The sequence below is a fragment of the Castanea sativa genome, chromosome 11, assembly GCF_040712315.1.
Source record: "Castanea sativa cultivar Marrone di Chiusa Pesio chromosome 11, ASM4071231v1".
Taxonomy (NCBI): domain Eukaryota; kingdom Viridiplantae; phylum Streptophyta; class Magnoliopsida; order Fagales; family Fagaceae; genus Castanea; species Castanea sativa.
This window is the reverse complement of record NC_134023.1, coordinates 36,936,624-37,008,712: the sequence shown is the minus strand read 5'-3', so window position 1 is coordinate 37,008,712 and position 72,089 is coordinate 36,936,624. Positions and strand designations below refer to the sequence as shown.

General features: G+C 35.7%; 3 pseudogenes; all 3 read left to right on the top strand.

Annotated features, from left to right (window-relative positions):
• The first annotated feature begins 7,197 nt into the window (after positions 1 to 7,197).
• LOC142615306 (senescence-specific cysteine protease SAG39-like) lies at positions 7,198 to 8,415 on the top strand (annotated as a pseudogene).
• A 32,110-nt stretch (positions 8,416 to 40,525) lies between these two features.
• Positions 40,526 to 42,167, top strand: LOC142616442 (senescence-specific cysteine protease SAG12-like; annotated as a pseudogene).
• A 28,437-nt stretch (positions 42,168 to 70,604) lies between these two features.
• On the top strand, positions 70,605 to 71,803 carry LOC142617803 (senescence-specific cysteine protease SAG39-like; annotated as a pseudogene).
• The last annotated feature ends 286 nt before the right edge of the window (positions 71,804 to 72,089 follow it).

Genomic DNA, 72,089 nt, shown 5'->3' with positions numbered 1-72,089 from the left:
CTAGCCTTATATGTAACCCACGTTGGCTTCCTTCTCTATTTTTCTAAAAGTGCCGCCTCCCATCACCTTTCCCTGTTTCCTCTAGTGTTCCAATTCCCCATGGCCGTAAATTCTCTCTCCCATCCTCATGTGAAGTTTATTAACTTCTGCCTCTTAAATTTCTATCTTAGCCGACTCATCGAAGGTTCTTTTCTAATCAAAATCCACCACCACGAGTTCTAGTGGCTATTTTGGTAGACCCATTTGAAAGACCATCCCTCTAAGTTTCGTTGATTCAATAGATGAGGTTAAAATCTAAGTTTTCTGTCATTTTCTTCTATGAAATCCTTTGGGCTTTGATGTTTCATGATGTTTATGATAATTACTTAGTGGGTATTTGAGGTGTTAGGACATTTAAGACTTTATTTGGAGGCTATGTATTTAATGAGGTGAATTGAATGTTATGTTTGGCAACCATGTGAGTTGGATTTCTTGAGAAATCATATGGGTCTTTGATTTATGTTGAGAATTGGATTTATTTTTGAAAGTGAGGTCCTTGCATTTTGGAAAAGATTTTGAGATATGTGAAAGTTGATGGTATTGATGATGAAATTTTTTAATTGATATGTACATTATGCTTGTTGACAAATTGCCTATATGAGTTATGCGAATGAATTTCTCGCTTTCATTGTGATGATTGTTATAGGAGGTTATGGGTTGCATTCCTAGTTGTTAATGTGTGCTAACACATGTAGCTTTAAGGTTAATCAAGTCTCAAAGCTTTAGCAATAATATTAAAATTATAGTAATTTTCTTTTGGGACTCTAAATGTGTCCCTAACAGATTTGAGTTAGCTGCGATTGGCGATTTTTAATAAATTATTGAAAAATTATTTTGAGCTGAAGTTTTGATGGTACATATTACACATATAAGAGCTTATCTCTATTTAATATCAAGTTAATCGGATAACCTTTCATGGACCAAACAAGTTTTACAAAATGGCTGGCCTGCTGTGTATTGAATCTGAAAGGGCGATGAAAACGGTGAGATTTTGTGGAATTTACTTCAAATCTTTGTTGAATGGATTGGTTTGTAAATTCATGTGCTTTCTTCGACATGTGTTTTATTTAGTTAATTCTAATAATGATTTGGTTTAATCATTTAGTGCTCTTAAGGGAAACTCATGGGATATACTACCCCTATTATGAATTTATGTGTTTTATGTTATGTTTATATGCACACATTGGTTGTAATGGAGAATTAAAATGCTTTGGTTTTGTGCTGTGGCACTATGAGTTTGTGCGCTTGTTTGGTTTCTGTTGGGGAATGGGTACTTGTCTTAGGTTAAGCAAGCTAGGCTTTAGTGCATTTGATTTGTTTTAGGAGATCCTATTCGATTTTGGAGACAAATGAGATGATAAACTTTGCGATAGGCTTTGTTATTAATAAGATTGTTCCTTATGTTTCTAAGTTTTGAGATTCTTGGTGATGGACCTAGTGACGGGATTGGTTGATTTTGTGATGCCCGATTGAGGTAAAATTGGTTGGCTTTCCGAGGTAGGTAGCTTTTTAATGGGATTTATGGAAAATAACCATGTTGCATAAATGTTGTTTTCGGGTTAGACACACTTTTGGAAACTACATATGGAGACTATATTTTCCTAAAAACTATTGTGTCGTAACCTTAATATATATATATATATATATATATATATATATATATATATATATATATGAGTATATATATGAAAGTGCATCATATTTGCTATTGCATTTGGGGAAATGCATGAATTGTTGACATGGAAAATATGAGCATCTTCTATTTAATCTTTGATAAGGAATTCATTGATTTTATGGTATATTAGAAAATTTAAAGATGCTTATCTTGTCTTGTTATTTGGAAAATTGATAGAAAATCTTTTTGACAAGAATGAAGTTGAAAACCTTACAAACTTTGTGGAAGTTAGATTATTTAAGGTTTTTCTTAAACTACCTAATTATAAACTATGTATTTGAAAGGAAATGTATACCTGTGAGCTTTATAAGGGTTTAACCCTATGCCATGTGTGATTTCCCAGTGATCACCCGATTTGGTTTTTGTAGTCTTTGTGACAATGGAATCAAATCCAGGTCAGTGCCCTTTCTTCACTTTGGATGACACGTTCTTCCCTGCTACCCATGGGACAAAGAGGTTCCTTGATTGTGTGTGAGTGAGGCTGCTGGCCAGAAGACCACATGCAAAAGAGATCCTAATTGACGTGCTCTCAATGTTGCCCATGGGGGCAGAGAAAAACCTAAGGGTATGGGTGAAGCTGTTGTCCATGGGGCGAAGAGTCTACATACCAGAGAGGACAATATCATGCCAGTTGTGAATGGGTGGATCCCCTGACCAGTCTATGAGGCAGTGTGGTTTATTTGTGATAAATTACCATATGTTAGATTTTATTGCTTTGGAATTATATTATTAGTGCTCACAGATTATAATATATAGTTTCATGGTATTATATTGAGAAACTTTGTGTTTCATTATTTAATCATTCTTGTCACATTATTATTGAAAATGATCTTGTAGTATTCAGTTAGCAATTTTCGAAACTAAAACATGTTTTGCAAACTTTTTATCATCATGAAACTTAATTTCCCCCACCCCCATTAATTATGCTACTTACTAGGCTTTAACTCATTCCACTCTCCAACAGTTTTACAAATATATTAGCTATACGTCAAGCACGGAGCTTAGTTATTGGTGGTGATTGGAGTACTATGCTAAGTGGGAGATTTGTGCTATAAATTGTTGGTGCTCAATTTACTAAATTATTCGAGGCCATAGCTAATTCTCCTGGAGGTTGGGCTCTTGAGGTTTGTTAGCCTTGGGCATCATAGGTCTACAATTTTCTGTTGAGATTGCGTATCTTAGTAAGGATCGTGATTTTGTGTTTATTTATTTGGAGCTTTGGATTTTCATGTATATTTGGAGACACATGATTTGTAGTTTGTATTGTTTGTAAGTGTGTCATACAGCTCTGACTTATATTGTGGAGAGATCAATATATTTATTTATCTTATCAAATGGAAAGAAAAGAAAAAAAAAATCACTACAATACCTCTTGAAGGCTTGGTCTTTCATGCTTTGGACCCTTTTGGGTTTGGGGCGTGACAAACATTCCTTAGAGTTAAAACAGCTTCAAGTGATTGCAAGAACGAACAAGACAGATCTATATTGCTTGGGTTTGACAGCAAGTCCACTAATCCACAATTTTAGCTTTTTAATAATTGGCTAATCTCATTAACAATCCCAGAAGGTTTGGACAAATACCAACCAAGTCTAAAACTTTTCAAAACCAACCAATTAGTCCCTATGCACAATTTGGTCCCTAAACGGCGTCAAGAACGTTAACCATTCTTGACTCTCTCTCTCTTTTGTCACTTCTCTTGCTCCTCTCTCATTTTATCTCAGACATAAAAAGAAAACCCACCATAGCCCACAGATCTACTAGTTAAGACCACAACAACCACCTTACAACCATCGGTATAAAGCTCACCACTACAAACCACAACCATAAATCAGAACTCAAAACACCGCAAACCCAAACTCACAGCCACCCAAATCAAACCACTCCAAACACCCACGGCCAAACCAAACCACACTAAACCAATTCTAGCCACCCAAACCACCCAACCATGAAGATCTAAAAGGATACCCAACAAAAACAGTATCCAAGTAGAAGAGAGATTAGGTTTGAATTCATACCCACAAAAAAATTGTTCACATACACAACACCCAAAAAACACACACACCGTTCGTAAACCCACACCTAGAAAGACCAAAAATTTAATCAAAATGCAACTTTTCTCAAATCTAAACCCATCATCAATGAGACCCCCAAACAGAAAACCACTACCACCATTTCAAAATGAAAAAAAGAAAACCAACGCATAGAGAAATACCAAATTAAACCGAGAAAACCCAACAAATACTATACCCAAACTGATCCTCAACCGTAGAGTAGAGAAACCAAGATTCAGCAAAGATCATGGTGGCTGTGGGTTATGCTGACTGGTGGCTGTGGGTCATCCTGACTGAGTGTAGGTGGTCATGGTGATTTGAGAGAGACACAAAAGAAAAGAAAAGAGAGAATGTGTTCATTTCAATCTTGGGTCTGAGAATGTGCCAAATCAATCATTTTGGCACCAAGAATATGACAACAAGAAGAACATCTATGGGTATCTGTGGGTTATGGTGGGTATTTTTTAGTCTGAGATCCATGAGAGAGTGACGACAGATAAGAGAGGAGAGGAAAAAAGAGTAAGAGAGTGTGAGTAACGTCTTTGACACCGTTTAAGGACTAAATTGTTCGCATGGACTAAATTGGATTGTTTTAAAAAAAAAAATTGGACTTGCTTGGGATTTGCCCAAACCTCAGGGGTAGTTAATGAAATTTACCCTAAATAATTCTATTTAGGCATTGCTAGTTGAAGTGATATATTTATTTACAATTATATTTGTGCATTTTGCAATCTTTTACTATTTCTTTACTCATTCAACAATATTAGTTCTTTTTTTAGTCTAACATATGTTCATTGAGTAGACGTCATTAAGATCCTTCTGGGGCATTTTGAATGAAGAATAACAATACTTTTTCATTAAGATCCTTCTCGAGGCCCAAATAAATTCAATTTTTAGTCCTTTGGTGTGCCAACAAATATGGTTGGACTTCACTCTTATATTGAAATTCTGGTCACTTTTGTTTTTTAAATTCGATAGCTATAATGGAGGAGTGAGATTTAAACCTTTGATGCTTTGAAAAAAATCAAGATATGCTAACTAGTTGTGTTACAAGGCCCTTGACATCTAATGAGCTTATTAGATGTTATTAGATCCAATGAAATTCAAATTTTGGATTACATCTGACATGAATGCGATACGTAAGACCACCGTACAAAAGCTCTTTACATTCACTACAATTTTTATATTTATATTTGAAAATTGACCTTATATACACATATAACACATATAAAAACTCAAAAATTAATACCATGAATATACTATTAACTTATTAATTTTTACTATTATCTTTTATTAGTACTTTTTTAATACACGGTCTTTTTTGTTCTTATCAACTTTAATATTTAGAAATTATGAAGAAATTATTGTACTTAAGGGCATGTTTGATAGATTGTAATATACACTGCAATGTAATAGTTATTCATATGGTTTAGTTATTCATTAGTTTGGTAGTGTTTTTATCACAGTGAACTGTCACATTTCTTTCAAATTTTAAAAATATTATTTTTAAGGAAATATAATTGTATGAGTAAGATATTTTCTAAATAAATCTTAAGTTTTATTCTAATGTTTCAACTCACAACCAAACCTACAAATAGGCTTAATTATTCCATCACAACATATTTTATTCCCTGTAATAAAGATTACAAGTCCAATTGTAATCCTCATTTAGTGTACCAAATTTGCCCTAAGTTTTGTCCAAAAATTAATATGGAGAATAACGAAGCCACAAAAAAAGTTGTGAATTGATTCACGGGGGAGAGGGAGGAGTGACAAGGAGGAGTTTTCCTTTTTTCGGAAGGGGGATTTAGGAATTTTATTTTATTGTTATGTATTTATTATGCAGGTTAAAGGAATAGTTTTTTTTTTTTTTTTTGAATACTAAGTATTTTTAACACACACACACATGGGGAGAGGGGAGAAGGTCTTGAAAAAACTTACAGTGGTGTATATCCAAAAGGGCCTAACTTTTAGATACACAACACAAGCTTTAACTCACATGGGAATAGTTATTATAGCCATTTTTAGTAAGAAAATATTTATTTCTAAGGAAAAATATTACTTGTATTAAAAACACAACCAAACAATTAAATAATTATTCCTAAGAAATAGGTATTATAGCATATAGCCTATTATAGCGTACCAAATTAATGTACCTTAAGTTTTTGAATCTTAAGCTTCAATGTCTTGCAAATTTAGTATACGGTAGCCATGATGTCTGTTGGTTCATATTGGTGGGAATGGATGCCTTAATGAATGGTTTGTGACTTAGCCTTTTGATTCTATATTTAAAATATTTTTTATTTAATTTATAGTTTTTTTTAGAACCATTTAATTTTTAGTATATATTTAATACTTGAATTTTTTATATATATACGAATAATTTTTATTAAACGTGCATCGCAGGAGCATAACATTACTTAATAGCAATAGTCAAGCTCTTTGAACTAGCCCTTCTTAAAACCAAAGAAGTTTAAAACATCATAAACACGCAACAAATCAGCACTAATTATAATTGGAGCACTAATGGGCTGATATGGTCTAGCTTGAAGAGGCTCAAGCTTTCTGCTGATCTGACAGTGGCTTGCAACAGCGTTGGCCCAGAATGTGGTCCGACTACTGATTCAAGGGTCAGGGCAGACAAGTGTCAGTCAATTGACCCAATTATCTCTTCATCATCAGCTAATTATTGAGCTGAGAAATCAGTAATTAATTCAAACTAATCAAGATTTGTCACTCTCAAAATGTTTACCACACTAGCATATGCTTTATCGAATCAATACCGAAAATCAAGCAAAATGCATATAACAGAAATGGCAGGGCGAGTAGAGTCATTGGTTGTTCTTTCATGCTTGATTGGCGGAGGTCAACGTGCCAATCTGTTATTATTTTAGCGTAAAGAGTGCTTCATGTATTGTGATTTGTTGATTCTACACAATTACTCTATTTCCTTACTATAATAACTAGATGCTTGTTGAATTGTACCTTCATCACTGAAGTAGTTGTACTTAAAGTCGTTATTCACATTTCTTGCTATTACTTGAAATACTTTTTGAACAACCGCAATTATCGCTAGTCATTGGCATCACCCTGTATATAGTCTGAAAGAGAGAACTTACATGGATTGAAAGGAATGCCACATGCAAGGGGGACTATCCCTTCGTATACTGCACGAAGAACGATAGCGACCAACATCCAGATAGACACTCTCTAGTTTCACACGTTGGCTGGGTTCCCATGTTACTTAAATTTGATCATTCAAAACCTTTATCAGCAATCAGAATCCCTCAAGAAAGAATTCTGATTCAAGTGTCAACTTTAACATGCCCAGCACGATGGGAGAAAGGGGTCCCATTCCAACCCAAGATGCACTTCACAATGGGGATGCTAATCTCGTATAAATAGGGTAAATGTGTGTTTTCTTTCTCACCAATTATCAATCACATAGAGCCATTAACAAAGAACTCTCTTCGGTTTGTAAAACAATGGCTTTAATACATGGAAAAAAACTTATCATAGTCTTCTTGTTGATTTTGGAGACTTCCACATATCAAGCCATGTCCCGCACATTACTTGAAGACTCCATTGTTGGGAGGTATAAGCAATGGATGGCTAAGTATGGACGCAACTACGAAGATGATGCAGAGAAGGAAAAGCGTTTCGAGATATTCAAGGTCAATGTTGAATACATAGACAAAGTCAACAATGAAGGGAATCGCACTTACAAGTTAAGCGTCAATGAATTTGCAGACTTAACAACTGAAGAATTCATTGCTACTCGTACTGGATACAAGATTTCCTCCCAGCCCACTTCACCCAAAACCTCATTCAGATATGAAAACCTGACTGAAATTCCAATGACTATGGATTGGAGAGAAAAAGGAGCTGTTACCCCCATCAAAAACCAAGGCCAGTGTGGTAAGAGAATAATAACGTTGTATGAAACTAAAACCTAGTTTAGCCTTATTTGCTGCATTTATTTTTGTCCTAACAAGATTTCTGTTATGATTGATTCCTATGTAGGATGTTGCTGGGCCTTTTCAGCGCAGTAGAGGGGGTCACCCAGATCAAAAATGGCAACGAAATCTCCCTTTCCGAGCAACAACTAGTGGACTGTGTGGAAGGCAGTCACGGTTGCAATGGTGGTGTCATGGATTATGCCTTTGAATATATAATACAGAACCAAGGACTAGCCACTGAGGAAAACTACCCATATCAGGCTATGGATGGAACTTGTGACCAGCAAAGGGCATCTAATATTGTAGCTCAGATAAGTTCATATGAAGACGTACCTTCCAATAATGAGGAGGCATTACTACAAGCAGTAGCCAACCACCCAGTTTCAGTTGCCATAGAAGGTTCTAGTCCTGACTTTAAGTCCTATTCCAGTGGAGTTTTCACAGGAGAATGCGGGACCAATTTAGACCATGCCGTTACTATAATCGGGTATGGAATGACTGATGATGGTACCAAGTACTGGTTAATCAAGAATTCATGGGGCACCACCTGGGGTGAGAGTGGCTACATGAGGATTCAGAGAGATACTGGAGCACCAGAAGGTGTTTGTGGCATTGCCATGAAACCTTCCTATCCAGTGGCTTAGGTACTCCAATGGTGACAGATCAAGTCATCTATAAGTATTGCTCTTTCTTTCACTATATGCACGTTAAATTTATTATAGCTGAGAAAATGCCTATTTTGCTACTTGTATCATCGAAATTGGAACCAAGTAATAAATAAGCTAGCCTAATTGCTACGTTTCCCATCAATATATAGCACGAAGCAAACGTAAGGAATGATTATAAAATCTTTCGATCGAATTCTGCACATTATGAAGAACTAAATAATCTAAAATGGGAATGATAACAATGAGATCTCAAACAAACTTTTTCAACAAAGAAACATTATAACGACATTACTACCAGTTATTTAGCTTTCTTCTAATAACTTCTAGTCTAGTCATAATCCTATTCTTAGTAGATTACAAATAAGAATTTGATGAGGGTAAGAAAGCCACGAGAAGCATAACACGTTTGCTTTTGAAATAAGTCTGAACTTTTATTAAATTAAATATGAATTATTAATGACGGCCTTAGACACTACAATGTATTAAAATATTTAAAAGGAATCCTAAGGCGGATAGGAAAACACCCGTCAAATCCTAATTTGACTAAACAACATTAAAGACACCTAAAATTATGGAAATAACAACTCTAATCCTAAAAATCTATAAATTACATACAATTACCAAAAATAATAAATTACCAAAATTAAATTGGAGATCTCATCCTACATCAAATCCCACCACTTGAAAAAAAAAAAAAAAAAACATCCTCCTCAAGTTGATAGTCAAGATCTGAAATCTTCCATGCCAAGCAAACAAATGTTGGGAATACTTGAGTCCCCATGTCTTCTTTCCTAACTTACAACTCATCAATTGAGCAAACAAATTAACTTTAGATTCTCTTTCCTTAGCCTTCATGACATTGAAAATATACACCAAATAAGGGAGAAGAACCACATCAAATCTTTCAACCCCAAAAAAATCAAAAAACTCTGGATTTTCAATCACCTGATTTGGTTTTAGCGAGATTTTGGACAATGTTCTCTACAATTTCTACCTCACAATCATTTACTTCAATGTAATTTTCACCAATTGTATTAAGAACATCCACCTTTTCCTCATAGACAAAGTTTGACAACAAATTTGGTTGTGCCTTAAGGCTACAATTTCACTTAATATCTTTTAATTAGATGTGAATTTGGGCAAACCACCATAGATTATATTTTATTCTAATATCCTTCATGCTTGCAAAATTTCTAGAGGATCAAAAATCAATAACTATATCATAAACCAAAATTTCAAATTAGAATTTTTTTTTAATCTAAAATTATTCTACAAAAATAAGTTTATGGATGGAATATTAAATGACGTTCAATTGACAAGAAATTTGGCATGTGTACTACGAATATAAACAACATGTAATCCAATGGTTAGATTTTCAAAATATGTAGTCATATTAATTTATTTTAATGGAACTTATAGCCTTAAGATACAAACAAGTTTGTACCCAAACTTTCTCCTTTCCTGATTGACTTCAAAATAATTTTCATGCAAATTATTTTCACAAAATTTTTCAACTTCTGATGGTAAAACTTGATTTTATTCAATCTCTTCAATATTTTCTTTAAAAATTGACTTAATTTTGTCGAGCCACTTTTTATTTTCTTGACACGTGAACTTGGATGTGATAATTTTGACTATGTGGTTGGCTTTTCATGTTTTGAACATATTCCTCTTCATATGAATATACAGATCTATATTTAACACTTGTATAGTCTAATATATCATAATAATCAAGAGGAAACCATAAATCAATCAACACTTTTTTCATTCTTTTCCAAGAGAAAATTGAATGCTTACCTCGATGATTTCTATCGATTTGAATGTCTTCCCATCATTTCATTGCTTCACTATCCAATTTATTAAACGCAAGCCGTACCTTTTTTTCTTCAAGAATCTTCCAAAAAATAAAATATTCCTCCAAATCAAAAAGAAAATCAAATCCATGAGACAAAGGTAATGCCAATAGAAACAAAACACTTTTTTCAAAACATGACTAGTTCAAGAAAAAAAGAAACAAAACACTATTTTTTTTTTTTTTAAGTTAGCCTCAAATCCATGAGAATCCTTGAATCCACAAGGAAAAATGGTCTGAAATCCACCAGAAAATAAAGAAAAAAGTCTAAACTTCAATTGATTTGAATTTGAATTACTATAGACGACCTTAGGGACTACAATATATTTAAATACTAAAAAGGATTCCTAGGGCGGCAAGGAAAAGGCACACTTTGGACACAAAGGGGGAGTCACCCACCTAGTTTTTGTAATGGTCTAGAAACCATATATATAGTGTCCTTTTCGATGAAGGAGCTTTGATCTTACTACCAAGATATGGGTTCAAAGTTTAGGTACATTCTTGGGAAGGTGTTAGACACCCAAGATCGCCAAACTCTAAGGTTGGTCTCCTATCATTGTGTCTTAATCTTAACCTTATTAAAAAATGACTTCAACACTTGCGTCCTAAACTCACACAAACACTAACATGCATCTAACATACAACATGGCATCTTTGATCCCAAAATAACATATCTATCCACAAAGCAAAAGAGAGTCAAACACACATAAGAAACCCTAACATTCATCTAACATGTGAAATCCCTATCATACATCTAAATAAGGCAGCAGCCCCAAATATGGCTGTGAGCATATCATCAATCACAAGATCATGTAAGGCGTATAATTGGTATTGAAAGACACAAAGCAAGGCATTCACTAAAACACCATCAAATGCATGTTCATACCTATACATGGCTTACCTTCACCTACCTTTCAGCAACACAGCACCTATGGCATCATGAATGGGCATATGAATGCGTGTTCATGTCATCAAAAGCAAGAAACAAACATAAAACCCTAATCCAAGTATGTTAAAGACAAATAAGCATAGAAGATAGAAATCAAATACATGTGGACATAAGAAAGGGATTTAAAAGAGGTAAAACGTGTGAAACAACAAACCAAACAACATGAGGAATCTGGATTAGAGTTTTTGGGCAAGTAATTGCGTAATCCTGCATATGCATGCTCATGACATGCATGTGTGGGAATTATTCAAGAACCCTAACCGAGAAACACGAAGTAGAAAATAGAGTATGAACAAAAAACCTAATTCTAACAACCAAACATGCTCTGAACATAAAAAGAACTATAAACTAACCTAAGAAAGCATGCATAAACCTAAACTACACAAAGAAACAGGATTAAAACTAAAAAGAAAGATAGAAAAGTAAAAGGAAGCAAGACTGAATACCTTAAAGCAAAAAGCTCCTAGGCTTGATTTTTTACCGTTCCCCTTAGTCAAATCTATCACAGTCAATAAACACGTGATTAGTAATCTTAAACTCAAAGGAATGGAGCCAGAAAGGTCCCAATAAAATAAAATTGACTTGGGCCACGTATGCTTTGGCCCACGTACGCAAGTGGATGCCCAAGTATGTGGGCCAAGGGCCACTTTGGTCTTTTATTTCCAAAAATAGATTTTTGCATCATTTAAAGGTTATACTTTCCATTTTAACACTCTTTAAGTCAATTTGATATCTGATTGAGCTCTAAATTGGCCTTGAGCCTTAGATTTCGAGCATCATTAAGGAATGGGGGCTCAAGTCATAAGGGGTACAAAATGCAGTCTCCACACACTAAGCCCAAATTTGATTAAACAACATTAAAGATATCTAAAATTAACGAAATAATAACTCTAATCCTAAAAATCTAAAAATTACGTAAAATTACCAAAAATAATAAATTACGGAAATTTAATTGGAGATTCCATCCTACATCAAAATTTCATGTGCATTATCAAGTATCTAGTGTTTAAATTGCGCAATACCCAAGAACATTTTTGATATTAAAACGCAATCAACTTAATAAAAAATACATTAAAATTCATTCGGTTCATGATGTACATCCAGCCATTGGTCTTTAATTTTAGGAATGGTAGCTGATGAATACAATAAATTAAAAATGGCCATCCATAATATCAAGTGATGGTAACAGAATTAAGTAGGCATTAATGACCTTAGCATAACCAACAAAAGAAATGGGCAACATGATCGTTGACAAAACTATAATGACCATCAAGTTAACAAGAGCATTATAATTCCCATAAAAGCAATTATAACGAGGGCCCAACGACTACAATTATGAAGGCAATATATGCCAGCCTCCTTGAACAGAGAAAGATACACAATCCATTATATTCTTTTTTTTTTTATAGGATCCACTATATTCTTAATTCATATTTGATTAGAAAATTCATCCTTTAATATCTAACTTAACCAACGAAGGGCCTTTGGCTAGCGCCACCCCAATGACATTGGTCTATATGCTTTCTATTCTTTTTAGGCCACCGTTGATCTTCCACTGAGGTAAAGATTACTAATGTTGAGGTAAAGTTTGTAACTTTGGCTCTTCGCTTTCCTTTGTGTTTCCTTTGTTTTTATGTTTATGGACAAAACTTAGGTACAATACTTTAGGTGTTGTTCCTTAGGTTCCCCTCTTAAGATACAGCCATATGGCTACTTAACTAAAAAATGCACTTACATCCCCTGAGAAAAAGTCCACATGGCAGAATCTTAAGAAGGGAATCTAAGGAACAACACCTAAGTACTGTATTTAAGTCTTGCTCTATGTTTATATATGTATTTTAATTGCTTTAATATTTTTGTTTAGTCTAGGTTTACTTTATGTTTGTATTTTGAGCATGTTTGGTTTTTAGATTCTTCAAAAAAAATTTATTTGTTTTTGTTATGCAGTTTCTAGGTTAGGGTTCTTGGGTGTGTATGCGTGCGCATGCTACTTGCATGCGTATGCATACTTGTAGTATGCCTACACATACTGATGGGCTGTGTACGTATGCCCTATGTATGCGCACGCATACTCTTTCCTAGAAACCCTAATTCGCGTTTTGTTCATTTTTCCTTTGCTTTATTCACATGTTTGGCCTCTATTTAACCTGATTTTCATATCCGTATATGTCTGTTCACTCTGTTTTGCTTTACTTTGTTTGGTTTAACTCTTTTTTTGCTTATTAGTGTTTCTTTTTGTTTAGATGCAATAATATGATTTGTCTGTCTTCCCTATGATGTTTCTGCCTTTGGTGATATATGCTTAATGCCATGATAGATGAATGCTAGGTTTGAGGATGCTTATGCCATGTTGTTTGCTTTAGATGCATGTTAGTGTGTGTGTGAGTTAGAATAACATGTTAAATAGGCCTTTAACAAAGCTAACACTTGGACTACAATGAGTGGAAGCTGACCCACGGGTCAAGTGGGGTTAGATGCCTAACACCTACCTATCCCCATACCTAAACTCTGGACACGTGCTCTGGTAAAGACCAGTCCTTCCATAAAAGGTAACTATGTTTATAGTTTCTAAACAGAAACTAGGTGATGACTCCATTTACACCCTCCACCATGGTCCGCCCTAAGCCAAGGCATACTTCCCATGAGAGGATGACCTATTGCAGGTGCTTACATCCACAGTGGTGACTCCACTGGAGATAGAGAGTTTGATTCCAATGTGTTCCATTTCTTAATTTTGATAAAGACTTGTTTAATATTGTTTGTACACACTTTCACTGTTAGGATTTGTGCCCTTAAATCCTATTGTATGATGTTATGTATGATATTATGTATGACATTATGTATGACTTAATATTGTGATTGACAAAGTTATTTTATTATTATCTAAAATAATGGTAACATGAATATGGGACATTATCATATAGTCCATGAGATGCATTGTATGTGATTTATGTGAAAAGTCACAGAAGATGTAAATCACAAGTTCTTTGTAAACTCAGAATTTATAGTTCGTAGTCGGTGATGAAATTGGGCATTTCATCTGCGAAAACTATAACGTATCAACTAAGATGATTTGTCTTGATCATAAAAGTGGAGACTTCTAGTTGATATGTTGATATGTTTTAAGAGTTAAGACATATTGAACAGGACCGCTGTAAGATTTATTATTCTCCTAACGACTGTCAAATGAATAATAAATCTCGCGACTTCAATTTGCATGAACTCTTAATCCTGAGAGAATAATGAATCTGATCATGAGGTGTGGGTTGCTTTGATATATCAGGAGTGAGATCTAAAGTGATGGTCAAAACCTCAGTATGTTGGGCAGCCACATTTAGTGTTGATGGAACATATATTCTCAAGATGGAATTCATAGTCTCTTGATGGAGATATAAAATATTCCGTTGAGATAAGTTTAATGGGTTCAGTTATTCAGAGAGTTATGCCTAACCACTTTAGTAAGAAATTACTAAAGTATATATTTATGAAATTGGATTTCATAAATATATAATGAATAACTTCAAAGAATTAAACCGGGTACTCAAGGATAAGATGTAGTAATTTACAAAGTGGTAGTCTACATTTATGACTTTGTGTTACTACGAATATTTTATGAAGGGGTTGCATGTATAATAAAGTCTTGGAATATAATTTATTAATAAGGCCTAGAGTGCAATTATATTTATATAGTGGTATTAAATATAATTAATGTTAACTTTGGACTTGTCAAGAGTTGACGGAAAAGCCCAAGGCCCATTGGAGCTAGTGTCTTATTGGTCCCTTTTGGTCCCACTCCAAGCCACACATTAAAACTCAATTGGAAAGGCCCAATAGACCAACTCAATTAGATAATCAGTTAGTTATAAAGGGAGAAACATACAGAATTTTTGTTTTGTGAAAAAAAAAGAAAAAATAAGAAACGGTGTGTGAGAAAGTGTAAGACACATTTTCATTCTCCCTTTGAAAAACTGATTGAGAGACCACACATCTTGGGCGTAAAGTGGAATTGGAGTGAAGATTAAAAGTGTTCCCAAGTGCTTCTAATCTTTGTTTTGAATTTCTCCACACCAAGGTACGACATCTTGTTCTTAAATTCTGAAATTTACATAGTGCACGTTATCAATCATGAATGAAATAGATCCTTGTTTGTTGCTTCCGCTATGTGTTTTGTATGAGATACAAAACCAGAATTTTTCCTTCATTCACTTGGTTCATTTGTCCCTTTGCCATAGTTGTGATGAATGGGAAGGTGGAGGTTGCATTCGGGCCAAAATCTTTTGAAGTTTGTCCCACCAACTCACAATCCATTCCATTGCCTATGATGAGCTTTAAGTACATTAACGGTTTGCCACCAATCCATTACGGTCCATTTAGGCCTAAGGTTAGAATCATGGCCCACCTAGTTTTCAGTGACCTATTGATCTATCCTTTTAGCTTTAAGGCGCTTACCCATACATAGAGAGATCATAGATCCTATCAAAAGAGAGTACCTTTTATATCTCTTGTTTTTTCAACCATATATCTTGTGTTCACCTAATTCTAAAGGACAAATTAAAGATGAAAAATTTCAAAGGATGGCTGAAAAGTTATGGCATACCCTAAGACAATGAGATAAAAAGAAAGAAAGTTCTTACATATAAGAGGCTTATCGCAAAGTCCAAAGGTATATTTTAACTAGAAAGGTTCATAGGATCATAGCCTAGTTGCTATCATGAGCCCAAATTCAAAGGCCTCTTGGAAAAGAAAGCCTTGGGTCTAAGGTAACAAATATACTATGAGCCTAGCATCAAGGTCCTACAAATTCAATATGAATCTCCCTAATCTTGGGCCCCTTTGTTGCATATAAAGGCTTAAAATGATGAGAGATTCATTGAATTTGAGAGGAATGCCACAATATATTCTAGCTAGAAGGTTACTTCAAAAAACATTTTGACAATGAATATAAAAGAAGAAGAGCCCAAATGTAATGAATACATTGTTGGCCCATATTTGGGAGAAAGGGTTGAAAATCCCTAAGTACATTCTAATGAAAGCCCATGAGTGTAAGATGAGAGCTATTGTAAATGGAACAAACCCAACGAAACAAGGGGCAAGGTTCATGAGAGGAAAGGGAGAGATTTTATAATTAGGCCTTCATTAAAATGAACTTAAAGACTTTCTAAGAACAACTAAATAAAAGAAGCTTTTAATTGGGACATGGGCTTAATAAAGATGTGACTTCTTTTTAGGCACCATTGCACCACCAAGATCAAGTAAGCACATCCCCACTTCAACTTGCATTCGAGAAAGTAACGGAAGGCGCTTGATTAAGGTTGAAGTCACACCTTAAGAAGAGATACTTCAAGAAGAGACACCTCAATAAAGAATGGCTACGCCAATTGATGACACACTTGCACAAAAGATATACAAGGTAATAGAAGATCAAGGCGAGGCTCTCAAGAAAATGGGGAGTCATCTCTCTAAGCTAGAGGAGAGCAAGATCAAGAAGTCTGTGCACATAGAGATAAATGAAGAGGAGGAGGATAAAGAAGAATGGGATGACAAGGATAAGGCTGATCATGAGAGGAATAAGCGATTTGAGAAGCTCATCACGGATAGTGTGGTTATGAAAGAAAAGATGGAAAAGATGCAACTAGCTTTCTGCAAGGCTCAAGGGATGGATGATTGTCTCTACAACATGGGTGGTTTGAGTTCCAAAGTTCCTATTGCACTACCTCCCAAGTTCAAGATTTCTTATGCGGAAAAATTCGATGGAACAGGGATCCTAAACAACATGTTAGGTGATACATAAGCATTGTTGAAATGAAGGGGTTAGATGAGAAGCAAATTTTGCATGCATTTCCTCTTTGACTCACGGGAGGTGCATTAAGATGGTACTATAGCTTGGATCCAAGTAAGACCAATGTGTGGAATAAGCTAGTGGAATGGTTTTTGGATCAATTCATTTTCAACACCATGATTGATATGACTGTAACCACAAAATATGAAGTTTGGAAATCAAACAATTGACAATGTTTCACAAGTGTACATTTGTATTGATGTATGAGTAAGCACAATTCTCTAAAATTGAATCTTGTTGCAGAAGAATACTCCTCTGATTTGATCTCCCTGAAAAATATTTGATTTAAGTATAAACTTGATTCGAACAACAGAAGCTTCTCAATTTGATTGAGAAAAGGATCAAAAGATCTTTGAAGTAGAATTACGATGAATCTCTAACTATGTGTTTGTTAGAAATCTGTTGTTCTTTGCGTTCTTCATGTGTTCTCATGTGTTCTTTGCATTCTTCATGTGATCTTTGAATGTTCTTAGTGTTCTTCGTGTGTTCTTCGCCTTCGAAGATTGTAGTGGAAGTTATTCGAGGCTTTAGAGGCTTGAATCTGTAGATCTTCACTACCTTGCAATCTTTTGAAGTTTCTAAACACTTTTGGACTTGATTCCAATGCACTTTTGAGATCTAAGAATATGACTTTCAATGATTTCTGTTCAAATGTTATTAAGATTTGAAGGTTGATGTTCTTGGAAGCTTTGGAGCTTAATTCTGGCAGAGCTTCAAGACTTCTGAATGTGTGTGTATCCCTTTATTAGACTAGGAAGGGTCTCTATTTATAGAAGTCTTGGGGAGGTGCAATGACATGTGATTGGCTATCATTAATGAAATGTGTCATAATTTAAATGGAGGGACTTTATGTCTTGTTCTCCAAGGGACATATGGCATTATTTGATTAGCCATAGTGCTTTAATTTAAAATAACACATGGCAGCTTTTAATTAGACTAATTATATCATTTAAATTAACGCATGCTAACATTTGATTGGTTTTTAGGTATTCTTTATAATTTTTTTTTTTATTCTTTGACAATTGGAATATTGTCATTGGTCTCTGAATAATGATAGTGACACCCATTAAGTAATACGTGGCTTCTTGTAATTAGCTGCTTTAAATGTTCTACATGAATTTAATGGTTTGATATGGCAATTTGTGAATGGCAGAAAATTTTACTCTCTACAGTGACCTTAAGAGATTTGGAAATCACTAAGACCATCTCCAATAGCTTAGATAAAAGCAAAATAATCTGTATAATGGAGAATGAATTCAATAAGTAGTCCTCCACCAGCTTCTTTAAAACTCAAAAAAAATTTTGATAATGAAGAGTCATTCTCCAAACTTGATGTGCTACTGTTCATTAGCAAAAGAATAAAACAAAATAAAAAATTAGCAAAGAAAGGAGTGGGGATGAGGGTATGAGGATATGTGTGTTAAAATATGAAGAAATAACGAATGAAAAAATAATATTTAAATTAGATAGAGAAAGGATAGAGAATCTGTTGGAAGATGTATTTGAAAAAGTAGATAGATAAAAGGTAAATGTCACTGTTCACTATCCAAACAGTACAAAAATATAAAGAAACTATTGGAGATGCTCTAAGCAAGGAGTTGGGGAGACTTTCTATGAATACTTAATAAGGTGGAAGGGGAAGGCTTCCAAGATGGTTAATAGGCCAAATGAAAAGGACAAAATCAACATGATTATCAAGAAACTACTTCCAGCATACAATAGTAGGCTTTTGTCATTGCCTATTAGTTGTTTTGGAGAATTATGTGATTGTGGAACTAGGATCGAAGATGCCATCAATAATGGACAATTGGAGAAAGGGGAGAACAAGCCTCCAATCAATCAGACATATGGGGGAGCCTCCAAGCCTCCAATCTTTGACACCGAGCTCCTCCCCCATATCAAAATTATGTGCAAGTGGAAGAGGTCGATTGGGATTGCTCTAAGTTGATAGAGGTTGTGGAAGTCAACATGGTGCAAATCAAAGGAATATGGGCTGAAGAAGATGAGGATTTAAGGAGTGCTATAGCCATGTGGGAGATACTTCCCAAACGAATGTCCGAATTAAAGAAAAGGATCCTAGAAGATGATGTGGCAAACATCACTAAAAGTGGGAAACACTACAAACCGTCCTTTTTGAAGAGGGATCACCCCAAAAGAAATGTGACGGAAGGATCAAAGCCCGTTGGACTTAATGGGAAGGAAGAAAAAGAAGAGGAAGATAGGGTCTTGACCCAACTGAAAAAGACTCAAGCTCATGTGTCTATTTGGGGTTTACTAATGGCTTCTCACAAGCACAACAATGAACTTCTAGATGCTTTGAATGAGAAAAAAGTGCCTATAGAGACTACACCTCAAGAGGTTCTATCTCTCATATGAGTTGAGGCCCCATCTCACCCCTTCCTTATATTTTTTGATGAAGAACTTCCTTTCGAAGGAGCCACTCGTACTAGGCCTTTGTAAATCACCGTCAAGTGCATGGGTGCCAAGATTCCAATGGTGCTTATTCGTAATGGATCCGCATTGAATGTATGCCCATTTAGGACCGCTCTTTAGGTTGTCTTAAAATTGGAGAGAATCATTCCTTCTCCTTTGACTGCTAGAGGATATGACAACCTCGAGAAAAGTTATGGGAACATTCAAAGCTCCCTACGAAATTAGTCCGTTGGAAACAATTATGGAATTTCACATGATGGACATCACTCCCAACTACAGCCCTTTCTTAGGGAGGGTATGGCTTCATCCCATTGGAGCTATTCCTTCTACTTTGCACCAAAAGATGATATCATGGAACTGAGGAATTGTTGTGCTACTTGGAGATGGTGAAATCCTAGCTCCCATTTGTGGACTTGAAGCAGAGGAAAATGAGCTTCAAATGAGTGGCTTTGAGTTTGTGAACATGCCTGATTATGGATTGAAGGATAAGAGGTACACTACGGATTTGCTCTCGTATTGTAGTCATGAGGTGATTGTGATGATGAAAAAGATGGGGTACATGCCTAGTATGGCTCTTGGAAAAGAAGGAAAAGGGGTGGCTGAATTCCCTGATTTCAAGACTCAATTGACTAAGAAGGGTTGAGGATTCTTTGAAGGCCGCAACAGAATCAAGAAAAACCTTGGTACTCTCCATGGAACTTTGTGAAGGAAGGAGGAGACTTTCCTTTCTGTGGCTTTCCCGAGCTTTGGGTTGACAAGGATGGAAAAGTGTATCTCGGCTGGGAGATCTTCTTCGAGGAAAAACTCACTTTTCAGGAGAAGCCTACTATGGTGATCATGGAGGTTTAAGAAGAGGTCTACTTAGGGAAATTGTGTAGATGATTATGGGTTTACAATCTCTAGCTTTGAAGTGTATTTCTAGGGTTTTCTCTTTGAAAGTATCCTTACAATTTCATGGTTAATGTGGGCTTATATAGTGTGGGTAACGAAATAAGGAAAGCACACTTCAGAAACATCTAGGTAATGAGTTTTGTGGGTCATTCACGAGTTGGTCCAATCACAAAATGACTCACAAAATTCCTCTTGGCACTTGACTATTCAGCTTCCAGCATGTGCTTCTCACTTGACTTTTCACGAGTTGTCCACTCGTGAGCCAGTCGTGATCAAGTTGCAAACTTCACTGTTCTTTACAAATCTTCACCAAGCTTGCACACTTAACCTTTACATTAAATCCCACAAACATATAGGAAAATGATTAACTAAATACAATCAAATTTGACACGGAATTAAAGCCAACAAAACATAGGTGAAAGTCACAACTTTACCGATAAGATGCTTGTTTGCTCCTTTGCATTCTTTCTTTCCTTGTTTGCTTGTTAGCATGTCTCCTTTCATTTGCTTTGCTTCTCTCCTACTTGGTCTGCTGGCTTTGTGTTTTCCTTGTTCATTACATGTACCTTTGGAGCGCGGGTGCAACTTCTAAAACGCAAGCAAAAAGGGGTAAGCCCAAAAGGGAAATGATCAATAGATTAGGAGGCTTAGCCTCTCCGTAGGGTCCTCTCTCTCTCTCTCTCTCTCTCTCTTAGAATTTTCTTTTAGAACCATGTCTATAGCTTTCTAAATTAGAGCATTCATTTTATGTACCTTGCTTGGGCCGCATTCTTAGGGTATGGCAATGTCTGATCTTTTCTTTTCCTGTACCTTGCTTGGGCCATACCCTTTGGATGTTGGCAATGTTTGATTTATTTTTTTGTACCTTGCTTGGGCCACGTTGCCCCCTTCGTGATCATGGGTGCTTTGACCTTGGAATGTGGGTATGCATTCAAGGTGATTGATGTATATGCATATTCATGCTATATTGTGTGCATGATTATCGCGGTGTGATTGCCTTCAATCCATGTCAGCTAGTGACATTGGTTTCCCCGGGTATGTGACATGCATCAACGTGTTTAATGCTTTGGTGAGCTCTAACTTGCCTTAGTATGAACATATTGACTCATGCCATATACACAGTTATGAAACCCTGTCGATGCGCTATAGAGCACCAAATACGAAACTCTACCAGATTTTCGCCTTGAAAATGGGGCATTTTTTCTATATTCTCACAATGAAAGCTTGGTGAGAATAATGTTTTGTGTTCTATGATGCACCTAACTTGAAATGCTGCCAAATTTCTACCATGAAAATAAGGTGAAATGTTACTGGATTTTCATTCTAGAAATTTGGCAACAATTCCAAATGTGCTAGCAAAGCATTGATAAAGGCCACACCCCTTTCCAAAATCAATCCTCAAAGCCCAATTCTTTTAAAGCCCCGAAAGCTAATGCCAATAGATTGTTTCTAACTACTAGTGACCGAAAATAAAGATTTTACTAATACAAAGGACTGTGTCCAAACGGGCATTGTGGGGTGCCTAACACCTTCCCCATATGAACTAAACTTCCAAACTTAATTAAGAATCAAGATTTTTTACCATCCGCATTAGATTAGGAAAAACGACCATTTTTCTTTGCCTTGGATCGGTAACAAAATCAAATAGAGTCAGGTGCCCAATCACAGCTTAGAAAAAACTCAATGATTGGTGGCGACTTCACTATATTTGGTAATAATCAATTAAAATTGACTCAATTCAGTCACACACCGGAAGTTACCCTTCTTTCACCCTCTTTCACAGCACCCTAGCCCGTGCCTCCGACATTAGGGGGCGCAAGCGTCACCACAATGGGTGGTCGACCGCTTCAAGGCATTGATACAACAATCATAGAGGCCAAAATACAAAGCTTCGTCTAAGGAAACACCATCTATAAATTCATAATACCTAGAGTAATTATCTTAGACAATGGACGACAATTAGACAACCATAAATTCAGAGAATTCTATACAGGCCTTCGAATAAAAAATCAGTATTCATCACGACCCATAAGTCAATAAATAGTTAGAAGTCATAAATCGAATATTGTTGAAGATCATCAAAGTCCAACTGGAGGGGGTAAAGCGTACATGGCCAGTATCCCAAGACCTTGACCAGAGAAACACTATTCAAACTTATGGACATATTGGACAACTCCCAGGACCCTGACCAGAGAAACATTGTTCAAACTTATGGACATATTGGACAACTCCCAGGACCCTACACAAAGGCAGTTGTAAAGTTGGCTTTAATTCCGTGCCAAATTTGATTGTAATTTTATTCAATCTTTTCTACCCTATATTTTATGTGGGATTTATTTGTAAGGGTTGTGTGAGAGAGAGAGAGAGTGTGAAGACTCAATGCAACTTTTGAAGACTAAAGGAGTTTTGCGGGTAGCTTGTGACTAGCCATCCCGCAAAGTGAGACATGTACCCTGCACATAACTGGAATGCGAAGAGTCATGACAGATGGTGACAGCTGGTTTTTGCGAGTGTCTCGCAGGTAAGGCCTTCCCGCGAGATACCCGCGAAACAATCTATTTAGTTATTTTGTCCTATCTGCTCCACTACATCCTCATACACACTATATATACCATCATTACCCATATATTGAGTAAAGAGTTTTTCTGAAGAGAAAACCCTGGCCACAAACCATTGAGAGTGTGAGATTGTCATACCTACAATTCTACATACCATCCATTGTGGTTTTCCTCTACTCCTACCTCTTCATTTCCAAATCCTTGAAAGGTCGATAGCCCAAACACTTACCACACCCATACTGAGTGTACAATGAGTTTTTGGTACTGCTGGGAAGTATTGGAAGAAGCCAAGCTTTGGCGGATGCAATCGAGCGCATTGCGGGATCCGGAAAGCTAGACAAGACACGGTTCCAAGAAGCCTTGTTAGATTAGGAGTTTGGAGGTCTTAGGTGCATTGGGTAGACTAGGCTTAACGGGACTTTTCCAATTCTTGTATATCAACTTCTTGTCTACTGGATCGATTTACTGCTTGGAAGGCGGCGGAGAGGTTTTTCGCTGAGTTCTTCGATTTCCTCTTCAATAACACATCAGAGTGTTATCTTGGGTTTGCATCTCTCTTCCCTACTTTTTTTAGGCTTCATTTTACTGCTGTGTTTTAATGAAGATGGGTTAGAGTAGTTGTTTTGTTTGTTCGCTCGCATTTACTCTATTCCATGCTTAGTTCAAGTTAGAGTAAAATCAACCGAGCCGTAATTTTTTAATTTGGGGTCTAAACAGCTCTTGTGTTTTTTAACACAAATCTAATCTTTCAAATGGTATCGAGTTAAAAAATGTTGTGGTTTCATTACCTAAGTGCGATCCAAGACCCTTTTATGGTGGATCAGTCACAATCTCTTAATGCTCCACCATACTTTGATGGGAGCAACTTTGCTTTTTGGAAAGTCCGTATGAGGGCAGTTCTTTGTTCTATAGATGAGTCCGTATAGGATTCCATTGAGAATGGGTATGTTAGACCCACAACAGCCAAGTCTGAATGGGACAAGGCAACACTTGGTTTGACAAATGCCAATAGCAAAGCAATTAATGCTATCTTTTGTGGTGTGTCTATAGATGAATTTCACAGGATATCGCATGTGAAGACTACTAAGGAAGCTTGGACGATTCTTAAGAGTACCTATGAAGGTACCAAGAAAGTCAAGGACCCAAAACTCCAAATGCTTACCACTCGATTTGAAGAGCTTAAGATGAATGACAATGAGTCATTTGATTCATTCTATGGGAAGCTCAATGAAATTGTGATTGCCAAGCTCAATCTCGGTGAAAAGATTGAGGATGCTAAGGTGGTGAGAAAAATATTGAGGTCCTTACCAGAGAGCTACAGTACAAAGGTTACTGATATAGAAGAAAGTAAAGATTTGGATGAGATGAAGATTCAAGAGCTAATTGGATCTCTCCAAACATATGAACTTGGATTGCCTTCTCACAAACCAAGCAAATCACTTGCACTCAAAACCATCGATGAGAGAATGGATGACTCTTCCGAAAAAGATGATGTGGAAAAAGAGGTAGTATTCCTTGCAAAGAACTTCCGAAAATTTCTAAAGATGAAGAACAGTGGGAAGTCCTTTAGCAAAGGAAAGTTCTCATCATCCAAAGGTAGTAGAAAGGAGTTCAAGAAGAAAGATGGGAAGGACTCTCAATCCCCCCAAGGAGTTATATTCTTTGAATGCAACGGCCATGGACACATCAAGAAAGAATGTCTCAACTACTTGAGAGTGAAGGGTAAGGTGTTTGGCACTACTCTTAGCGAATCTGAAACCTCAAATTCTGATACGGAAGAAGAGTGTGACAGAGACAGTTATAGGAACTATAGGGCCTTCATGACAATTACCTTCGTTGAATCTAAGGATGATTTGAGCAATTTGGTAAATGAACTTGGTGAGCATTTTGAGGGTGAGGAAGTTGAAGAATCGGAAGATGAAGATGTATGCCAAAATGAAGGAGAGAGCAACCTTCAAGAAGCATATGATTCTTTGCTAGAAGATTGTGGAAAATATGCCAAGGTTGCGAACCATGCTGTGAGAAAGATGAAGAAGATTGAAGAAGAGCATAGGTGTACTCTTGTGCAACTTAAAAAGGTAAAGTGTGAAGTAGAAGGACTCAAGGGAGAGCTGGTTGAAGCATACTCTAAGATCAAGTTTCTTGAGCTTGAAATAATCCAAGCTAATGTCAAGGTTGAGCGAATCTCCACCAAGAAACTTGACAATGTGCTGTCCTCACAAAAATCCTCACATTACAAGACTGGCTTGGGTTATACCGAAGAAGGAAGCTCCAGCAGTGAACCGTAGAAGGAAGTGAGGTTTGTCTCAGCCAAAAGTATTGAGAAACCTAAAGAAGTGACGCATGAGACTCAGACCCCTACTGCTGAGAAGAGAACCATTGGTGTAAGACCAAAAGATAGAGGGAAGTCATTACCCAAAAATCAGAGGGGGCCTCAAGTGAAGCATGTGTGTCATCATTGTGGCGTTCAAGGGCACACAAGACCAAACAGTTTCAAGCTTTATGCACTCAAGAAAGCTGATTCCATGCGTGGCCAAGAAAGTTCAAAGAACAAAACAAAGGGAACATAATATAAGGGAGAAAATGAAGGACATCTCATTGGAGACGTCATAGAAATGCTGAAGAACATCTCTCTATGCCTTGCTAGCTTCACTCTGAGGTTGGAAAGTTATGTTGGTCATGCACCTCTATTCAAGGCTCTCACCCAAAACACTAGAAAAGTGTGGGTGAAGAAGGGTACCCATGCAGGATTATTTCCTATGCCCATGTTTTAATTCTTTCAATGTTAAAGGTCATAGGTTCCTACATCATGTCATGCAAAATCTTCTTGTGTCATTGCTTCCGATTCATAGCATGTTTCTTTTGCTAGCTGCTTCTGTTTTTATTTTTGTTGATCTTCCTTTTTGTGTTGTGCTTTTAAGTGTGTTGAAAAATTCAAAAACTCATAAAAATTGAAAAATCTCCAAAAAGTTTGATCACTTGTGTTGTGTATATCTCATGTGAGTTTGGCCTTGTACTTTCATACTAATGGCGTAGTGCATTTACGAGCTTAGCATGTTTTGTATGCACATCTATCTTTGTGGAAAAATCTTGAAATCTATGTGTGATTATTGTAAATCGATCTTCAAGCTTGTCATGAATGATTAGTCAATAGTCTTGTTGGTCTTGATACATGTATAGACTTATGCCTATATCTTTTCCCACGTTTTTGTGTTTTGCTTAAAGAGCTCATCAAATGTAAATCTCAAAATGGAAAGAGTTATTGAGCTGCAAAAGCCGTCACACACACTAGTATTTGACTAGGAAAAAGTGAAAGCGATTGTATTGAAATGTATGGTGCCTCAAAAAGCCAAAGGCTCATTCATAAAATTGAAATATCAAAACTTTCAAGCATCGATCTCAAAATGAGATTTACTTTGTTCAAAAAATGATCATATGTTATGTTTCGAAAAGAAGCCAAATGAAAAGCTTCAAAGTTATGTACTCATTTTTGTGGGAAATCATATATGTTAATTTCTATAATTGAGATAGTCCACTTGACTTAGTACTAGTTGTGTATGACTTGATTGAGTTGATCATTGAAGTTTTACTCTAGTCTAAGGACTATTCCACATTTGATACTCACACACAACACACAAGACTTTATTCAATGAATGCTTATTTCATTTGTGTGATTGTACATGATCAAATGTGATGTGTATACTCAATTGCTTGTCGATCAAACCCAAAAAGATTTTTGAGTATTTTATATGTTTTTGAAAGTGTTTTTATACTTTCGTGCTTTAAGTTTTTGTTCAAAATGCGTGTTTGTGTTTTTCTTCAAAAACTGGTTCAGAGGCTTTTTCACGTGAAGCTCGCTACTAAGAGCTTCCCGTGAAAAGTGTTTAAGGGAAAAGTGTGCTAAGAAATCCTCCAAGCGTGCTTGCACAGATTCTAACAACTTCAAATCTGTGGATGCAGATATGGCTTACAATGACTGCTAGAAGCAAAGTACAATAATTATGGAGAGAGTTGTCCAATTGGATACCCTTGAAGACACTTTCATTCTAGATGTATTCAAGGAGAGGACATGGACGAAGCTGTTAACTCCAAGTGGAAATGTGTACTCAGAAATCATTAAAGAGTTCTTTTCCAATGCTAGTGTGGACGGAGACATCATTAACTGTTGGGTGAGACATAAGGAATTTGTGATTACAAGAGATTCAATTCAAGATTTTCTTAAAGTTCGTCCTCCTTCACAGCCGATTATCGTGCAATACAGTCATCGTTTGGAATCCATCGAGGAATTGATAAAAATTCTTGGTGGTACACCAACCAAGAGGTCTATGAACACAATTCCATTCAGTCTGGAAATGAGGGCTCTTGCTTATGTGATGATCCACAATTTGTATCCAGTCACCAACTTGACAACATTGTCTGTTGCAAGGACAATCTTCCTATATGATCGCTTCACTCACAAAGAGATTGATATTTGTGGACACATCTTCCACCTATTGACCAAAAGCATAGAGAAGCGGAACTCCAGATCAGTCGTGCCATTTCCCTCTCTTATTATGGGTCTCATTGCAAAGGAAAAGCTCAAATTTCTGAGCAGTCTCACTATTGTGCATAGAGATTATCTCATTGGTGCACACATAGTGACTCGAACCACAGCTCACATCAAAGGATCAAAGACCGGAACTTCTCATATTCCAAGGGCTACTGTACAAGATGAAGGTGGCAACAGGAAGGATGAGATTGACAAATTTACTTATGCTCTAGAGAGTTCTTCACAGCCATATTCCCAAGCACAACCATGAGGATTCGATCGTCTTGATCACTTTCTTACAACGGTAGATCAGATATATGGCATGCTCGAGTCTCACGTGCAACACACCGCGGATCAGTTTGCTTACATCCAGGGTCAAATCACTGCATTATCATCACAGATCAAGGATATGTTGATGGCCCAAGGATCCGATTCAGAATCTGAGCTCCTTTAGCAATTCCAGTCAAAAAGGGGGGAGAAACTTTTGAGGGGGAGTTGCACATTTTGAGGGGGAGCATAGCGGAGCATAATGTAGCACATGCACTTCATAGACGTATTGGTTATTTTTTGGTGGTTTAGTTGTTTACTTTCTTTTGCCATAGTCTAGAACACTTTTATTTACATTTCTTTCCTTTAAAGCTTTAAGTACTTTGTTTTAAATTTAGTTTAATATTCAGTACTTTGAGTTTATCTCGTTGCTTTGTAGCCTTTTTTTTGTACTTTTAGTTTATCTTGAGTACTACACTCTTGTGCCCTTTGTTGGATCTTGTATCTTTAATTCGAATACTGTGGTATTTTGCATTGGTTAAGTGTTTTGGACATACAGTTGATTCTTGCTTTGCACTTAATTACATTGTGTGTCCGGGTGATCATTTACTAGTTAAATGATCGTTGTAGTCATTCCGTAATGACTGTTCTTATATAATCAAGTTATGTTTCATTGTTTATATCTTGATGTTTATCTTGATCACATTATACTTGCTCCTATACGTACCTTGTATTCAACTTGTCGTAAGCTTAATAAAAGTTTTGTTTGTGTGCGAGTGTTTCAAGATACAGGTGTATTCGTGCAAGTGCTTCACAGCTTCTAGATTAGGTGTGAGTGAGTTTTGCCATTGTTCCCAAACTCACATTTAAGTCTAGAGTCTGTTATAGCGTGTTTCGTCACCGAATAGCCAAAGGGGGAGATTGTAAAGTTGTGATTTACTATTATTTTGTGTTGCCTTTAATTCCGTGCCAAATTTGATTGTAATTTTATTCAATCTTTTGTACCCTGTATTTTATGTGGGATTTATTTGTAAGGGTTGTGTGTAAGAGAGAGAGAGTGTGAAGACTCAAGGCATCTTTTGAAGGCTAAAGGAGTTTTCGCGGGTAGCTCGCGACTAGCCATCCCACGAAGTGAGATATGTGCCCTACACGTGACTGGAATGCAAAGAGTCATGATAGATGGTAACAGCTGGTTTTTGCGAGTGTCTTGCAGGCAAGGCTTTCTCGTGAGATACCTGCAAAACAATCTATTTTGTTATTTTGTCTTATCTGCACTACTACATCCTTATACACACTATATATATCATCATTACCCACATATTGAGTAAAGAGCTTTTCAGAAGAGAAAACCCTAGCCTCAAACCCTTGAGAGTGTGAGATTGTCATACCCACAATTCTACACCCCATCCATTGTGGTTTTCCTCTACTCCTACCTCTCTATTTACAAATCCTTGAGAGGTTGATAGCCCAAATACTTACCACACCCATACTGAGTGTCTAGTGAGTTTTTGGTACTACTGGGAAGTATTGAAAGAAGCCAAGTTTTGGCCAACGCAATGGGGCACATTGCGGGATTCAGAAAGCTACACAAGACACGGTTCTGAGAAGCCTTGTTGGAGTAGGAGCTTGGAGGGCTTAGGTGCACTGGGTAGACTAGGCTTCGAGGGTCTTTTACTATTTGTGTATCCAAACTTATTGTCTAGTGGATCGATTTACCACTTGGAGGGCAGCGGAGAGGTTTTTCATTGAGTTCTTTGGTTTCCTCTTCAATAGCACATCAGAGTGTTATCTTGCATTTGCATCTCTCTTCCCTACTCTTTTAGCTTTCATTTTACTGCTGTGTTTTAATGAATATGGTTTAGAGTGGTTGTTTTGTTTATTCGCTCGCATTTACTCTATTCTGCCCTTACTTCAAGTTAGAGTAAAATCAATCGAGCCATAATTTTTTAATTTGGGGTCTAAACAGCTCTTGTGTATTTTAACACAAATCCGAGCTTTCAACAGTTATTCTTATGAAAGTAGGGATAGGAAGCCTAAGGAAGGAATTTTTCAACAATGAGAAAAATGATAAAGAACTCAAACTCACCTTGAATTGTCTAGATGATATGAGAGATAATGCCTTTCAAAGAATGACAAGATTCGAACTTGGATATTTAGTGTTGTGAAAGTATCACTAACATATAAAGATCCAACCTAGGGCAAATTAGGGCCAACATAGGAAGGCTCGTATAGGGTCGTTTGTTGCTTAAGGAGGATAAGCTTTTATCTAGAAGCAATGAACATGAAAGAGTTGCCTCATCCATGGAATATTGAACACCTTAAGAGGTATTATCTATAGGCACAGAGTCTGATGTATTTTTATATGTCCATGCTCTTTAAAGTTAGCACAATAAAAGAATAGAATTCTAACAAATTCGTTCAAAAGAGTTTTGCCACTCCAAGGGGGTCATCCAAAAGACAATGATAAATTCTTCACGTAAGAATAAAATCAATTAACACAAATTCTTCACGCAAGAATAAAATCATGAAACGATACATTTTTCATGCAAGAATAAAATCGTCTAAATGACAATGATGAATTTTTAATGCAAGAATAAAATAATTTAAAGATGCATTCTTCCTGCAAGAATAAAATCATTAAAGCAACAATGAATAAAATTCTTCATACAAAGAATAAAATCAATCAACGATATATTATTCATGCAATAATAAAATCAATCAAGGATATATTATTCACGCAAGAATAAAATCGTCCAAAAAACAATGACAAAAATTCTTCACACAAGAATAAAATCACTTGAAAAAATTAGCCATACAAGGGTAAAATCGTCCAAACCAACCAACAATCAAAATGAGCATGGAACCTTAAGACCAACCAAACAATGATATGCATGCTTAACAAATAAGGAAAAAAGTCCAAAGAACCCCCCCCCCCTTTTTCTATTTATAAAAAGCTCCAAAAATCCATAAAATCGTTTATGTGAGGTTTAACATATTGGAGACAACATGCATTTGAAAATAGGTTTGGGGAAAACCCCGACTAGCATCAAATAAAAAAAAAAAAAAATACATCATTCTTTGAGGTGAAAAAATTCATAGCATTATCATAGGAAGATCAATCCATGTACTTTTATCATATAAGAGAAAAAACGTCCCAAGAGGATACTCAAAATCTTGAAACTCAACAAATAGGAATTTTAAAGAGGCTGTTTTAAATGCATTTTTTCTTTGAAACTACTTTTTTTTTTAAATAACAATTAACATGATAGCACCATACTTGATGGTTAGTGGTTTGTTAGATACCACGTGAGCTCAACGGGATCAAACAAATCCTCTAACCATCTATCATAAATAAAACTTGTTGAATTATGCTAAAGATAGTTGGTCAACAACTTGTCGTGCCACTTGTGGCCAGCGAGGTTCGACCAGATTGCACCACCTAAAGTCAGCATAACCAACAATATTTGCTAAAGGAAAATTGTCTTTAAACAAGTTCTCAAAATTTATAAACATGAAATTTGAAAACTTGATTTATTTTTGTTTGCTCAAAACAATTTTAGGAATTTAACTCAAAACTTTCAAGAATTTTGAGAACAATACATAACAAGAATGACAGTTTACATGAACAATGCATAGGAAGCACAACAGTTTAACTCAAACGTGAAGATTTAAGAACTTACCAATAGCATCATGCAATAACAAGGACTAAACAAACTCCAAGCCATTACAATCAACCAAAGTAACACACAAGGTACTTTCCCACCCAAACTAGCCCAAGGGAACCACCTTAAATGGATTACTACCACTTAAATGGATTACTACCACAAAACCTAATGCTCTGACTTAGATCACTTTCATTTCCTAATTCAAAAGTCTACAGAATTATAACCTATGCTCCGATACCATAGCTATCACGCTTCAAACCCAAAAGGGTCCAAAGCATGAAAGACCGAGCCTTCAAGAGGTATTGTAGTGATTTTTTTCTTTCCACTTGATAAGATAAATAAATATATTGATCTCTCCACAATATAAGTCAGATTTCAATGACACACTTACAAACAATACAAACTACAAATCATGTGTCTCCAAATATACATGAAAATCCAAAGCTCCAAATAAATAAACACAAAATCACAATCCTCTCTAAGATACACACTCCTATCATGCCCAAGGCTAACAAACCTCAAGAGCCCAACCTCCAGGAGAATTATCTATGGCCTCGAATAATTTAGTAAATTGAGCACCAACAATTTATAGCACAAACTAAAAATGCATTTAAAACAGCCTCTTTGAAATTCCTATTTTTTGAGTTTCAAGATTTTGAGTGTCCTCTTGGGATGTTTTTGCTCTTATAAGATAGAAGTACATGGATTGATCTTCCTATGGTAATGCCATGAATTTTGTCACCTAAAAGAATGAAGTATTTTTATTTTATTTGATGCTAGTCGGGGTTTTCCCCAAACCTATTTTCAAATGCATGTTCTCTCAAATATGGTAAACCTCACATAAATGATTTTATGGATTTTTGGAGCTTTTCATAAAGAGGGGGGGTGGGGTTCTTTGGGCTTTTGTCCTTACTTGTTAAACAAGCATATCATTGTGTGGTTAGTCTTAAGGTTCCATGCTCATTTTGATTGTTGGTCAGTTTAAACATATATTCATAGTCTTTGTGTATGAATGCCTTAAAATATTATAAAGTGAGTTTCCAACTTAGATTCAGAAACCTGTTTGCACATGACTTGTGTATAAGATATTTTCTTACAAAATTTTGTTATTGTTGTAAGATAGAAAAACTTCAATAGATGTTTTGCAAACCTTGGGTAAAGGGAAGACTTTTGAATGCGAAATTTTATATTTTTTATGGATTCTGAAAGTCACTTTAAAGCCTTTTACAAACCTTTTGTTTGATATAGACATGCTTTCATCTCCATGATTGACGTTAAAACTTTAGTCTTTGTTTCAAATTTGGACTCTTTCAAATAGAAGATATCACATGGTTAATTTGGTTTTGAACTCTTAACCCCACTCTCTTGGCCTATGGTTTAATTTGTCATTTGTGTTTGAAACTAGTTTCTATCAAAATTAATTCTCAAGGTTTTCTAAATTGATTGCTCACATATCACATCAAAGCTTGTAATGATTTCCTTTATACCACAAGTTGAATCTATTCCCTTTCACGTTTTGGTTTAAAACGTAAGTCAAAAGGGAGGTTGTGTCTCTTTGATTTACATCCAATGCCATGAACTTTATCTCTTTGGAAAACGGTGAGCTTTTGTAAAATTTCAACTTGACATTTTGTTTCTCATGGATATTAATTTAAGTGAGACAACTTTTACATGGTTTCATTTTTGAGTTAATCTCTAAAATTAATATCCCTAACAAGTGGATGTGGTCTAAAAATGTTCATTAAATGCATATGATTTCGGGGTCGAAATTCTTTTAAGGGGAGAAGAATGTAACACCTCAGCCTTTACAAAATAAGTGAATAAATAAATAAAAATAAATAAAAAGGTTGTTTTGGAAATTATTTGAGTGGGTTCATTTTTGTAATAAGACCCAAGCCTAGCCCTAGCCTTATATGTAACCCACGTTGGCTTCCTCCTCTATTTTTCTAAAAGTGTCACCTCCCATCACCTTTCCCTCTTTCCTCTAGTGTTCCCATTCCCCATGGCCGTAAATCCTCTCTCCCATCCCCATGTGAAGTTTATTCACTTCTGCCTCTTAAATTTCTATCTTAGCCGACTCATGGAAGGTTCTTTTCCAATCAAAATCCACCACCAAGAGTTCTAGTGGCTATTTTGGTAGACCCATTTGAAAGACCATCCCTCTAGGTTTCGTTAATTCAATAGATGAGGTAAAAATCTAAGTTTTCTGTCATTGTCTTCTATGAAATCCTTTGGGCTTTGTTGTTTCATGATGTTTATGATAATTACTTAGTGCGTATTTGAGGTGTTGGGACATTTAAGACTTTATTTGGGGGCTATGTATTTAATGAGGTGAATTGAATGCTATGTTTGGCAACTATGTGAGTTGGGTTTCTTGAGAAATCATATGGATCTTTGATTTATGTTGAGAATTGGATTGATTTTTGAAAGTGAGGTCCTTGCATTTTGGAAAAGATTTTGAGATATGTGAAAGTTGATGGTATTGACGATGAAATTTTTTAATTGATATGTACATTATGCTTGTTACATGCTAAGTGTTTGACAAATTGCCTATATGAGTTATGGGATTGAATTTCTCGCTTTCATTGTGATGATTGTTATATGAGGTTATGGGTTGCATTCCTAGTTGTTAATGTGTGCTAACACATGTAGCTTAAGGTTAATCAAGTCTCAAAGCTTTAGCAATAATATTAAGATTATGGTAATTTTCTTTTGGGACTCTAAATGTGTTCCTAACAGATTTGAGTCAGCTGCGACAGGTGATTTTTAATAAATTATAGAAAAATTATTTTGAGCTGAAGTTTTGATGGTACATATTAAACATATAAGAGCTTGTGTTTATTTAATATCAAGTTAATCGGATAACCTTTCATGGACCAAACAAGTTTTACAAAATGGCCACCTTGTTGTGTATTGAATCTGAAAGGGCGATGAAAACAGTGAGATTTTGTGGAATTTACTTCAAATCTTTGTTGAATGGATTGGTTTGTAAATTCATGTGCTTTCTTCGACATGTTTTTTTCTTAGTTAATTCTAATAATGGTTTGGTTTAATCATTTAGTGCTCTTAAGGGAAACTCATGGGATATACTACCCCTATTATGAATTGATATGTTTTATGTTATGTTTATAAGCACACATTGGTTGTAGTGGAGAATTAAAATGCTTTGGTTTTGTGCTGTGGCAATATGAGTTTGTGTGCTTGTTTGGTTCCTGTTTGGGAATGGGTACTTGTCTTAGGTTGAGCAAGCTAGGTTTTAGTGCATTTGATTTGTTTTAAAAGATCCAATTCGATTTTGGAGACAAATGTGATGATAAACTTTGTGATAGGCCTTGTTATTAATAGGATTGTTCCTTATGTTTCTAAGTTTTGAGATTCTTGGTGATGGACCTAGTGACAGGATTGGTTAATTTTGTGATGCCCGATTGAGGTAAAATTGGTTGGCTTTCCGAGGTAAGTAGCTTTTTAATGGGATTTTTGGAAAATAACCATGTTGCATAAATGTTGTTTTTGGGTTAGACACACTTTTGGAAACTACCTGTGGAGACTATATTTTCCTAAAAACTATTGTGTCGTAACCCTAATATATATATATATATATATATATATATATATATATATATATATATATGATTATATATATGAAAGTGCATCTTATTTGCTATTGTATTTCGGGAAATGCATGAATTGTCGACATGGAAAATATAAGCATCTTTCATTTAATCTTTGATAAGGAATTCATTGATTTTATGGTATATTAGAAAATTTAAAGATGCTTATCTTGTCTTGTTATTTGGGAAATTGATAGAAAATCTTTTTGATAAGAATGAAGTTGAAAACCTTACAAACTTTGTGGAAGTTAGATTATTTAAGGTTTTTCTGAAACTACCTAATTCTAAACTATGTATTTGAAAGGAAATGTATACCTGTGAGCTTTATATGGGTTTAACCCTATGCCATGCGTGATTTCCCAGTGATCACCCGATTTGATTTTCGTAATCTTTGTGACAACGGAATCAGATCTAGGTTAGGGCCCTTTCTTCACTTTGGATGACACGTTCTTCCCTGCTACCCATGGGTGAAAGAGGTTCCTTGATTGTGTGTGGGTGAGGCTATTAGCCAAAAGACCACAAAGGTCTTATTTGACGCACTCTCTCTGCTGCCCATGGGGGGAGAGAAAAACCTTAAGGGTATGGGTGAAGCTGTTGTCCATGGAGTGAAGAGTCTGCATATTAGAAAGGACAATATCATGTCAGTCGTGAATGGGTGGATCTCCTGACCGGTCTATGTGGTAGTGTGGTATATTTGTGATAAATTACCGTATGTTAGATTTTATTGCTTTGGAATTATATTATTAGTGCTCAAAGATTATAATATACAGTTTCATGGTATTATATTGAGAAACTTTGTGTTTCATCATTTAATCATTCTTGTTACATTATTATTGAAAATGATCTTGCAGTATTCAGTTAGTAATTTCTGAAACTAAAACATGTTTTGCAAACTGTTTAGCATCATGAAACTTAATTTCCCCCACCCCCATTAATTATGCTACTTATTAGGCTTTAGCTCATTCCACTCTCCAACATTTTTACAAATATATTAGCTATACGTCGAGCACGGAGCTTAGTTATTGGTGGTAATTGGAGTACTATGCTAAGTGGGAGATTTGTGCTATAAATTGTTGGTGCTCAATTTACTAAATTATTCGAGGCCATAGCTAATTCTCCTGGAGGTTGGGCTCTTGAGGTTTGTTAGCCTTGGGCATGATAGGCCTAGAATTTTCTATTGAGATTGCATATCTTAGAGAGGATCGTGATTTTGTGTTTATTTATTTGGAGCTTCGGATTTTCATGTATATTTGGAAACACATGATTTGTCATTTGTATTGTTTGTAAGTGTGTCATACAGCTCTGACTTATATTGTGGAGAGATCAATATATTTATTTATCTTCTCAAATGGAAAGAAAAAAAAATCACTACAATACCTCTTGAAGGCTTAGTCTTTCATGCTTTGGACCCTTCTGGATTTGGGGCGTGACAAACATTCTTTAGAGTTAAAACAGCTTCAAGTGATTGCAAGAATGAACAAGATAGATCTATATTGCTTGGGTTTGACAGCAAGTCCACTAATCCACCATTTCAGCTTTTTAATAATTGGCTAATCTCATTAACAATCCCAGAAGGTTTGGACAAATACCAACCAAGTCTAAAACTTTTCAAAACCAACCAATTAGTCCCTATGCACAATTTGGTCCCTAAACGGCGTCAAGAACGTTAACCATTCTTGACTCTCTCTCTCTTTTGTCACTTCTCTTGCTCCTCTCTCATTTTATCTCAGACATAAAAAGAAAACCCACCATAGCCCACAGATCTACTAGTTAAGACCACAACAACCACCTTACAACCATCGGTATAAAGCTCACCACTACAAAGCACAACCATAAATCAGAACTCAAAACACCGCAAACCCACACTCACAGCCACCCAAATCAAACCACTCCAAACACCCACGGCCAAACCAAACCACACTAAACCAATTCTAGCCACCCAAACCACCCAACCATGTAGATCTAAAAGGATACCCAACAAAAACAGTATCCAAGTAGAAGAGAGATCAGGTTCGAATTCATACCCACAAAAAAATTGTTCACATACACAGCACCCAAAAAACACACACACCGTTCGAAAACCCACACCTAGAAAGACCAAAAATTTAATCAAAATGCAACTTTTCTCAAATCTAAACCCATCATCAATGAGACCCCCAAACAGAAAACCACCACCACCATTTCAAAATGAAAAAAAGAAAACCAACCCATAGAGAAATACCAAATCAAACCGAGACAACCCAACAAATACTATACCCAAACTGATCCTCAACCATAGAGTATGGAAACCAAGATTCAACAAAGATCATGGTGGCTGTGGGTTATGTTGACTAGTGGCTGTGGGTCATGCTGACTAAGTGTAGGTGGTCATGGTGATTTGTGAGAGACACAAAATAAGAGAAAAGAGAATGTAATCATTTCAATCTTGGGTCTGAGAATGTGCCAAATCAATCATTTTGGCACCAAGAATATGACAACAAGAGGAACATCCATGGGTATCTGTGGGTTGTGGTGGGTATTTTTTACTCTGAGATCCATGAGAGAGGAACGACAGATAAGAGAGGAGAGGAAAAAAGAGTAAGAAAGTGTGAGTAACGTCTTTGACACCGTTTAAGGACTAAATTGTTCGCATGGACTAAATTGGATTGTTTTCAAAAAAAAAATTGGACTTGCTTGGGATTTGTCCAAACCTCAGGGATAGTTAATGAAATTTACCCTAAATAATTCTATTTAGGCACTGCTAGTTGAAGTGATATATTTATTTACAATTATATTTGTGCATTTTGCAATCTTTTACTATTTCTTTAGTCATTCAACAGTATTAGTTTTTTTTTTAGTCTAACATATGTTCATTGAGTAGACGTCATTAAGATCTTTCTGAGGCATTTTGAATGAAAAATAATGATACTTTTTCATTAAGATCCTTCCCGAGGCACAAGTAAATTTAATTCAATTTTTAGTCCTTTGGTGTGCTAGTAAATATGGTTGGACTTCACTGTTATATTGAAATTCTAATAAATTTTGTTTTATAAATTCGATGTCTATAATGGAGGAGTGAGATTTAAACCTTTGATGCTTTGAAAAAAATCAAGATATGCTAACTAGTTGTATTACAAGGCCCTTGACATCTAATGAGCTTCTTAGATGTTATTAGATCCAATGAAATTCAAATTTTGGGATTACATCTGATATGAATTGGATTGGTAAGACCACCATACAAAAGCTCTTTACATTCACTACAATTTTTATATTTACATTTGAAAATTGACCTTATATATACACAACACATAAAAACTCATAAATTAATACCATGTATATACTATTAACTTATTAATTTTTACTATTATCTTTTATTAATACTTTTTTAATACACGGTCTTTTTTGTTCTCATCAACTTTAATATCTAGAAATTATGAAGAAATTATTTTACATAAGGGCATGTTTGGTAGATTGTAATATACACTACAATGTAATAGTTATTCATATAGTTTAGTTATTCTTTAATTTGGTAGTGTTTTTATTACAATGAATTGTAACATTTCTTTCAAATTTTAAAAATATTATTTTTAAAGAAATATAACTGTATAAGTAAGATATTTCCTAAAAAAAATCTTAAGTTTTATTCTAACGTTTCAATTCACAACCAAACCTACGAATTAGTTTAATTATTCCATTACAAAATATTTTATTCCCTGTAATAAAGATTACAAGTCCAACTGTAATCCTTATTTAGTGTACCAAATTTGCCCTAAGTTTTGTCCAAAAATTAATATGGAGAATAACGAAGCCACGAAAAAAGTTGTGAATTGATTCACAGGAGAGAGAGAGGGAGGAGTGACAAGGAGGAGTTTTCCTTTTTTCGGAAGGGGGATTTAGGAATTTTATTTTATTGTTATGTATTTATTATGCAGGTTAAAGGAATAGTTTTTTTTTTTTTTGAATACTAAGTATTTTTAACACACACACACATAGGGAGAGGGGAGAAGGTCTTGAAAAAACTTACAGTAGTGTATATCCAAAAAGGCCTAACTTTTAGATACACAACACAAGCTTTAACTCACATAGGAATAGTTATTATAGCCATTTTTAGTAAGAAAAAATTTATTTCTAAGGAAAAATATTACTTGCATTAAATACACAACCAAACAATTAAGTAAATATTCCTAAGAAATAGGTATTATAGGATATAGCCTATTATAGCGTACCAAATTAATGTACCTTAAGTTTTTGAATCTTAAGCTTCGATGTCTTGCAAATTTAGTATACGGTAGCCATGATGTCTTTTGGTTCATATTGGTGGGAATGGATGCCTTAATGAATGGTTTGTGACTTAGCCTTTTGATTCTATATTTAAAATATATTTAATTTAATTTATCGTTTTTTTTAGAGCCGTTTCATTTTTAATATATATTTAATACTTGAATTTTTTTTTTATATACAAATAATTTTTATTAAACGTGGATTGCATGAGCATAACATTACTTAATAGCAATAGTCAAGCTCTTTGAACTAACCCTTCTTAAAACCAAAAAAGTTTAAAACATCATGAACACGCAACAAATTAGCACTAATTATAATTGGGGCACTAATGGGCTGAAATGGTCCAGCTTGAAGAGGCTCAAGCTTTCTGCAGATCTGATAGTGGCTTGCAACAGCGTTGGCCTAGAATGTGGTCCGACTACTGATTCAAGGGTCAGGGCAGACAAGTGTCAGTCAATTGACCCAATTATCTCCTTCGTTATCAGCTAATTATTGAGCTGAGAAATCAGTAATCAATTCAAACTAATCAAGATTTGTCACTCTCAAAATGTTTACCACACTAGCATATGCTTTATCGAATCAATCCCGAAAATCAAGCAAAATGCATATAACAGAAATGGCAGGGCGAATAGAGTCATTGGTTGTTCTTTCATGCTTGATTGGCGGAGGTCAACGTGCCAATCTGTTATTATTTTAGCGTAAAGAGTGCTTCATGTATTGTGATTTGTTGATTCTACACAATTAGTCTATGTCCTTACTATAATAACTAGATGCCTGTTGAATTGTACCTTTATCACTGAAGTAGTTGTACTTAAAGTCGTTATTCACATTTCTTGCTATTACTTGAAATACTTTTTGAACAACCGCAGTTATCGCAAGTCATTGGCATCACGCTGTATATTGTCTGAAAGAGAGAACTTACATGGATTGAAAGGAATGCCACATGCAAGGGGGACTATCCCTTCGTATACTGCACGAAGAACAATAGCTACCAACATCCAGATAGACACTCTCTAGATTCACACGTTGGCTGGGTTCCCATGTTACTTAAATTTGATCATTCAAAACCTTTATCAGCAATCAGAATCCCTCAAGAAAGAATTCTGATTCAAGTGTCAACTTCAACTTGCCCAGCACGATGGGAAAAAGGGGCCCCATTCCAACCCATGATGCACTTCACAATGGGGATGCTAATCTCGTATAAATCTGTGTTTTCTTTCTCACCAATTATCAATCACATAGAGCCATTAACAAAGAACTCTTTGCGGTTTGTAAAACAATGGCTTTAATACATGGAATAAAACTTATCATAGTCTTCTTGTTGATTTTGGAGACTTCCACATATCAAGCCATGTCCCGCACATTACTTGAAGACTCCATTGTTGGGAGGTATAAGCAATGGATGGCTAAGTCTGGACGCAACTACGAAGATGATGCAGAGAAGGAAAAGCGTTTCGAGATATTCAAGGTCAATGTTGAATATGTTAAATATTAGCATTGATACACTATGTTGAATATGCTATTATGGATGCGGAAGCGAAAGCATAAAGTATAGAACACAATAATACAAGAGGATTACGTGGTTCAGCCTAACGGCCTACATCCACGGAGGAAACCCTAAAGGGCTACATCAATAATATATTAGAGTGTAGAACAAATCCTGTGTTACAATGAACCATAACATGTGTATATATAGTAGACTAAACCCTAGACTAATAGACTTCTAGTGCAAGTAGAAGACTTGGCTTGCACACAAAGTAGAATTAGGCTTAGGCTTATATTAATGGGCTAATATATCTCTAACAGAATACATAGACAAAGTCAACAATGAAGGGAATCGCACTTACAAGTTAAGCGTCAATGAATTTGCAGACTTAACAACTGAAGAATTCATTGCTACTCGTACTGGATACAAGATTTCCTCCCAGCCCACTTCACCCAAAACCTCATTCAGATATCAAAACCTGACTGAAATTCCAATGACTATGGATTGGAGAGAAAAAGGAGCTGTTACCCCCATCAAATACCAAGGCCAGTGTGGTAAGAGAATAATAACGTTGCATGAAACTAAAACCTAGTTTAGCCTTTTTTGCTGCATTTATTTTTGTCCTAACAAGATTTCTGTTATGATTGATTCCTATGTAGGATGTTGCTGGGCCTTTTCAGCTGTGGCAGCAGTAGAGGGGGTCACCCAGATCAAAAATGGCAACAAAATCTCCCTTTCCGAGCAACAACTAGTGGACTGCGTGTAAGGCAGTCACGGTTGCAATGGTGGTGTCATGGATTATGCCTTTGAATATATAATACAGAACCAAGGACTAGCCACTGAGGATAACTACCCATATCAGGCTATGGATGGAACTTGTGACCAGCAAAGGGCATCTAATATTGTAGCTCAGATAAGTTCATATGAAGACGTACCTTCCAATAATGAGGAGGCATTACTACAAGCAGTAGCCAACCACCCAGTTTCAGTTGCCATAGAAGGTTCTAGTCCTGACTTTATGTCCTATTCCAGTGGAGTTTTCACAGGAGAGTGCGGGACCAATTTAGACCATGCCGTTACTATAGTCGGGTATGGAATGACTGATGATGGTACCAAGTACTGGTTAATCAAGAATTCATGGGGCACTACCTGGGGTGAGAGTGGCTACATGAGGATTCAGAGAGATACTGGAGCACCAGAAGGTGTTTGTGGCATTGCCATGAAACCTTCCTATCCAGTTGCTTAGGTACTCCAACGGTGACAGATCAAGTCACCTATAAGTATTGCTCTTTCTTTCACTATATGTATGTTAAATTTATTATAGCTGAGAAAATACCTATTTTGCTACTTGTATCATCGAAATTGGAACCAAGTAATAAATAAGCTAGCCTAATTGCTACTTTTCCCATCAATATATAGCACGAAGCAAACGTAAGGAATGATAACAAAATCTTTCGATCGAATTCTGCACATTATGAAGGACTAAATAATCTAAAATGGTAATGATAACAATGAGATCTCAAACAAACTTTTTGAACGAATAAACATTATAACGACATTACTACCAGTTATTTAACTTTCTTCTAATAACTTCTAGTCTAGTCATAATCCTATTCTTATTATAGTACAAATAAGAATTTGACGAGGGTGAGAAAGCCTCAAGAAGCATAACACGTTTTCTTTTGAAACAAGTCTGAACTTTTATTAATTAAATATGAATTATTAATGACGGCCATAGACACTACAATGTATTAAAATATTTAAAAGGAATCCTAAGGCGGATAGGAAAACACCCGTCAAATCCTAATTTGACTAAACAATATTAAAGACACTTAAAATTACGGAAATAACAACTCTGATCCTAAAAATCTATAAATTACATACAATTACCAAAATTAAATTGGAGATCTCATCCTACATCAAATCCCACCACTTGAAAAAAAAAAAAAAAAAAAAAAGACCGTTCTCAAGTTGATAGTCGAGATCTAAAATCTTCCATGCCAAGCAAACAATTGCTGGGAATACTTGAGTCCCCCTGTCTTCTTTCCAAACTTACAACTCATCAATTGAGCAAACAAATTAACTTTAGATTCTCCCTCCTTAGCCTTCATGAATTTGAAAATATACACCAAATAAGGTAGAAGAACCACATCAAATCTTTCAACCCCAAAAAAATCAACAAACTCAGGATTTTCAATCGCCAGATTTGGTTTCAGCGAGATTTTGGACAATGTTCTCTACAATTTCTACCTCACAATCATTTACTTCGATGTAATTTTCACCAATTGTGTTAAGAGCATCCACATTTTCCTCATAGACAAAGTTTGACAACAAATTTGGTTCGGCCTTAAGGCTACAATTTCACTTAATATCTTTTAATTATATGTGAATTTCGGCAAACCACCATAGATTATATTTTATTCTTATATCCTTCATGCTTGCAAAATTTCTAGAGGATCAAAAATCAATAACTATATCATAAACCAAAATTTCAAATTAGAATTTTTTTTTAATCTAAAATTATTCTATAAAAATAAGTATATGGATGGAATATTAAATGACGTTCAATTGACAAAAAATTTGGCATGTGTACTACGAATATAAACAACATGTAATCCAATGGTTAGATTTTCAAAATATGTAACCATATTAATTTTTTTAATGAAACTTATAGCCTTAAGATACAAACAAGTTTGTACCCAAACTTTCTCCTTTCCTCATTGACTTCAAAATAATTTACATGCGAATTATTTTCACAAACGTTTTCAACTTCTGATGCTAAAACTTGATTTTATTCAATCTCTTCAATATTTTCTTTAAAAATTGACTTAATTTTGTTAGGCCGCTTTTTATTTTCTTGACACATGAACCTGGATGTGATAATTTTGATTATGTGGTTGGCTTTTCACGTTTTGAACATATTCCTCATCATATGAATATACAGATCTATATTTATCACTTGTATAGTCTAGTATATCATAATAATCAAGAGGAAACCATAAATCAATCAACACTTTTTTCATTCTTTTCCAAGAGAAAATTAAATGCTTACCTCGATGATTTCTATCGATTTGAATGTCTTCCCATCATTCCATTGCTTCACTATCCCATTTATTAAACGCAAGCCGTACCTTTTTTCTTCAAGAATCTTCCAAAAAATAAAATATTCCTCCAAATCAAAAAGAAAATCAAATCCATGAGACAAATTTAATGCCAATAGAAACAAAACACTTTTTTCAAAACATGACTAGTTCAAGAAAAATAGAAACAGAACACTTTCTTTTCTTTCTTTTTTTTTTTAAGTTAACCTCAAATCCATGAGAATCCTTGAATCCACAAGGAAAAATGGTCCGAAATCCACCAGAAAATAAAGAAAGAAGTCTGAACTTCAATTGATTTGAATCTGAATTATTACTGACGACCTTAGGGACTACAATATATTTAAATACTAAAAAGGATTCCTAGGGCGGCAAGGAAAAGGCACACTTTGGACAGAAAGGGGGAGTCACCCACCTAGTTTTTGTAATGGTCTAGAAACCATATATATAGTGTCCTTTTCGAAGAAAGAGCGTCGATCTTACTACCAGGATATGGGTTCAGAGTTTAGGTACGTTCTTGGGAAGGTGTTAGACACCAAAGATCGCCAAACCCTAAGATTGGTCTCCCATCATTGTGTCTTAATCTTAACCTTATTAAAAAATTACTTCAACACTTGCATCCTAAACTCACACAAACACTAACATGCATCTAACATACAACATGGCATCTTTGATCCCAAAATAACATATCTCTCCACAAAGCAAAAGAGAGCCAAACATACACAAGAAACCCTAACATTCATCTAACATGTGAAATCCCTATCATACATCTAAAGAAGGCAGTAGCCCCAAACATGGTACCAAGCATATTATCAATCACAAGATCATGTAAGGTGTATAATTGGTATTGAAAGACACAAAGCAAGGCATTCAATAATACACCATCAAAGGCTTGTTCATACCTATACATGGCCTACCTTCACCTACCTTTCAGCAACGCAGCACCTATGGCATCATGAATGGGCATATGAATGCATGTTCATGTCATCAAAAGCAAGAAACAAACATAAAACCCTAATCCAAGTATGTTAAAGATAAATAAGCATACAAGATAGAAATCAAATACTTGTGGACATAAGAAAAGGATTTAAAAGAGGTAAAACATGTGAAACAACAAACCAAACAACGTAAGGAATCTGGATTAGGGTTTTTGGGCAAGTAATTGCGTAATCCTGCATATGCATGCTCATGACATGCATGTGTGGGACTTATTCAAGAACCCTAACCCAGAAGCATAAAGTAGAAAATAGAGTATGAACAAAAATCCTAATTCTAACAACCAAACATGCTCTGAACATAAAAAGAACTATAAACTAACCTAAGAAAGCATGCATAAACCTAAACTACACAAAGAAACAAGATTAAAACTAAAAAGAAAGGTAGAAAAGTAAAAGGAAGCAAGACTGAATACCATAAAGCAAAAAGCTCCTAGGCTTGATTTTTTACCGTTCCCCTTAGTCAAATCTATCACAGTCAATAAACACGTGATTAGTAATCTTAAACTCAAAGGATTGGGGCCAGAAAAGGTCCCAATAAAATAAAATTGACTTGGGCCACGTATGCTTTGGCCCACGTACGCAAGTGGATGCCCAAGTATGTGGGCCAAGGGCCACTTTGGTCTTTTATTTCCAAAAATAGATTTTTACATCATTTAAAGGTTATACTTTCCATTTTAACACTCTTCAAGTCAATTTGATATCTGATTGAGCTCTAAATTGGCCTTGAGCCTTAGATTTCGAGCATCATTGAGGAATGGGGGCCTGAGTCATAAGAGGTACAAAATACAGTGTCTCCACACACTAAGCCCAAATCTGATTAAACAACATTAAAGATGTCTAAAATTAAGGAAATAATAACTCTAGTCCTAAAAATCTAAAAATTATATAAAATTACCAAAAATAAAAAATTATAGAAATTTATTTGGAGATTCCATCCTACATCAAAATTTCATGTGCATTATCAAGAATCTAGTGTTTAAATTGCGCAATACCCAAGAACATTTGCCATATTAAAGGCAATCAACTTAATATAGAATACATTAAAATTCATTCAGTTCATGATGTACATCTAGCCATTGGTCTTTACTTTTAGGAATGGTATCTAATGAATACAAGAAATTAAAAATGGCCATCCGTAATATCAAGTGACGGTAACAGAATTAAGTAGGCATTAATGACCCTACCCTAACCAACAGAAGCAATGGGCAACATGATCGTTGACAAAACTATAATGACCATCAAGCTAACAAGAGCATTATAATTCCCATAAAAGCAATTATAATGAGGGCCCAACGACTACAATTATGAAGGCAATATATGCCAGCCTCCTTGAACTGAGAAAGATACACAATCCATTGTATTCCTTTTTTTTTATATAGGATCCATTATATTCTTAATTCATATTAGATTAGAAAACTCATTCTTTAATATCTAATTTAACCAACGAAGGGCCTTTGGCTAGCGCCACCCCAATGACATTGGTCTATATGCTTTCTATTCATTTTAGGCCACCTTTGATCTTTCATTGAGGTAAAGATTACTAATGTTGAGGTAAAGTTTGTAACTTTGGTTCTTTTCTTTCCTTTGTGTTTCCTTTGTTTTTATGTTTATGGACAAAACTTAGGTACAATACTTTAGGTGATGTTCCTTAGGTTCCCTGCTTAAGATGCAACCATATGGCTACTTAACTAAAAAATGCACTTACATCCCCTGAGAAAAAGTCCATATGGCAGAATCTTAAGAGGGGAACATAAGGAACAACACCTAAGTACTGTATTTAAGTCTTGCTCTATGTTTATATATGTGTTTTAATTGCTTTGATATTTTTGTTTAGTCTAGGTTTACTTTATGTTTGTATTCTGAGCATGTTTGGTTGTTAGATTCTTCAAAAAAAAAATTATTTGTTTTTGTTATGCAGTTTCTAGGTTAGGGTTCTTGGGTGTGCATGCGTGTGCATGCTACTTGCATGAATATGCATACTTGTAGTATGCCTACGCATACTGATGGGCTGTGTATGTATGCCCTATGTATGTGCACGCATACTCTTTCCTAGAAACCCTAATTCTCCTTTTGTTCATTTTTCCTTTATTTTATTCACATGTTTGGCCTCTATTTAACCTAATTTTTGTATCCGTATATGTCTGTTCACTCTGTTTTGCTTTGCTTTGTTTAGTTTAACTCTTTTTTTTCTTATTAGTGTTTCTTTTTGTTTAGATGCAATAATATGATTTGTCTATGTTCCCTATGATGTTTCTGCCTTTGGTGATATATGCTTAATGCCATGATAGATAAATGCTAGGTTTGAGGATGCTTATGCCATGTTGTTTGCTTTAGATGCATGTTAGTGTGTGTGTGAGTTAGAATAACATGTTAAATATGCCTTTAACAAAGCTAACACTTGGAATACAATGAGTGGAAGCTGACCCATGGGTCGGGTGGGGTTAGATGCCTAACACGTTTCTATCCCCATACCTAAACTCTGGACACGTGCTCTGGTAAAGACAAGTCCTTCCATAAAAGGTAACTATATTTATAGTTTCTAAACAAAAACTAGGTGATGACTCCATTTACACCCTTCACCATGGTCCACCCTAGGCCAAGGCATACTTCCCATGAGAGGATGACCTGTTGCAGGTGCTTACATCGACAGTGGTGACTCCACTGGAGATAAAGAGTTTGATTCCAATGTGTTCCATTTCTTAATTTTGATAAAGACTTGTTTAATATTGTTTGTACACACTTTCACTGTTAGGATTTGTGCCCTTAAATCCTATTATATGATGTTATGTATGATATTATGTATGACATGATGTATGGCTTAATATTGTGATTAATAAAGTTTTATTATTATTATCTAAAATAATGGTAACATGAATATGGGACATTATCATATAGTCCATGAGATGCATTGTATGTGATTTATGTGAAAAGTCACAGAATTTATAAATCACAAGTTCTTTGTAAACTCAGAATTTATAGTTCGTAGTCAATGAGGAAATTGGGCATTTTATCTGCGAAGACTATAACGTATCAACTAAGATGATTTGTCTTGATCATGAAAGTAGAAACTTCTAGTTGATATGTTGATATGTTTTAAGAGTTAAGACATATTGAACAGGACCGCTGTGAGATTTATTATTCTCCTAACAACTGTCAAATGAATAATAAATCTCATGACTTCAATTTGCATGAAGTCTTAATCCTGAGAGAATAATGAATCTGATCATGAGGTATGGGTTGCTTTGATATATCAGGAGTGAGATCTAAAGTGTCATTCAAAACCTCAGTATGTTGGGCAGCCACATTTAGTGTTGATGGAACATATATTCTCAAGATAGAATTCATAGTCTCTTGATGGAGATATAAAATATTCCTTTGAAATAAGTTTAATGGGTTCATTTATTCAGAGAGTTAGGTCTAACCACTTTAGTAAGAAATCACTAAAGTATATATTTATGAAATTGGATTTCATAAATATATAATGAATAACTTTAAAGAATTAAACCGGGTACTCAAGGATAAGATGTAGTAATTTACAAAGTGGCAGTCCACATTTATGACTTTGTGTTACTACGAATATTTTATGAAGGGGTTGCATGTATAATAAAGTCTTAGGATATAATTTATTAATAAGGCCTAGAGTGCAATTATATTTATATAGTGGTATTAATTATAATTAATGGTAACTTTGGACTTGTCAAGAGTTGACGGAAAAGCCCAAGGCCCATTGGAGCTAGTGTCTTATTGGTCCCTTTTGGTCCCACTCCAAGCCATACACTAAAGCCCAATTGGAAAGGCCCAATAGGCGAACCCAATTAGATAATCAGTTAGTTATAAAGGGAGAAACATACATAATTTTTTTTTTGTGAAAAAAATAAGAAACGGTGCGTGAGAGAGTGTGAGACACACTTTCATTCTCCCTTTGAAAAACTGATTGAGAGACCACACATCTTGGGCGTAAAGTGGAATTGGAGTGAAGATTAAAAGTGTTCCCAAGTGCTTCTAATCTTTGTTTTGAATTTCTCCACACCAAGGTACGCCGTCTTGTTCTTAAATTCTGAAATTTACATAGTGCACGTTATCAATCATGAATGAAATAGATCCTTGTTTGTTGATTCCGCTATGTGTTTTGTATGAGATACAAAACCAGAATTTTTCCTTCATTCACTTGGTTCATTTTTCCCTTTGCCATAGTTTGTGATGAAAGGGAAGGTGGAGGCTGCATTCAGGCCAAAATCTTTTGAAGTTTGTCCCACCAACTCACAATCCATTCCATTGCCTATGATGTGCTTTGAGCACATTAATGGTTTGCCACCAATCCATTATGGTCCATTTAGGCCTAAGGTTTGAACCATGGCCCACCTAGTTTTCAGTGACCTATTGATCTATCCCTCTAACTTTAAGGAGCTTACCCACATATAGAGAGATCATAGATACTATCAAAAGAGAGTACCTTTTATATATCTTGTTTTTTTAACCATGTATCTTGCGTTCACCTAATTCTAAAGGACAAATTAAAGATGAAAAATTTCAAAGGATGGCTGAAAAGTTATGGCATACCCTAAGACAATGAGATGAAAAGAAAGAAAGTTCTTACATATAAGAGGCTTATCGCAAAGTCCAAAGGTATATTTTAACTAGAAAGGTTCATTGGATCGTAGCCTAGTTGCTATCATGAGCCCAAATTCAAAGGCCTCTTGGAAAAGAAAGCCTTGGGTCTAGGGTAACAAATATGCTATGAGCCTTACATCAAGGTCCTACAAAGTCAATATGAATCTCCCTAATCTTGGGCCCCTTTGTTGCATATAAAGGCTTAAAATGATGAGAGATTCATTGAATTTGACAGGTTGGCCACAATATATTCTAGCTAGAAGGTTACTTCAAAAAAATTTTGACAATGAATATAAAAGAAGAAGAGCCCAAATGTAATGAATACATTGTTGGCCCATATTTGGGACAAAGGGTTGAAAATCCCTAAGCACATTCTAATGAAAGCCCATGAGTGTAAGATGAGAGCTATTGTAAATGGAACAAACCTAACAAAAGAAGGGACAAGGTTCATGAGAGGAAAGGGGGAGATTTTATAATTGGGCCTTCATTAAAATGAACTTAAAGACTTTCTAAGAACAAATAAATAAAAGAAGCTTTTAATTGGGACACAGGCTTAAAAAAGATGTGACTTCTTTTTAGACACCACTGCACCACCAAGATCAAGTAAGCATATACCCAGTTCAACTTGAGTTCGAGAAAGTAACGGAAGGCACTTGATTAAGGTTGAAGTCACACCTTAAGAAGAGATACTTCAAGAAGAGACACCTCAATAAAGAATCGCTACGCCAATCGATGACACACTTGCACAAAAGATATACAAGGTAATAGAAGATCAAGGCAAGGCTCTCAAGAAAATGGGGAGTCATCTCTCTAAACTAGAGGAGAGCAAGATCAAGAAGTCTGTGCACATAGAGATAAATGAAGAGGAGGAGGATAAAGAAGAATGGGATGACAGGGAGAAGGCTGATTATGAAAGGAACAAGCGATTTGAGAAGCTCATCGTGAATAATGTAGTTATGAAAGAAAAGATGGGAAAGATGTAATTAGGTTTCTGTAAGGGTCAAGGGATGGATGATTGTCTCTACAACATAGGTGGTTTGAGTTCCAAAGTTCCTATTGCACTACCTCCCAAGTTCAAGAATTCATATGCGGAAAAATGTGATGGAACAGGGATCCTAAACAACATGTTAGGTGATACATAAGCATTGTTGAAATGAAGGGTTTAGATGAGAAGCAAATTTTGAATGCATTTCCTCTCTGAATCACAGGAGGTGTATCAAGATGGTACTATAGCTTGGATCCAAGTAAGACCAACATGTGGAATGAGCTAGTGGAATTGCTTTTGGATCAATTCATTTTCAATACCATGATTGATGTGATTGTAACCACAAAATATCAAGTTTGGAAATCAAACAATTGACAATTTTTCACAAGTGTACATTTGTATTGATGTATGAGTAAGCACAATTCTCTAAAACTGAATCTTGTTACAAAAGAATACTCCTCTGATTCGATCTCCCTGAAAAATATTTGATTTAAGTACAAACTTGATTTGAATAGCAAAAGCTTCTCAATTTGATTGAGAAAAGGATCAAAAGATCTTTGAAGTAGAATTACGATGAATCTCTAACTATGTGTTTGTTAGAAATCCTTTGTTCTTTGCGTTCTTCATGTGTTCTCATGTGTTCTTTGCGTTCTTCATGTGATCTTTGAATATTCTTTGTGTTCTTTGTGTGTTCTTCGTCCTCGAAGATTGTAGCGGAAGTTCTTCGAGGTTTTGGAGACCTGAATATGTAGATCTTCACTAACTTGCAATCTTTTGAAGTTCCTGAACACTTTTGGACTTGATTCCAATGCACTTTTGAGATATAAGAATATGAATTTGAATGATTTCTCTTCCAATGTTGTTAAGATTTGAAGGTTAATGTTCTTGGAAGCTTTGGAGCTTAATTCTAGCAGAGCTTCAAGACTTTTGAATGTGTGTGTATCCCTTTATTAGACTGGGAAGGGTCTCTGTTTATAGGAGTCTTGGGGAGGTGCAATGACACGTGATTGGCTATCATTAATGAAATGTTTCATAATTTAAATGGAGGGACTTTATGTCTTGCTCTCCAATGGACATTTGGCATTATTTGATTAGCCATAGTGCTTTAATTTAAAATAACACATGGCAACTCTTAATTAGACTACTTATATCATTTAAATTAACACATGCTAACATTTGATTGGTTTTTAGGTATTCCTTATAATTTTTGTTTATACTTTGACAATTGGAATATTGTCATTGGTCTCTGAATAATAACAGTGACACCCATTAAGTAATACATGGCTTCTTGTAATTAGCTGCTTTAAATGTTCTACATGAATTTAATGGTTTGATATGGCAATTTAAGAATGGCATAAAATTTTACTCTCTACAGTGACCTTAAGAGATTTGGAAATCACTAAGAGCATCTCCAATAGCTTAGATAAAAGCAAAATAATCTATATAATGGAGAATGAATTCAAAAAGTAGTCCTCCACTAGCTTCTTTAAAACTCAAAAAGTTTTTTGATAATGAACAGTCATTCTCCAAACTTGATGTGCTACTGTTCATTAGCAAAAGAATAAAACAAAATAAAAAAAATTAGCAAAGAAAGGAGTGGGGATGGGGGTATGAGGATATGTGTGTTAAAATATGAAGAAATAAAGAATGCAAAAATAATATTTAAATTAGATAGAGAAAGGATAGAGAATCTGTTGGAAGATGTATTTGAAAAAGTAGATAGATAAAAGGTAAATGTCACTGTTCACTATCCAAACAGTACAAAAATATAAAGAAACTATTGGAGATGCTCTAAGCAAGGAGTTGGGGAGACTTTCTATGAATACTTAATAAGGTGGAAGGGGAAGGCTTCCAAGATGGTTAATAGGCCAAATGAAAAGGACAAAATCAACATGATTATCAAGAAACTGCTTCCAGCATACAATAGTAGGCTTTTGTCATTGCCTATTAGTTGTTTTGGAGAATTATGTGATTGTGGAACTAGGATCGAAGATGCCATCAATAATGGACAATTGGAGAAAGGGGAGAACAAGCCTCCAATCAATCAGACATATGGGGGAGGAGCAACCACTTCTAAAGCACCCAACCTCGTAAATGTGAGTGCCAACAACCTCTAGCCTACCAAAGGTTCACAAAGAAAGCCTGCCAAGAGTTTTTCGACCTAGGAATGACCCTTGCCCAAGCATATGAGAACCTAACTTCCAAAGGATTCCTAAACCCTTTAGATCCCACACCAATGCCTAATCCTGTACCTCAATCCCGATTATCGCCGAGCTCCTCCCCCATGTCAAAATTATGTGCAAGTGGAAGAGGTCGATTGGGATTGCTCTAAGTTGATAGAGGTTGTGGAAGTCAACATGGTGCAAATCAAAGGAATATGGCCTGAAGAAGACGAGGATTTAAGGAGTGCTATAGCCATGTGGGAGATACTTCCCAAACGAATGTCCAAATTAAAGAAAAGGATCCTAGAAGATGATGTGGCAAACATCACTAAAAGTGGGAAACATTACAAACCATCCTTTTTGGAGAGGGATCACCCCAAAAGAAATGTGACGGAAGGATCAAAGCCAGTTGGACTTAATGGAAAGGAAGAAAAAGAAGAGGAAGATAGGGTCTTGACCCAACTGAAAAAGACTCAAGCTCATGTGTCTATTTGGGGTTTACTAATGGCTTCTCACAAGCACAACAATGAACTTCTAGATGCTTTGAATGAGAAAAAAGTGCCTATAGAGACTACACCTCAAGAGGTTCTATCTCTTATGGGAGTTGAGGCCCCATCTAACCCCTTCCTTATATTTTTTGATGAAGAACTTCCTTTTGAAGGAGCCACTCATACTAGGCCTTTGCAAATCACCGTCAAGTGCATAGGTGCCAAGATTCCAATGGTGCTTATTCATAATGGATCCGTATTGAATGTATGCCCATTTAGGACCGCTCTTTAGGTTGTCTTAGAATTGGAGAGAATTATTCCTTCTCCTTTGACTGCTAGAGGATATGAAAACCTCGAGAAAGGTTATGGGAACATTCAAAGCTCCCTACGAAATTAGTCCGTTGGAAACAATTGTGGAATTTCACATGATGGACATCACTCCCAACTACAGCCCTTTCTTAGGAAGGGTATGGCTACATCCCATTGGAGCTATTCCTTCTACTTTGCACCAAAAGATGATATCATGGAACTGAGGAATTGTTGTGGTACTTGGAGATGGTGAAATCCTAGCTCCCATTTGTGGACTTGAAGCAGAGGAAAATGAGCTTCAAATGAGTGGCTTTGAGTTTGTGAACATGCTTGATTATGGATTGAAGGATAAGAGGTACACTACGGATTTGCTCCCGTATTGTAGTCATGAGGTGATTGTGATGATGAAAAAGATGGGGTACATGCCTGGTATGGCTCTTGGAAAAGAAGGAAAAGGGGTGGCTGAATTCCCTGATTTGAAGACTCAATTGACTAAGAAGGGTTGAGGATTCTTTGAAGGCCGCAATGGAATCAAGAAAAACCTTGGTACTCTCCATGGAACTTTGTGAAGGAAGGAGGAGACTTTCCTTTCTGTGGCTTTCCCGAGCTTTGGGTTGACAATGATGGAAAAGTGTATCTCGGCTGAGAGATCTTCTTCGAGGAAAAACTCACTTTCCATGAGAAGCCTACTATGGTGATCAAGGAGGTTTAAGAAGAGGTCTACTTAGGGAAATTGTGTAGATGATTATGGGTTTACAATCTCTAGCTCTGAAGTGTATTTCTAGGGTTTTCTCTTTGAAAGTATCCTTACAATTTCATGGTTAATGTGGGCTTATATAGTGTGGGTAAAGAAGTGAGGAAAGCACACTTCAGAAACATCTAGGCAATGAGTTTTGTGGGTCATTCACGAGTTGGTCCAATCGTAAAATGACTCACGAAATTCCTCTTGGCACTTGACTATTCAGCTTCTAGCATGTGCTTCTCACTTGACTTTTCACAAGTTGTCCACTCGTGAGCCAGTCGTGATCAAGTCGCAAACTTCACTGTTCTTTACAAATCTTCACCAAGCTTGCACACTTAACCTTTACATTAAATCCCACAAACATATAGGGAAATGATTAACTAAATACAATCAAATTTGACACGGAATTAAAGCCAACAAAACATAGGTGAAAGTCACAACTTTACCAATAAGATGCTTGTTTGCTCCTTTGCATGCTTTCTTTCCTTGTTTGCTTGTTAGCATGTCTCCTTTCAAAGCCCCGAAAGCTAATGCCAATAGATTGTTTCTAACTACTAGTGACCAAAAATAAAGATTTTACTAATACAAAGAATTGTGTCCAAACGAGCGTTGTGGGGTACCTAACACCTTCCCCATATGAACTAAACTTCCGAACTTAATTAAGAATCAATATTTTTTACCATCCGCATTAGATTAGGAAAAACGACCATTTTTCTTTGCCTGGGATCGGTAACAAAATCAAATAGAGTCAGGTGCCCAATCACAGCTTAGAAAAAACTCAATGATTGGTGGCAACTTCACTATATTTGGTAATAATCAATTAAAATTGACTCAATTCAGTCACACACCCGAGGTTACCCTTCTTTCACCCTCTTTCACAGCACCCTAGCCCATGCCTCCGACATTAGGGGGTGCAAGCGTCACCGCAATGGGTGGTCGACTGCTTCAAGGCATTCATACAACAATCATAGAGGCCAAAATACAAAGCTTCGTCTAAGGAAACACCATTTGTAAATTCATAATACCTAGAGTAATTATCTTAGACAATGGACGACAATTAGATAACCATAAATTCAGAGAATTCTATACAGGCCTTCGAATCAAAAATCAGTATTCATCACGACCCATAAGTCAATAAACAGTTAGAAGTCATAAATCGAATATTGTTGAAGATCATCAAAGTCCAACTGGAGGGGGTAAAGCGTACATGGCCAATATCCCAAGACCTTGACCAGAGAAACACTATTCAAACTTATGGACATATTGGATAACTCCCAGGACCCTGACCAGAGAAACACTGTTCAAACTTATGGACATATAGGACAACTCCCAGGACCCTACACAAAGGCAGTTGTAAAGTCGGCTTTAATTCCGTGCCAAATTTGATTGTAATTTTATTCAATCTTTTCTACCCTATATTTTATGTGGGATTTATTTGTAAGGGTTGTGTGTGAGAGAGAGTGTGTGTGAAGACTCAAGGCAACTTTTGAAGACTAAAGGAGTTTTTGCAGGTAGCTTGTGACTAGCCATCTCGCGAAGTGAGACATGTATCCCGCACATGACTGGAATGCGAAAAGTCATGACAGATGGTGACAGTTGGTTTTTGCGAGTGTCTCGTAGGTAAGGCCTTCCCGCGAGATACCCGCGAAACAATCTATTTAGTTTTTTGTCTTATCTGCTCCACTACATCCTCATACACACTATATATACCATCATTACCCATATATTGAGTAAAGAGTTTTTCTGAAGAGAAAACCCTAGCCTTAAACCCTTGAGAGTGTGAGATTGTCATACCTACAATTCTACATACCATCCATTGTGGTTTTCCTCTACTCCTACCTCTCCATTTCCAAATCCTTGAAAGGTTGATAGCCCAAACACTTACCACACCCATACTGAGTGTATAGTGAGTTTTTGGTACTGCTGGGAAGCATTGGAAGAAGCCAAGTTTTGGCGGATGCAATCGAGCACATTGCGAGATCCGGAAAGCTAGACAAGACACTGTTCCGAGAAGCCTTGTTAGAGTAGGAGTTTGGAGGTCTTAGGTGCATTGGGTAGACTAGGCTTAACGGGACTTTTGCAATTCTTGTATATCAACTTTTTGTCTGCTGGATCGATTTACCGCTTGGAAGGCGGCGGAGAGGTTTTTCGCAGAGTTCTTCGATTTCCTCTTCGATAACACATCAGAGTGTTATCTTGGGTTTGCATCTCTCTTCCCTCCTTTTTTTTGGCTTCATTTTACTGTTGTGTTTTAATGAAGATGGCTTAGAGTAGTTGTTTTGTTTGTTCGCTTGCATTTACTCTATTTCACGCTTAGTTCAAGTTAGGGTAAAATCAACCGAGCCGTAATTTTTTAATTTGGGGTCTAAACAGCTCTTGTGTTTTTTAACACAAATCTAAGATTTCAATTGGTATCAGAGCAGGTGCACTTGTTGTGGTTTCATTACCTAAGTGCGATCCAAGACCCTTTTATGGTGGATCAGTCACAATCTCTCAATGCTCCACCATACTTTGATGGGAGCAACTGTGCTTTTTGGAAAGTCTGTATGAGGGCATTTCTTTGTTCTATAGATGAGTCCGTATGGGATTCCGTTGAGAATGGGTATGTTAGACCCACAACAGCCAAGTCTGAATGGGACAAGGCAGCACTTGGTTTGACAAATGCCAATAGCAAAGAAATTAATGCTATCTTTTGTGGTGTGTCTATAGATGAATTTCACAGGATATCGCATGTGAAGACTACCAAGGAAGCTTGGACAATTCTTAAGAGTACCTATGAAGGTACCAAGAAAGTCAAGAACCCAAAACTCCAAATGCTTACCACTCGATTTGAAGAGCTTAAGATGAATGACAATGAGTCATTTGATTCATTCTATGGGAAGCTCAATGAAATTGTGATTACCAAGCTCAGTCTCGATGAAAAGATTGAGGATGCTAAGGTGGTGAGAAAAATATTGAGGTCCTTACCAGAGAGCTACAGTACAAAGGTTACTGATATAGAAGAAAGTAAAGATTTGGATGAGATTAAGATTCAAGAGCTAATTGGATCTCTCCAAACATATGAACTTGGATTGCCTTCTCACAAACCAAGCAAATCACTTGCACTCAAAACCATCGATGAGAGAATGGATGACTCTTCCGAAAAAGATGATGTGGAAAAAGAGGTAGTATTCCTTGCAAAGAACTTCCGAAAATTTCTGAAGATGAAGAACAGTGGGAAGTCCTTTAGCAAAGGAAAGTTCTCATCATCCAAAGGTAGTAGAAAGGAGTTCAAGAAGAAAGATGGGAAGGACTCTCAATCCCCCTAAGGAGTTGTGTGCTTTGAATGCAACGGCCTTGGACACATCAAGAAAGAATGTCCCAACTACATGAGAGGGAAGGGTAAGGTGTTTGGCACTACTCTTAGCGAATCTGAAACCTCAAATTCAAATACAGAAGAAGAGTGTGACAGTGACAGTGACAGGAACTATAGGGCCTTCATGACAATTACCTCTGTTGAATCTAAGGATGATTTGAGCAATTTGGTAAATGAACTTGGTGAGCATTTCGAGGGTGAGGAAGTTGAAGAATCGGAAGATGAAGATGTATGCCAAAATGAAGGAGAGAGCAACCTTCAAGAAGCATATGATTCTTTGCTAGAAGATTGTGGAAAATATGCCAAGGTTGCGAACCATGCTGTGAGAAAGATGAAGAAGATTGAAGAAGAGCATAGGTGTACTCTTGTGCAACTTAAAGAGGTAAAGTGTGAAGTAGAAGGACTCAAGGGAGAGATGGTTGAAGCTTACTCTAAGATCAAGTTTCTTGAGCTTGAAATAATCCAAGCTAATGTCAAGGTTGAACGAATCTCCACCAAGAAACTTGGCAATGTGCTGTCCTCACAAAAATCCTCACATTACAAGACTGGCTTGGGTTATACCGAAGAAGGATGCTCTAGCAGTGAACCGTAAAAGGAAGTAAGGTTCGTATCAACCAAAAATATTGAGAAACCTAAAGAAGTGACGCATGAGACTCAGACCCCTACTGCTAAGAAGAGAACCATTGGTGTAAGACCAAAAGATTTAGGGAAGTCATTACCCAAAAATCAAAGGGGGCCTCAAGTGAAGCATGTGTGTCATCATTGTGGCGTTCAAGGGTACACAAGACCAAACAGTTTTAAGCTTCATGCACTCAAGAAAGCTGATTCCATGCGTGGCCAAGAAAGTTCAAAGAACAAACCAAAGGGAACATAATCTAAGGGAGAAAATGAAGGACGTCTCATTGGAGACGTCATGGAAATGCTGAAGAACATCTCTCTATGCCTTGCCAGCTTCACTCTGAGGTTGGAAAGCTATGTTGGTCATGCACCTCTATTCAAGGCTCTCACCCAAAACACTAGAAAAGTGTGGGTGAAGAAGGGTACCCATGCAGGATTATTTCCTACGCCCATGTTTTAATTCTTTCAATGTTAAAGGTCATAGGTTCCTACATCATGTCATGCAAAATCTTCTTGTGTCATTGCTTCCGATTCATAGCATGTTTCTTTTGCTAGCTGCTTTTTGTTTTTATTTTTGTTGATCTTCCTTTTTGTGTTGTGTTTTTAAGTGTGTTGAAAATTCAAAAACTCATAAAAATTGAAAAATCTCCAAAAAGTTTGATCACTTGTGTTGTGTATATCTCATGTGAGTTTGGCCTTGTACTTTCATACTAATGGCGTAGTGCATTTACGAGCTTAGCATGTTTCGTATGCACATCTATCTTTGTGGAAAAATCTTGAAATCTATGTGTGATTATTGTAAATCGATCTTCAAGTTTGTCATGAATGATTAGTCAATAGTCTTCTTGGTCTTGATACATGTATAGACTTATGCCTAAATATTTTCCCACGTTTTTGTGTTTTGCTTAAAGAGCTCATCAAATTTAAATCTCAAAATGGAAAGAGTTATTGAGCTGCAAAAGCCGTCGCACACACTAGTATTTGACTAGGAAAAAGGGAAAGCAATTGTATTGAAATGTATGGTGCCTCAAAAAGCCAAAGGCTCATTCATAAAATTGAAATATCAAAACTTTCAAGCATCGATATCAAAATGAGATTTACATTGTTCAAAAAATGATCATATGTTATGTTTTGAAAAGAGGCCAAATGAAAAGCTTCAAAGTTATGTAATCATTTTTGTGGGAAATCATATATGTTAATTTCTATAATTGAGATAGTCCACTTGACTTAGTACTAGTTGTGTATGACTTGATTGAATTGATCATTGAAGTTTTACTCTAGTCTAAGGACTATTCCACATTTGATACTCACACATAACACACAAGACTTTATTCAATGAATGCTTATTTCATTTGTGTGATTGTACATGATCAAATGTGATGTGTATACTCAATTGCTTGTCGATCAAACCCAAAAAGATTTTTGAGTATTTTATATGTTTTTGAAAGTGTTTTTATACTTCGTGCTTTAAGTTTTTGTTCAAAATGCATTTTTGTGTTTTTCTTCAAAAACTAGTTCAAAGGCTTTTTCACGTGAAGCTCGCTACTAAGAGCTTCCCGCGAAAAGTGTTTAAGGGAAAAGTGTGCTAAGAAATCCTCCAAGCGTGCTTGCACAGATTCTGACAACTTCAAATCTATGGATGCAGATATGGCTTACAATGACTGCTAGAAGCAAAGTACAATAATTATGGAGAGAGCTGTCCAGTTGGATACCCTTGAAGATACTTTCATTCTCGATGTATTCAAGGAGAGGACATGGACGAAGCTGCTAACAACGAGTGGAAATGTGTACTCGAAAATCATTAAAGAGTTCTTTTCCAATGCTAGTGTGGACGGGGACATCATTAACTACTAGGTGAGACATAAGGAATTTGTGATTACAAGAGATTCAATTAAGGATTTTCTTAAAGTTCGTCCTCCTTCACAGCCGATTATTGTGCAATACAGTGATTGTTTGGAATCCATCAAAGAATTGATAAAAATTCTTGGTGGTACACCAACCAAGAGGCCTATGAACACAATTCCATTCAGTCCGAAAATGACAACTCTTGCTTATGTGATGGTCCATAATTTGTATCCAGTCACCAACTTGACAACATTGTCTGCTGCAAGGACAATCTTCCTGTATGATCTCTTCACTCACAAAGAGATTGATATTTGTGGACACATCTTCCACCTATTGACCAAAAGCATAGAGAAGCGGAACTCCAAATCAGTCGTGCCATTTCCCTCTCTTATTATGGGTCTCATTGCAAAGGAAAAGCTCAAACTTCTGAGCGGTCTCACTATTGTGCATAGAGATTACCTCATTGGTGCACACATAGTGACTCAAGGCATAGCTCACATCGAAGGATCAAATACCGGAACTTCTCAAATTCCAAGGGCTACTGTACAAGAAGAAGGTGGCGACATGAAGGATGAGATTGACAGATTTACTTATGCTCTAGAGAGTTCTGCACACCCATATTCCCGAGCACAACCACGAGAATCTGATCGTCTTGATCACCTTCTTACAACGGTAGATCAGATATATGGCATGCTCGAGTCTCATGTGCAACACATCGCAGATCAATTTGCTTACATCTAGGGTCAAATCACTGCATTATCATCACAGATCGAGGATATGTTGATGGCCCAAGGATCCGATTCAGAATCCGAGCTCCTTTAGCAATTCCGGTCAAAAAGGGAGGAGAAACTTTTGAGGAGGAGTTGCACATTTTGAGGGGGAGCATAGCGGAGCATAGTGTAGCACATGCACTTCATAGACATATTGGTTATTTTTTGGTGGTTTAGTTGTTTGCTTTCTTTTGCCATAGTCTAGAACACTTTTATTTACATTGCTTTCTTTTAAAGCTTTCAGTACTTTGTTTTAAATTTAGTTTAATATTCAGTACTTTGAGTTTATCTCATTGCTTTGTAGCATTTTTTTGTACTTTTAGTTTATCTTGAGTACTACACTCTTGTGCCCATTGCTAGATCGATTTACCGCTTGGAGGGCAGCGGAGAGGTTTTTCGCTGAGTTCTTTGATTTCCTCTTCAATAACACATCAAAGTGTTATCTTGCGTTTGCATCTCTCTTCCCTGCTCTTTTAGCTTTCATTTTACTGCCGTGTTTTAATGAATATGGCTTAGAGTAGTTGTTTTGTTTATTCGCTCGCATTTACTTTATTCCACACTTACTTCAAGTTAGAGTAAAATCAACCGAGCCATAATTTTTTAATTTGGGGTCTAAACAGCTCTTGTGTTTTTTAACACAAATCTGAGCTTTCAGCACTTATTCTTATTAAAGTAGGGATAGGAAGCCTAAGGAAGGAATTTTTCAACAATGAGAAAAATGATAAAGAACTCAAACTCGCCTTGAATTGTCTAGATGATATGCAAGATAATGCCTTTCAAAGAATGACAAGATTCGAACTTGGATATTTAGTGTTGCGAAAGTATCACTAACATATAAAGATCCAACCTAGGGCAAATTAGGGCCAACATAGGAAGGCTCATATAGGGTCGTTTGTTGCTTAAGGAGGAGAAGCTTTTATCTAGAAGCAATGAACGTGAAAGAGTTGCCTCATCCATGGAATATTGAACACCTTAGGAGGTATTATCTATAGGCACAGAGTATGATGTATTTTTATATGTTCATGCTCTTTAAAGTTATCACAATAAAAGAATAGAATTCTAACAAATTTGTTAAAAAGAGTTTTGCCACTCCAAGGGGGTCATCCAAACGACAATGATAAATTCTTCACGTAAGAATAAAATCAATTAACATAAATTCTTCACGCAAGAATAAAATCATTAAACGATACATTTTTCATGCAAGAATAAATCTTCTAAATGACAATGATAAATTTTTCATGCAATAATAAAATAATTTAAAGATACATTCTTCAAGCAAGAATAAAATCATTAAAGCAACAATGAAGAAAATTCTTCAAACAAAGAATAAAATCAATCAACGATATATTATTCATGCAAGAATAAAATCGTCCAAAAAACATTGACGAAAATTCTTCACACAAGAATAAAATCACTTGAAAAAATTAGTCATACAAGGGTAAAATCGTCCAAACTGACCAACAATCAAAATGAGCATGGAACCTTAAGACCAACCAAACAATGATATGCATGTTTAACAAATAAGGACAAAAGTCCAAAGAACCCCCCCCCCCCCTTTTTCTATTTATAAAAAGCTCCAAAAATCCATAAAATCGTTTATGTGAGGTTTAACATATTGGAGACAACATGCATTTGAAAATAGGTTTGGGGAAAACCCCGACTAGCATCAAATAAAAAAAAAAATACATCATTCTTTGAGGTGAAAAAATTCATAGCATTATCATAGGAAGATCAATCCATGTACTTTTATCATATAAGATCCAAAACATCCCAAGAGGATACTCAAAATCTTGAAACTCAACAAATAAGAATTTCAAAGAGGCTGTTTTAAATGCATTTTTTCTTTGAAACTACTATTTTTTTAAAATAATAATTATCATGATAGCACCATACTTGATGGTTAGTGGTTTGTTAGATACCACGTGAGCTCAGCGGGATCAAACAAATCCTCTAACCATCTATCATAAATAAAACTTGTCAAATTATGCTAAAGATAGTTGGTCAACAACTTGTCGTGCCACTCGTGGCCAGCGAGGTTCGACCAGATTGCACCACCTAAAGTCAGCATAACCAACAATATTTGCTAAAGGAAAATTGTCTTTAAACAAGTTCTCAAAATTTATAAACATGAAATTTGAAAACTTGATTTATTTTTGTTTGCTCAAAACAATTTTAGGAATTTAACTCAAAACTTTCAAGAATTTTGAGAACAATACATAACAAGCATGACAGTTTACACGAGCAATGCATAAGAAGCACAATAGTTTAACTCAAACATGAAGATTTAAGAACTTACCAATAGCATCACGTAATAACAAGGACTAAACAAACTCCAAGCCATTACAATCAACCAAAGTAACACACAAGGTACTTTCCCACCCAAACTAGCCCAAGGGAACCACCTTAAATGGATTACTACCACAAAACCCACCTTAAATGGATTACTACCACAAAACCTAATGCTCTGACTTAGATCATTGTCATTTCCTAATTCAAAAGTCTACAGAATCATAACCTATGCTCCGATACCACAGCTGTCACGCCTCAAACCCAAAAGGGTTCAAAGCATGAAAGACCGAGCCTTCAAGAGGTATTGTAGTGATTTTTTTTTTCTTTCCACTTGATAAGATAAATAAATATATTGATCTCTCCACAATATAAGTCAGATTTCTATGACACACTTACAAACAATACAAACTACAAATCATGTGTCTCCAAATATACATGAAAATCCAAAGCTCCAAATAAATAAACACAAAATCACAATCCTCTCTAAGATACAAAATCCTATCATGCGCAAGGCTAACAAACCTCAAGAGCCCAACCTCCAGGAGAATTATCTATGGCCTCGAATAATTTAGTAAATTGAGCACCAACAATTTATAGCACAAACTAAAAATGCATTTAAGTTTCGTTAATTCAATAGATGAGGTAAAAATCTAAGTTTTCTGTCATTTTCTTCTATGAAATCCTTTGGGCTTTGATGTTTCATGATGTTTATGATAATTACTTAGTGGGTATTTGAGGTGTTAGGACATTTAAGACTTTATTTGGAGGCTATGTATTTAATGAGGTGAATTGAATGTTATGTTTGGCAACCATGTGAGTTGGGTTTCTTGAGAAATCATATGGGTCTTTGATTTATGTTGAGAATTGGATTTATTTTTGAAAGTGAGGTCCTTGCATTTCGGAAAAGATTTTGAGATATGTGAAAGTTGATGGTATTGATGATGAAATTTTTTAATTGATATGTACATTATGCTTGTTGACAAATTGCCTATATGAGTTATGGGATTGAATTTCTCGCTTTCATTGTGATGATTGTTATACGAGGTTATGGGTTGCATTCCTAGTTGTTAATGTGTGCTAACACATGTAGCTTTAAGGTTAATCAAGTCTCAAAGCTTTAGCAATAATATTAAAATTATAGAAATTTTCTTTTGGGACTCTAAATGTGTCCCTAACAGATTTGAGTTAGCTGCGATAGGTGATTTTTAATAAATTATAGAAACATTATTTTGAGCTGAAGTTTTGATGGTACATATTACACATATAAGAGTTTATCTCTATTTAATATCAAGTTAATCGGATAACCTTTCGTGGACCAAACAAGTTTTACAAAATGGCTGGCCTGCTGTGTATTGAATCTGAAAGGGCGATGAAAACGGTGAGATTTTGTGGAATTTACTTCAAATCTTTGTTGAATGGATTGGTTTGTAAATTCATGTGCTTTCTTCGACATGTGTTTTATTTAGTTAATTCTAATAATGATTTGGTTTAATCATTTAGTGCTCTTAAGGGAAACTCATGGGATATACTACCCCTATTATGAATTTATGTGTTTTATGTTATGTTTATATGCACACATTGGTTGTAATGGAGAATTAAAATGCTTTGGTTTTGTGCTTTGGTTTTGTACTGTGGCACTATGAGTTTGTGTGCTTGTTTGGTTCCTGTTGGGGAATGGGTACTTGTCTTAGGTTAAGCAAGCTAGGCTTTAGTGCATTTGATTTGTTTTAGGAGATCCTATTCGATTTTGGAGACAAATGAGATGATAAACTTTGCGATAGGCTTTGTTATTAATAAGATTGTTCCTTATGTTTCTAAGTTTTGAGATTCTTGGTGATGGACCTAGTGACGGGATTGGTTGATTTTGTGATGCCCGATTGAGGTAAAATTGGTTGGCTTTCCGAGGTAGGTAGCTTTTTAATGGGATTTATGGAAAATAACCATGTTGCATAAATGTTGTTTTCGGGTTAGACACACTTTTGGAAACTAAATATGGAGACTATATTTTCCTAAAAACTATTGTGTCGTAACCTTAATATATATATATATATATATATATATATATATATATATATATATATATATATGAGTATATATATGAAAGTGCATCATATTTGCTATTGCATTTGGGGAAATACATGAATTGTCGACATGGAAAATATGAGCATCTTTTATTTAATCTTTGATAAGGAATTCATTGATTTTATGGTATATTAGAAAATTTAAAGATGCTTATCTTGTCTTGTTATTTGGAAAATTGATAGAAAATCTTTTTGACAAGAATGAAGTTGAAAACCTTACAAACTTTGTGGAAGATAGATTATTTAAGGTTTTTCTTAAACTACCTAATTATAAACTATGTATTTGAAAGGAAATGTATACCTCTGAGCTTTATATGGGTTTCACCCTATGCCATGTGTGATTTCCCAGTGATCACCCGATTTGGTTTTTTTAGTTTTTGTGACAATGGAATCAAATCCAGGTCAGTGCCCTTTCTTCACTTTGGAAGATACGTTCTTCCCTGCTACCCATGGGAGAAAGAGGTTCCTTGATTGTGTGTGAGTGAGACTACTGGCCAGAAGACCACAATCAAAAGAGGTCCTATTTGACGTGCTCTCTTTGTTGCCCATGGGGGCAGAGAAAAACCTAAGGGTATGGGTGAAGCTGTTGTCCATGGGGCGAAGAGTCTGCATACCAGAGAGGACAATATCATGCCAGTTGTGAATGGGTGGATCCCCTGACCAGTCTATGTGGTAGTGTGGTATATTTGTGATAAATTATCATACGTTAGATTTTATTGCTTTGGAATTATATTATTAGTGCTCACAGATTTTAATATATAGTTTCATGGTATTATATTGAGAAACTTTGTGTTTCATCATTTAATCATTCTTGTTACATTATTATTGAAAATGATCTTGCAGTATTCAGTTAGCAATTTCCGAAACTAAAACATGTTTTGCAAACTGTTTATCATCATGAAACTTAATTTCCCCCACCCCCATTAATTATGCTACTTACTAGGCTTTAACTCATTGCACTCTCCAACAGTTTTACAAATATATTAGCTATACGTCAAGCACGGAGCTTAGTTATTGGTGGTGATTGGAGTACTATGCTAAGTGGGAGATTTGTGCTATAAATTGTTGGTGCTCAATTTACTAAATTATTCGAGGCCATAGCTAATTCTCCTGGAGGTTGGGCTCTTGCGGTTTGTTAGCCGTGGGCATGATAGGCCTAGAATTTTCTTTTGAGATTGCGTATCTTAGAAAGGATCGTGATTTTGTGTTTATTTATTTGGAGCTTTGGATTTTCATGTATATTTGGAGACACATGATTTGTAGTATGTATTGTTTGTAAGTGTGTCATACAGCTCTGACTTATATTGTGGAGAGATCAATATATTTATTTATCTTATCAAATGGAAAGAAAAGAAAAAAAAATCACTACAATACCTCTTGAAGGCTTGTTCTTTCATGCTTTGGACCCTTTTGGGTTTGGGGCGTGACAAACATTCCTTAGAGTTAAAACAGCTTCAAGTGATTGCAAGAACGAACAAGACAGATCTATATTGCTTGGGTTTGAAAGCAAGTCCACTAATCCACAATTTTAGCTTTTTAATAATTGGCTAATCTCATTAACTATCCCTAAGGTTTGGACAAATACCAACCAAGTCTAAAACTTTTCAAAACCAACCAATTAGTCCCTATGCATAATTTGGTCCCTAAACGACGTCAAGAACGTTAACCATTCTTGACTCTCTCTCTCTTTTGTCACTTCTCTTGCTCCTCTCTCATTTTATCTCAGACATAAAAAGAAAACCCACCATAGCCCACAGATCTACTAGTTAAGAACACAACAACCACCTCACAACCATCGGTATAAAGCTCACCACTACAAACCAAAACCATAAATTAGAACTCAAAACACCGCAAACCCACACTCACAGCCACCCAAATCAAACCACTCCAAACACCCACGGCCAAACCAAACCACACTAAACCAATTCTAGCCACCCAAACCACCCAACCATGTAGATCTAAAAGGATACCCAACAAAAACAGTATCCAAGTAGAAGAGAGATCAGGTTTGAATTCATACCCACAAAATAATTGTTCACATACACAGCACCCAAAAAACACACACACCATTCGTAAACTCACACCTAGAAAGACCAAAAATTTAATCAAAATGCAACTTTTCTCAAATCTAAACCCATCATCAATGAGACCCCCAAACAGAAAACCACCACCACCATTTCAAAATGAAAAAAAAAGAAAACCAACGCATAGAGAAATATCAAATCAAACCGAGAAAACCCGACAAATACTATACCCAAACTGATCCTCAACCGTAGAGTAGAGAAACCAAGATTCAGCAAAGATCATGGTGGCTGTGGGTTATGCTGACTGGTGGCTGTGGGTCATGCTGACCGAGTGTAGGTGGTCATGGTGATTTGAGAGAGACACAAAAGAAAAGAAACGAGAGAATGTGTTCATTTCAATCTTGGGTCTGAGAATGTGCCAAATCAATCATTTTGGCACCAAGAATATGACAACAAGAAGAACATCTATGGGTATCTGTGGGTTGTGGTGGGTATTTTTTAGTCTGAGATCCATGAGAGAGTGACGACAGATAAGAGAGGAGAGGAAAAAAGAGTAAGAGAGTGTGAGTAACGTCTTTGACAGCATTTAAGGACTATATTGTTCGCATGGACTAAATTGGATTGTTTTAAAAAAAAAAAAAAAAAATTGGACTTGCTTGGGATTTGCCCAAACCTCAGGGGTAGTTAATGAAATTTACCCTAAATAATTCTATTTAGGCATTGCTAGTTGAAGTGATATATTTATTTACAATTATATTTGTGCATTTTGCAATCTTTTACTATTTCTTTACTCATTCAACAATATTAGTTCTTTTTTTAGTCTAACATATGTTCATTGAGTAGACGTCATTAAGATCCTTCTGGGGCATTTTGAATGAAGAATAACAATACTTTTTCATTAAGATCCTTCTCGAGGCCCAAATAAATTCAAATATGGTTGGACTTCACTCTTATATTGAAATTCTGGTCACTTTTGTTTTTTAAATTCGATAGCTATAATGGAGGAGTGAGATTTAAACCTTTGATGCTTTGAAAAAAATCAAGATATGCTAACTAGTTGTGTTACAAGGCCCTTGACATCTAATGAGCTTATTAGATGTTATTAGATCCAATGAAATTCAAATTTTGGATTACATCTGACATGAATGCGATACGTAAGACCACCGTACAAAAGCTCTTTACATTCACTACAATTTTTATATTTATATTTGAAAATTGACCTTATATACACATATAACACATATAAAAACTCAAAAATTAATACCATGAATATACTATTAACTTATTAATTTTTACTATTATCTTTTATTAGTACTTTTTTAATACACGGTCTTTTTTGTTCTTATCAACTTTAATATTTAGAAATTATGAAGAAATTATTGTACTTAAGGGCATGTTTGGTAGATTGTAATATACACTGCAATGTAATAGTTATTCATATGGTTTAGTTATTCATTAGTTTGGTAGTGTTTTTATTACAATGAACTGTCACATTTCTTTCAAATTTTAAAAATATTATTTTTAAGGAAATATAATTGTATGAGTAAGATATTTTTTTAAATAAATCTTAAGTTTTATTCTAATGTTTCAACTCACAACCAAACCTACAAATAGGCTTAATTATTCCATCACAACATATTTTATTCCCTGTAATAAAGATTACAAGTCCAATTGTAATCCTCATTTAGTGTACCAAATTTGCCCTAAGTTTTGTCCAAAAATTAATATGGAGAATAACGAAGCCACAAAAAAAGTTGTGAATTGATTCACGGGGGAGAGGGAGGAGTGACAAGGAGGAGTTTTCCTTTTTTCGGAAGGGGGATTTAGGAATTTTATTTTATTGTTATGTATTTATTATGCAGGTTAAAGGAATAGTTTTTTTTTTTTTTGAATACTAAGTATTTTTAACACACACACACATAGGGAGAGGGGAGAAGGTCTTGAAAAAACTTACAGGTTGGTATATCCGAAAATGGAACTTTTAGATACACAACACAAGCTTTAACTCACATAGGAATAGTTATTATAGCCATTTTTAGTAAGAAAATATTTATTTCTAAGGAAAAATATTACTTGTATTAAAAACACAACCAAACAATTAAATAATTATTCCTAAGAAATAGGTATTATAGCATATAGCCTATTATAGCGTACCAAATTAATGTACCTTAAGTTTTTGAATCTTAAGCTTCAATGTCTTGCAAATTTAGTATACGGTAGCCATGATGTCTGTTGGTTCATATTGGTGGGAATGGATGCCTTAATGAATGGTTTGTGACTTAGCCTTTTGATTCTATATTTAAAATATTTTTTATTTAATTTATAGTTTTTTTTAGAACCATTTAATTTTTAGTATATATTTAATACTTGAATTTTTTATATATATACGAATAATTTTTATTAAACGTGCATCGCATGAGCATAACATTACTTAATAGCAATAGTCAAGCTCTTTGAACTAACCCTTCTTAAAACCAAAGAAGTTTAAAACATCATCAACACGCAACAAATCAGCACTAATTATAATTGGAGCACTAATAGGCTGATATGGTCTAGCTTGAAGAGGCTCAAGCTTTCTGCAGATCTGACAGTGGCTTGCAACAGCGTTGGCCCAGAATGTGGTCCGACTACTGATTCAAGGGTCAGGGCAGACAAGTGTCAGTCAATTGACCCAATTATCTCCTTCATCATCAGCTAATTATTGAGCTGAGAAATCAGTAATTAATTCAAACTAATCAAGATTTGTCACTCTCAAAATGTTTACCACACTAGCATATGCTTTATCGAATCAATACCGAAAATCAAGCAAAATGCATATAACAGAAATGGCAGGGCGAGTAGAGTCATTGGTTGTTCTTTCATGCTTGATTGGCGGAGGTCAACGTGCCAATCTGTTATTATTTTAGCGTAAAGAGTGCTTCATGTATTGTGATTTGTTGATTCTACACAATTACTCTATTTCCTTACTATAATAACTAGATGCTTGTTGAATTGTACCTTCATCACTGAAGTAGTTGTACTTAAAGTCGTTATTCACATTTCTTGCTATTACTTGAAATACTTTTTGAACAACCGCAATTATCGCTAGTCATTGGCATCACCCTGTATATAGTCTGAAAGAGAGAACTTACATGGATTGAAAGGAATGCCACATGCAAGGGGGACTATCCCTTCGTATACTGCACGAAGAACGATAGCGACCAACATCCAGATAGACACTCTCTAGTTTCACACGTTGGCTGGGTTCCCATGTTACTTAAATTTGATCATTCAAAACCTTTATCAGCAATCAGAATCCCTCAAGAAAGAATTCTGATTCAAGTGTCAACTTTAACATGCCCAGCACGATGGGAGAAAGGGGTCCCATTCCAACCCAAGATGCACTTCACAATGGGGATGCTAATCTCGTATAAATAGGGTAAATGTGTGTTTTCTTTCTCACCAATTATCAATCACATAGAACCATTAACAAAGAACTCTCTTCGGTTTGTAAAGCAATGGCTTTAATACATGGAAAAAAAACTTATCATTGTCTTCTTGTTGATTTTGGAGACTTCCACATATCAAGCCATGTCCCGCACATTACTTGAAGACTCCATTGTTGGGAGATATCAGCAATGGATATCTAAGTATGGACGCAACTACGAAGATGATGCAGAGAAGGAAAAGCGTTTCGAGATATTCATGGTCAATGTTGAATACATTGACAAAGTCAACAATGAAGGGAATCGCACTTACAAGTTAAGCGTCAATGAATTTGCAGACTTAACAACTGAAGAATTCATTGCTACTCGTACTGGATACAAGATTTCCTCCCAGCCCACTTCACCCAAAACCTCATTCAGATATCAAAACCTGACTGAAATTCCAATGACTATGGATTGGAGAGAAAAAGGAGCTGTTACCCCCATCAAATACCAAGGCCAGTGTGGTAAGAGAATAATAACGTTGCATGAAACTAAAACCTAGTTTAGCCTTTTTTGCTGCATTTATTTTTGTCCTAACAAGATTTCTGTTATGATTGATTCCTATGTAGGATGTTGCTGGGCCTTTTCAGCTGTGGCAGCAGTAGAGGGGGTCACCCAGATCAAAAATGGCAACAAAATCTCCCTTTCCGAGCAACAACTAGTGGACTGCGTGGAAGGCAGTCACGGTTGCAATGGTGGTGTCATGGATTATGCCTTTGAATATATAATACAGAACCAAGGACTAGCCACTGAGGATAACTACCCATATCAGGCTATGGATGGAACTTGTGACCAGCAAAGGGCATCTAATATTGTAGCTCAGATAAGTTCATATGAAGACGTACCTTCCAATAATGAGGAGGCATTACTACAAGCAGTAGCCAACCACCCAGTTTCAGTTGCCATAGAAGGTTCTAGTCCTGACTTTAAGTCCTATTCCAGTGGAGTTTTCACAGGAGAATGCGGGACCAATTTAGATCATGCCGTTACTATAATCGGGTATGGAATGACTGATGATGGTACCAAGTTCTGGTTAATCAAGAATTCATGGGGCACCACCTGGGGTGAGAGTGGCTACATGAGGATTCAGAGAGATACTGGAGCACCAGAAGGTGTTTGTGGCATTGCCATGAAACCTTCCTATCCAGTGGCTTAGGTACTCCAACGGTGACAGATCAAGTCACCTATAAGTATTGCTCTTTCTTTCACTATATGTATGTTAAATTTATTATTGCTAAGAAAATACCTATTTTGCTACTTGTATCATCGAAATTGGAACCAAGTAATAAATAAGCTAGCCTAATTGCTATGTTTTCCATCAATACATAGCCTAATTGAACAAAGAAACTTTATAACGACATTACTACCAGTTATTTAGTTTTCTTCTAATAACTTCCAATCTAGTCATAAACCTATTCTCAGTAGATTATAGATAAGAATTTGATGAGGGCGAGAAAGCCACAAGAAGCATAACATGTTTGCCTTTGAAATATGTCTGAATTTTTATTAAATTAA